Source organism: Ixodes scapularis, unplaced genomic scaffold (genome assembly GCF_016920785.2).
Source record: "Ixodes scapularis isolate PalLabHiFi unplaced genomic scaffold, ASM1692078v2 PGA_scaffold3__209_contigs__length_174095766, whole genome shotgun sequence".
In the NCBI taxonomy this organism is placed as follows: domain Eukaryota; kingdom Metazoa; phylum Arthropoda; class Arachnida; order Ixodida; family Ixodidae; genus Ixodes; species Ixodes scapularis.
The window spans coordinates 129731688-129803657 of record NW_024609868.1 but is presented as its reverse complement, the minus strand read 5'-3'; the positions used below and the strand labels follow the sequence as shown (position 1 = coordinate 129803657).

General features: G+C 45.4%; 1 protein-coding gene and 1 pseudogene across 1 annotated transcript; both read right to left on the bottom strand.

Annotated features, from left to right (window-relative positions):
• Positions 1-11532: 11532 nt before the first annotated feature.
• LOC8044100 (cholinesterase 1-like) lies at positions 11533-41173 on the bottom strand. The gene is made up of 6 exons (XM_040212441.1): positions 40832-41173; positions 38207-38575; positions 37038-37199; positions 22728-22925; positions 21480-21604; positions 11533-12085 (listed from the first exon to the last, which is right to left on the bottom strand). The coding sequence occupies exons 1-6, from the start codon at positions 41171-41173 to the stop codon at positions 11860-11862; spliced, it is 1422 nt and encodes a 473-aa protein (XP_040068375.1). The 3' UTR covers positions 11533-11859.
• Positions 14635-19121, bottom strand: LOC121046924 (annotated as a pseudogene).
• Positions 41174-71970: the final 30797 nt, after the last annotated feature.

Here is a 71970-nt window from a genome sequence, read left to right as displayed (position 1 = left end):
TACAAATACAGTCGTCAGAGTAATGCGTAAAACGCTGTTCCAGAGGCAACTACGTCTTCATGCACGTTGCACTCGCGAAACAAATCCACATGGCGTCGATTCTTGACTGGTACCCAAGCGTGCAAAGCACAGACGCAGCACTTCGGCGAGCCAAAGAAACCTTGATCACATCACGACGCGAGACCGGCGAGACTTGCTTTTGACGAGTTGCTGTCTTTCTTGCGGTGCTGCGCTTTCGTTATAATTTTGACGTGTTCTCAAAGACAATTCTCACGTTTTACAGAAGGTTCTAAAAAACCTCCTGCGAATGACGACGAATGAGCAGGAAACGTGTCTTCAGCACGCTGCCGCCCAGCCTCCGCAACGCTCCAAAAGGTAGTTTTTTTTTTCTTTTTGCCGCAAGATGGTTGTTTGGTGGCCGCGTTCGCGGAGCGGGGAAGCGCGATAAATCAGTTGTCATAGAGATCAGTGGTACACCCCTAAATCACGTGATTGCGATACAGATACCGCCCTTTTCGGTGACGACTATTGCGCATTGGCGCTCACTGCCTGCTAGCCTCACCATGAGCCCACCCACGTCACGTAAAGAAATAAAACTCTCTGCCGTGAAGTGACTATAGTCGGTTACAAGTTAAGAAGGTAGTAGAAGCCCCTCCCCATAAGCGTGATGCGCCCGCTTCAGACGCCTCCGCAGTCGAGAAGATAGTTCGCTGAAAACGCCCCTTCTACTTCAATGGATGGATATTGACTACAGACAGACCTTGTAGCGGGCGGCAGCTTGCGCCACCTAGCCGAGGCAAATTACTCGCTACGGAAGGTTGACGTAAAAAGAAGGCTTCAGTGCAACGAAAATTGTAACTTTTATAAGCAATGCATATATGGTTGTTGGTTTTAGCTTGATAACCTTCCTACTCGAATTAGGTACATTCCGTGTATTTTCTGCGTTTGTTAAAAAAAACCTGCGTTTCGGGTTTTGAAAGTTTCTGCGATTCGCGTTTTAACAATGCCGAAGTCGCCGTTTTCCGTTATGAATCCCAACGTGGAGACAGCGGAATGCGATTCCTCTGATTCTTCTTCGTCAAGAGAGTCTGGTGCAGCCTCGCCGCCTACGCCAAGGCGCCTCTACAAGAAGCATAAGAGCGGCGATGTCCTCAACCGAGCTGCACGGCAGCTGATAATGAACGCGTACGTTCAGGTGCGACACGAACCGCCCGCCAAGCCCGGCCAGCCCGGCCTCACTGTGGAGGAGTCCTGCATCAAAGTCAGCAAGCTGCTTGGCGTTGGTGTACGCACCGTCCTCGAGATTAGGAAGCAGGCGAAAGAAACCGAGGGACAAGTTGTGACACCTTCTCGGAAGCGCCCAGCATGTGAAGGCAAGAGGCGGCGCAAAGTCAGGTACGGCGAGTTCACGTTGTGCGCGCTAAGATCGTGCGTCCACCGTTTCTTTCGACGGAACGAGGTCCCCACGGTCAAGAAGATAACGGCCGAATTCTGCGCGAGCACTGAACTTCCCTCGTTGAAGGCTTGGACTGTGCGTCGCCTTCTCCACGACATCGGATTCGAGCATGACAAGAGGGAACGAAACTCCCGGTTGATTGAACGAGAGGACATAGTCGCCTGGCAGCAGAAGTACCTGCATGAGATCGCACGTCACCGACAAGATGGTCGGAAGATCTTCTACTTGGACGAGACGTGGGTGACAGCAGGGCACACTGTCTCAAAGGTGTGGGTAGACACGACAGTGGCCTCGTCTCACGACGCCTTCATGCGTGGTCTCTCGACTGGCCTCAAGCAGCCATCGGGGAAGGGCCAGCGTCTTATTGTCACCCACATCGGCAGCGATGAAGGCTTCGTCGACGGCTGCCTGGACGTGTTCCGTGGACAAAAAACCGGTGATTACCACGAGGAGATGGATGGCGCCCGCTTCGAGAAGTGGTTCGACGGTGTCCTCGACAAACTGCCGACAGGAAGCGTTATCGTCATGGACAACGCTTCTTACCATTCACGGCGGTTGGAAGCAGTGCCGACGACGAGTTCCCGGAAGGACGACATCCGACAGTGGCTGACGTCTAAGAAAATTTCATGGGACCCCAAGATGGTGAAGAAGCAGCTGCTCGACATTGTGGCCTTGGTGAAGCCACAGCACCTAAAGTATCGTGTGGACACTGCTGCCGAGACAGCTGGCTGCACTGTGGTCAGGCTCCCACCGTATCACTGCGAGTTCAACCCCATTGAACTGATATGGGCGCAGATCAAGAACGGCGTTGCTGCCCGAAACACGACGTTCAAGATTGTCGACGTGGGGAGACTCCTCAACGAAGAAGTTGACAAGGTCACCACTGACAACTGGATTAATGCTGTCAGGCACGTTATTGACATTGAAGCAACGTTCCGACGAGGCGGTGCCACAAGTGCCCACATCCAGCCCATCGTCATCCAGCTGGATGGAGAGGACACCCCATCCGAGAGTGACCTGTCTGGTGTCGAGCCCCTTGACGAAGCTTAAGGCCACCATTATGGAGAAAGCGTGGAACATCTCGGAACACAAAACGGTCCTTTTAAGGACCACTTATTTGCTTTAAGATTGGATTGTTGTTCTTGACCACCACTAACCTCCCGTGTCTCATGTTGTCATTCTTCTCTGCTCGTTGCCGAATAGCATTTCGATATGCAGCCACCAGACAAACTTTTTATTTTTGTTGCGATAATGTCTAAGCTGGTCTATACATTGCACTGTGCCATAAATCACCAGTATAGATTTCAACTTCACGAAAACAAAAGTTTGCAGCCCATCTACGGCAAAGACATCAGATGCCATATTGACCCTTCCCGCTGTCTAAAGATCTTTGCTACGCAGCAAATGGAATTTTGATTGCAAATAAGCTCTTTTTTGTCTAAGAAAAACGACACAACATATCACTGCCAGTGCTCTGCTTTAAAGGATAAATGGGACGTCTGTGGCCACTTACATGACTGAGGCTTCTGGGAATAACAAAGCCGTGTGTTAGCACAGTGGAGAGCGAAATCGCAGTACCAGTACTCTGTTTCTAAGTCTAAAGGGAACGCCTATGGTCATTCACATGACCGAGGCCCCTCTGAAAACAACAATAATGTGAGCCAGCACTGTGGGAAGCTAACTCTTAATGCCAATGACCTGTTTCGAAGCATAAACTGGACGTCAGTGGCCATTCACAGGACCGAGGCCACTCTGAGAATAACAATAACGTGCATCAGCGCTGCGGGCAGCTAACTCTAACTGCCAGTGACCTGTTTCGAAGCATAAACTGGACGTCAGTGGCCATCCACACGACCGAGGCCACTCTGAGAATAACAATAACGTGCATCAGCGCTGCGGGCAGCTAACTCTAACTGCCAGTGACCTGTTTCGAAGCATAAACTGGACGTCAGTGGCCATCCACACGACCGAGGCCACTCTGAGAATAACAATAATGTGCATCAGCGCTGCGGGCAGCTAACTCTAACTGCCAATGACCTGTTTCGAAGCATAAACTGGACGCCAGTGGCCATCCACACGACCGAGGCCACTCTGAGAATAACAATAACGTGCATCAGCGCTGCGGGCAGCTAACTCTAACTGCCAGTGACCTGTTTCGAAGCATAAACTGGACGTCAGTGGCCATCCACACGTCCGAGGCCACTCTGAGAATAACCATAACGTGCATCAGCGCTGCGGGCAGCTAACTCTAACTGCCAGTGACCTGTTTCGAAGCATAAACTGGACGTCAGTGGCCATCCACACGACCGAGGCCACTCTGAGAATAACAATAACGTGCATCAGCGCTGCGGGCAGCTAACTCTAACTGCCAGTGACCTGTTTCGAAGCATAAACTGGACGTCAGTGGCCATCCACACGACCGAGGCCACTCTGAGAATAACAATAACGTGCATCAGCGCTGCGGGCAGCTAACTCTAACTGCCAGTGACCTGTTTCGAAGCATAAACTGGACGGCAGTGGCCATCCACACGTCCGAGGCCACTCTGAGAATAACAATAACGTGCATCAGCGCTGCGGGCAGCTAACTCTAACTGCCAGTGACCTGTTTCGAAGCATAAACTGGACGTCAGTGGCCATCCACACGTCCGAGGCCACTCTGAGAATAACAATAACGTGCATCAGCGCTGCGGGCAGCTAACTCTAACTGCCAGTGACCTGTTTCGAAGCATAAACTGGACGTTAGTGGCCATCCACACGTCCGAGGCCACTCTGAGAATAACAATAACGTGCATCAGCGCTGCGGGCAGCTAACTCTAACTGCCAGTGACCTGTTTCGAAGCATAAACTGGACGTTAGTGGCCACCCACACGTCCGAGGCCACTCTGAGAATAACAATAACGAGCATCGACATATCTTGCTATGTTTCGTCGACAAGATCTTGGTTTGGTTAGGGGTGCGCTGCTTAGTTGGTGAGCAAGGGTACGGGTACATGCACGGGGGCACGACCACCCTTACACGCTGCTGCGAAGCGGCATGTACGGGTGGGCTGGGTGGGTCCACATCTTTCTAATGAACTGCTGGAGACTGTCGCCGCAAAGCGTCGTGAACTGGGTCGGTCGGATAGTTTAATATGTGCTTCAGTGATAAACGCACAACAAAATGTTCCTACAGCGTGAAATTTTTGTGTCGATGAAACTTCACAGCACAGTGTGGCAGTATCAATGAAACGAGTCGTAAAAAGTTGATGAAACGTGTCGATGAAACAACAGGGACCCTTCTTTCCAATGGTTCCATGGAGGCTCTGACAATGAGGACTGCAAGGTTGCCTCCAAGAAGCTCAATGATTTTACACGAGTCTGTCTTTGCCAAGGTAGACCAGAAAGACGATGGCAGATTCTGAAGAGCTCGTTCGCGGCTACGGCCTGGTATGATCCAGAGATAAACATACATCAGAAATGCAATTAGGCGGTTTGAGCTGCTGCTTGATTCAAACATTGTTGATTTTATTGTTATATAAAGACAAATCATTCTGCCACCTGCATTCGGACCAAGATCAAGAGTATTCGGTATGTTTTCAATTCTTGATTTAAACAAATATTTTGCATATAAGAAAGCCACAATTCATGAAGCAGGAAGCTGCCCTTGAAATCAATTTTTATTGACCATACTTTTCATATTTTACAAATTATTAAACCAACGCTCCTATCCAGTATTGTGGACACATTTTCCTTCTTAAGTAAATTGGAAAAATTGGTGCGTGTTTACCGGTAATACCTCAGGCCGCGACGCAAAGCGAGTGGAGGTACGGGCGTCACGTACCCGGGTTTCGAAGCATAAACATACGACTGAGAGCGCCTCGAGAGCAAGCAGAATGTTCGGAAGCATTTGAGAGAACCGAATCTGCTTCCCTCAAATTCTCTGGTATTTCTTCCAAAAGAAGACATCAGCCTCTTAACGTCCAAAACAATATCAATTGAATGTTTGTAACATACGCATCACTGGCTTTATCATTTGTGTGCCACCTGTATGTAACAGCTCATTATTGCGAACGAGGGTGTACCCGCGGGTACTATCGCAATCATAGATTACCGTGCAGCCGATTGCGACGCGGAAACTTGAAAAGGACGCCACGTTTCAAAGATGAATGCATACTGCTTCGAAAGCGTCATTTCAGTAGACAGACTATTTATTAACGCCAGCAAAGGTACGGTCGAAATTGGGTAAAGACACTTACTGTGTTCGCGGTTCACTTATGCCCCTCCCGCACAGCCCACTACACTTATAAAGAAGAGTTTGGTGACCGCTGCATTTTAACGTCGCTCCACGGAAACCACTGCGAAGAAAAGCCGATGCCTTCACGATGTTGAGGCGCAACCCGAGGCACAGAAGCAGACGGCGTTCGACGTATGTACGATGCTAGGCCTTACTCCCGCATCGAAATTTTCGATGGCAATGCTATCGCTCGATTCGCACGCTGTCGCGCAGAACCTATTGCGAATAAAAGTGGACGCGGTTACGACTTAGCGACGTATGCTCGGGTAAGTCGGGTAAGTGAAAAACCGCATTAAAAACAGAATAATTGCTGCAAGATACTCGAGTCGTAGAAAATCTGCCCGGCAGCCATGTTGAAAATATTCATTTGCCAGAACAAGATTGGTTCGGGCAGGTCGTGACGTCACGGAAACAACGGGACGTGATTGGTGGCGGAGGAATACAAGATTCCCTTTGAGGGGCTTTTGCCGCTACCTTCTTGACTTGTAACCGACTATACACTCTAAAAATGGTCACGCATAGCAAGCGTGACGCAAAGCGATTTTTTGCACGCTTGTTCTAAGCGTGGTGTTTTTCAACGCTTAGAATTCACGCCCCCTAAGCGTGAACTGCGCATATGTTTAACGCTTGCAGGCGTGACGCAAAGCGATTTTTTACACGCTTGTTCTAAGCGTGCTGTTTTTCAACGCTTAGAATTCACGCTCCCTATGCGTGACCTGTGCTATGGTTTAACGCTTCGCAGGCGTGAGGGGGCCCTTGTGTTTAGACGCTTATTACAGCGTGCGTTTTCTCCACGCTTAGATAATGGCGCCTACTAGGCGTGTGAAATGCGCGTTGCGGTGGAGACCTCTGGCCGTGGGCATTGAGCTTTCCCGCATTTAGTATATCGTCCCAATAACTAAGATTATTGGTACGGCATACTAAATGCGAGAAAGCCCAATGTCAGCGGCCAAAAGTTTCAACCACGACGCACATTTCACGCGCCTAGAAGGCGTCATTATTTGAGAGTGGAGAAAACGCACGCCCTAATAAGCGTATGAACACACGGGCCCCCATGCATCATATTGTTATCGGATATCGTTATAGGAGCTCAGAAACGATCTACTAAATGTCTCTAAGTACTCCTTTAGGCGAATTGAGTAGTGCAGGAAAGATCAACGTGCTGCTTTATGTATAATTACGCACATATACGAATGGCAGTTGTGAATCATGTTACGCCTGGTACATTGCGCTAAGTAGCTGCAAGCTGTTCACAGCTGTGCATCTTGTATAAAGATTTTAGGAAATTTATTTTTGGCGTCTAAAAACCCCAAAAAAGAGAAAGAGAGGGAGAGAGAGAGAGGGATCTTGTTAGGCTCTAGTTACAAGAAGGAACACTCCAAAGGGAACTAAATAGAAAAAGGCAAACACATTTCAGCTTCGGGGCTAAACTCTTTATTTGAAATCTTTTTTTTTTTTTTGGTACAAATAAGCCACTAAAAAGTATAATGCCCACTAACTGCTAAGAACTGCCACAACTATGAGTATATTGAAACAAATATGAATGAATGTCAATATTTTGCATTTTTAGCGGGTTTGAATCAGGATATATTTTTCAGTAAATGTTAGAAAAATATCAATATATAAGTCATTGCCATATGTTTTGCAGCTACGCAGTGATAATTGTGTGGTGTCATACTTCTTTGCGGTTCGTTTTCTACAACATACAGCAATTGGTATATTAGAAAAATTGTGCTTTGTGGCAAGTCTGTGATTTTCTAAAAGAAGTTAACCGCAGAATAAGAAGGAGGTTTTTCCTTCTAAAAATGGTTCGTAACAAAACACAACCAGTTTAAACAACGTCATCACTTCGCTAACAAAGGTCAAACTGGCATAAATATTAAATGAGTTCAAATGAGCAAAGTGTTGACTTTGTTACGGAAGTTAACATTTGCTAACAAAAATTGAATTGGCGCGTGATGACTAGATTTAGTTTTGGAGCATTCGACCACGTGGCACTTGCCATTTTTTTCTACATATCATAGATTTTTCATTATTAAGGGCGGCCCTTTCATTCACTTGCTAGAGCGATTAATATTTTGATGTACATAACTCCCCTCCAACCATTCCTCAAAAACAAGTACGAAAAAAAAAAGAAAAAAAATTTGTGCGAGCAAAAAGTGCAACTTTGAGAGAAGATCACGCAACCTTTTCTGCGCCCACGCTACCTCAGACCTGCTTGCTGGTTTCACTACTCTCTGTACAAAAACCAAGCAGCTGCCCAAATGCTGCTGGGTATGTTACGCTTTTTTAAGTAGTAAACACAGAGGCATAGCACCAGCGCTTTCTCGAGTGACGTGTCTGGTTGCAGGCCGATTTCATTTCGTGGTTCGTTGACGCAGATTAGCCGTCTCGTTTCGCGTTACACAATGCAGGGTCCCAGAATATCCGTCGGTGCAACCTGTTGACAATAAGATTAAGATATTATGGCCTAAAGAAAACTTAGTATTACAAATATGGCTATAAACACTTGAACGTTCACATTGTCCACGTTGCACTAACTGAAACGCTCATAACAGACTGTTCTTAGTTCGTAAAGCTGTGTAACATTAAGTGCACTTTGAGCGTGCTTGAAGTATTCTCCAGTGTGTCGAACCGAAGAAAATACGGGTTCGGTTACGGTTCAGGTTCACGTAAATTTATTTTGTTCCGGTTCAGTTCCGGTTCGATTAATTCGATCCGCGAACCGGTTCGCGAACCGGTTCGGAAATTATAAATGACAAATTGCAACATCAAAATAAATTACAAATAAAACATCTGAAATCAGCACATACGAAACGGGATACATCGTAGTGTAAGGCTCAGGGGTTTCTACCAGGAATGGTTTCTTTATGTGCACTCAAAGGTTACCTCACCGACGTTTACGCATTCGGACTTCATCTAATTGGGTCCGACGCAGTAGCTGTAAACTACGCGACCTCCTTACAAACCCACTTACAAGTAGAACTCGCTAACTATCCCGCCACCTCGGCGTGTAAGCAATTGAAGGAACAGTGGGGAGAAAATACAGCTTTCTTTATTTGAACTAGCCTTCGGTAACTCAAATTAGACCCTTAAAGAAGTTTTCATTAAACAAGATACGGAATATGAAAAACACTTCACCGAACGCAACGCCAGAAGGACGTAATAGGATAAATATTAAAATAGAAGAGTTCGCTGTCTCACAAATATGTTAGCTTCTAAGTGCCTATACGAAACCGAATGCATTATTATCAAACTCCACAGCCTTTTCTTTTCTCGTCCCGATGGAAGCAAGCTTCAAGAACTCGCGCGTTCTAGAAACGTGTTATGAAATGAGCACACAGCAGCATTTAGGATTTACGAGATTGTAGGAAAATAAAATCCCGTGACGCGATTTTTTTTTTTTTTTTGCATAGCCTTTCAATTTTTTTTTTCCGTGAAAGCCGCGACCACCGCAATACTGGTTCCTATGTCAAGATTCATGGATGCAGCGTTTATATTCCTAAGACTGAGTGGAGAAGAAAAATATGTAAGCGAGGTGTGTGTCAGTTGACGGCACTTAAAAAACAAATGGCATTGATAGCACATTCATTGTCAACAGCGCGTGGCCGAACCGTTTTGACATGAGCCGGTAACCGTTATTTTTTTCCGGTTCGGGTTCATCGCGATAACAATATAACGGTTCGGGTTCGGGTTCAGTTCCGGAAAAAATACCGGTTCAGTTCCGGATTTCGGTTCGGTTCGGTTCCGGTTCGACACCCTGGTATTCTCTTTATTGCGAAAGTGATCTACTCGCCGCTGAAATCAATGCGTTTTTTTGCTAGCGTCACAAAAAAGCGTCATGCCGACGCGGTACGGTTATGCCGACGGCGACGCCGCTCAAACTAACTTGATATTTCTGCAAAGCTTTATCTCAAAGAAACGATTGCGTTGAGACCGATCAAAACCAAAATGAAACATGCCTGCAAGCACCGGCACATGCAAAGATTCACGCGGCTGCCTCTGATGTTACTTCGATTCTTTGCGTCTCCTTCACCGCTGCGACCCTTTTCCTCCTACAATGCAACGCTGTGTACCCTTTTCCTTCTTTCCTGCTGTCACCCTTTTTCCCTTGCCACATTGCCACGTACCCATTTTGTCCTTCACCCATATTCTGGGTGTTCGTCGATTCCGAACCGTAAACTTTCAACACGGGAGACCGACGCAGAGGCGGGACTTCAGGCAAAATATGCTTTTGAAGTTTTTTGTGACAGCAATGCAACACTTGGAATAACAAGCTCACCTCTGTACTGCAGTGTCTACAGCCGAGACCAAACTCGCCCGACTACCTCAACGACGCCCCAACATGCAGGGTTCATTCCTTCACCTTTCCAAATAAACAACATTTGTTTCAATTACGCGCTCAATCACAAGCAGCAAAAACGGTTTCCTAGATGTGGCAGTTATGTTGAAAAGCACAACGCTTCAAGAAAAGCAACACGATGAAGACTGTGCTAGTTGATACTTGCGCTTTCACAACGAAAGAAAAAGAAAACAGCGGATTAAGACAGTAATGGGGGACAAACGAAAACAGGGTTCTTACCCAATAATTGCTGTCTTCCATGAATAGCTGGCGAATGGCCGCTGTAAAGGCACCAGCCAAATGGGAAGCCCTTTCCTTGGCTGGCCATTCAGGTCCGTCTCCCACATGAATTCGGGGCACTCGCACTCGCTTTGTTTGCAGCGACCCCGCGGTACTCCACGCACGTCAAGTGCGGTAAACATGGCACACTGTGCCCGAACTCACGCGCCGTCTCTCGCTAAATCACGCAAGTCGCAGTCAGTCAAGCTGGCCCAGCCATCAGCCACAGCCACAAACAAGGCGTGTCGGGAACTGACTGAGCGAGCCAGGGAGCAACGGAAACAGCGTAACGGCTTTCTCGCTTTTCCCGCCAAAAAGAGGACGCATGCGCCCTCTGTGCTTCCAGGAAAAGAAAAAAAAAAAAAAAGAAAAGCTCACATTAACAAAAAGGCACGCGCAAGTGGATCTTCAGGAGGGTCAACCCATTTGGATATATATTAGCGTGACGATGAATGGATGCGCGCGCGTTTCTCCGAAAATCTAAGCGTGTGTTTTGCGGTCGTCACGCTAACGCTGTTGATCACGTCCGAAAAAAAGACTGAGCGGGGTTCCTTGGACTGCTTTAACGCTTGGACACAGAAAACAAACGCTTATTCTCGATCACGTGGTGCTTAAAACGTCATTCCCGTCGTATTGACGTCGGTTCCACGCTTGAAACTCGCGGTTAGCGTGAGGTTCAGCGTGACAGTTTTTAGAGTGTAGTCACCTCCGCCACTCGCTACCGTAATCCTTGTTGCACATGTACATAGGTATTTTTTTTCTTGTTAATTTGGGTGTTTGCAGGCCACCTGGTACGGGCCTTCAGCACCTCTGCTGTATCCTACGTCTACCCAGGGCCGGGGATAAATTAAATGAAATGAAAAAGTATGAAGTAATTCGTTGACTTGAGTGCGTGACGTTATTGTAGCGCCTCTGTGGGAGCGAAATCTGACGTGCTGGTTTCACCAATCAAGTCTGGTTTACGTCGCCATCTTGAGCAGACAACGCAATTTCTTTTAGTGGTTACTTACAGTGACGCATTTGTAGAATTCAAAGGGAAGCTCCCCGGGAAACGAAAATCATGTTGTTGTTTTTTTTACGCCAATAAATGAATCCGACCGATCAAACGAATATAAGCGTGGGCTATACATGTAATAAACGACAAGGATTCCACAAAATACATGTAGATACATCCCTCGTTAGATGTCCTTTAATCACACTAAGGCGCTTAGAGTAAAACAGACGACTGGCCTGTGATCTGGCGAAAGAACTATATGGTGCAAGAGTGTAAACGTACATTCTAAAGCTAGGCATTAGCCCTGCATACTCATGCTTCTGATGACGCAAACATATTTATAGCGTAGATTTGAATTTCTGTATTATTTTATGACCTCCAAATTCCAAATCAATCAAAGCATATAAGAGTCTGTTCCGCCTTTGTAAGGCCGAATGTACAAAAAACTAGAAATTCTCGTTGCAATATTAGCAAATAAAAAAAAACAAAATCTACAGCCGTGTCTTCGTCGACTTGTTATCTGCCTTTGCGCTCCCCCAGAAACGTGAAGGTCCCGGGTCGGGCGGCGGTCTTGGTGTCCCACCCGTGGACACGCGGGTAGATGAGAGGCATGAGCTGCGTGCAGCTCTCCGACACGCCGGCCCTGTAAGTGACGAAGCCCGTGTCGAAGACCTCGATGCGTGCCGGGCTCTCGGACCTGAACTGCGGCCACTGGACCGCCTTCGACACCGCGGGAAGAGACCTTCGGCAGAGCGGACAATGACAATGAGACCAGAGAGCTCAGCTTTCTATTGGGGAAGAATAGAGAGCAAGTGAAACTATATGAAACCACGCGGGTAAAATAAATTTCACCCATTCTAAATAAATCGCGCAACCGCGTTTTTGTTTGATATAACAGTTAAAATTGCCCCGAGGGTGTGGACAGGTGCTGCATTTGTTATGTCAAAATATCAAAGGAAAGTCTAATTTTCTGTTTAAAGTCGAATATAAAATTCAAATATTTTGTATAGGGTAATATAAATGTAATAAAATTTCATGGAAAGTAAAGTGAAAAGGCTATTGCAGGCTACAAAAGCTTTTGAGTAGACAAAAAAAAAAGAATAGCAAACTCTAAATACTTTTTGTTCTTCCCATTTTTATTTTTGTTAAACGAAACGTTACATAGGCTCACAACAGATATCTTTAGTTTCGCGTAACCTTCACATCGATTCAAGGGAAAGGTTCGGTTTTTATTCGTAACATCCGCTGAATGCAATCCTCAAATGCTTTCGCAAGACAAACACGGTACACAGACACACTGCTCAGGTAAATGCAGTCGCGTAACGTACAAAACTGATATTTACGATTTATTTAATATGAATGCGTGGTATTTATTTGAGCACAGTTTACTTGGAACAAATATTATGTATAGCAGGGGCGCCAGTAACTTCTTGAGTACTATTATTCTTCATAACGCTTTGCACGATCAAGATGAAAATTATAATAATCCACATGGAATTTATTATCGATTGCACTAACGACAAGCATATAGAGATAGTTCAGTACGTATACTAAGCAGTAGTCTTATGTGATCATGCTTGAACCTTGCCAAATTTTTGAAGAATCACTAGGGCTCGGCACTTCACCGATTAACCTGCCGATTAACCGTTTAATGCTTAAATCGGTTAAATTTTGACAAACAAACAAAACAAATAAAAATTCAACGCCTTCACCACGCAAACGAGGACGAGTACAACTGTATATGAGGGCAAACTTTAGGTGAAATCTTGAGCTAAAGTAAATTGGAGGGGCGAGATTTGTAACTCCAAATCATGTGGAAAAGGTCATACGTGTCCCAGCTACGTCAACGCTGTGCGAGTGTCCGTTCAGCGCAGCAGAGACTATTGTGAACAATCGGAGGAGTTCGCTATTGCTGGAGAATATCAACACACATTTTTGCCTCCACGGCTGGAGTAATAATTTGTGAGGGTGGGTGTCTTTGGACTATTCCCGACTATACATCAAGGATGACTTAAAATCCAAAATTTTTTATTGTGCCGTTTATCGTATTTCAGCAAAGGCAACAAAAGTTAATTTTGAACACGGGTGAAGTCAGCGGAAAGGGTAGAAAACTCTAGAAGAATACAGGAAACGGGACGGGACTCTGAACTCGCGACTCATCCAAAAGAGAAGAACAAACAAGATGACATATATCGGACAGGCGCATGCTCATGGCGCAAGAACTCAAGGGCGTGAGGCAATGATTTCAGCTCATAAAAGCGTTTAAGAACGATACTTCTTTTTGAGATAGCGCTACTGAAGGCTTGCTCACACAGCGCTCCCCAAACATCGTATAATAGACGCCTCGTAAAGTTTTTCAGGAGAGTGTTCCCTTATATATAAACCGATGATAGTGCTAGCCAGTTAGATTGCGAAAACAAGCTTGAGAGTGCAGGGGTGAATGACCCCCACCGTTGATCTGAGATAGTGTGCCTGACGTTCTTCTGTTTAGAGTCATACCATCATTTGCAGTACCAATGCCGACAGACCGCGCTCACAGGGAAAATACAAACAAATTGTCGAGAACAAAATGTCGCCGTAGAGCAATCAGCGCCACGAGCGCTTGCAGGAATACGCTCTTTCGCGCGCTTCAGAACAAAAGAAAAATAAGCATTCGGAACAAAATGGCCAGATGTCACCACCCCAAGAAGAGCGCACATGAAAGCACCCTAATCTAAGAGGCAGGTTATGCTCTCGTAGCCTATCAATGATGCACCGTCCAGTCTGTCCAACATACGTCCTACCACATGTTATAGGGATGATGCACACTATGCAGAAAGCACAAGAGGGGTAGTATATATGTTTCTTCTTACATTTCTGTCGGGAAACTTTGCACAAGTTTAAGTCCACTTAGGAACAGATTTCTGTCGTTTTTGAGGTGCTGAAAATACAGCTGGAACCACATATGTTAGGCTACTTCTTTTAAGTTATGTATTCTACAGTTCCCTACCTTTTTTCGCTGATTTTAACCGTGTTTAATGATTACAAACTAGCCGAGCTCACCATTCTTCTGCAATTATTACTTTTCAAGATGTATTATGCACGGGAATGAACGAAACCGATTGATCGATTAGTTAATCGATTAATGTAATCGGGTTAAAACATTTATTCGACGCCCAGCCATAATAATCAAACTTTCAAGGTGACGACAAGCTCTTCAGACTCTTTATACTAGCCTCTCAGCGTAACATCGGTCATGCCAGCTTATTAAATCCAGGTGTTGTAGCCGCGAGCGACGAGGCAGAGCCAGAGTGACGACCAGCGTAGACTGTTTGTTCAGCACGCCAGTGCGTAACCAAAAGAACACGGAGCATACGGCTCCCAGCGCTTATATAGAGATAAGCGACGCACTATCAATGTGACGTCATACGCGATGCGCTTCGCAAGATACTACACTCCTCCCCAGAAATTTTGTTTACACAATGTTAGGGCGTGTACCAATCGGGAGGTTTTCTTGCACGAGCACTGCGTCGAAGAGTCTGTGCCCCTTGAGGAGAGGCCGGTTCTCGGAGAGGTGACTGCGGTGCGGAACCTTGGCGGGGACTTGCATTCCGCTGACCCAAGGGGGCTGAGTCTTCGGGTGGCTCTGGCGGTGCTGCAGCCGCTTTCGGAGACTCCAACGCAGGAAGAGGAGGACTCGTAGCAGACGCCTCCGGCACACGGTCTGGAATCGAACTGGGTACCACACATGAAGGCTCCCGGGACCCTTGTTCGTCACTTTCAAAATAACGAGGACGTAAATTTTCTGCATGCACAAACCTGGTCCCGCGTCCCACACGCACAATGTACGTAACGGCACTGCACCTTTTCTCGATGACCCCAGGTAGCCACTTTGCCTCCCCCGGACGAAGGCCTTGAACTATTACTCTTTCGCCCTCTTCGAATGACCTCCACGGCCCTCTTCTGTCGTCAGCTTGGCTCTTGATCTTGGAGAAACGATCTGCTATACGTCTCTCCAGATCTGGCTGTAGCAGGGTCAGGCGGGTGCGGGGCTTCCACGACAGGAACAGTTCAGCAGGCGTTTGCCCCGTTGTCGTGGTGGGGGCGTTCCGGTACCTGAATAGAAACTGGTCTATACGGTGTTGTAGGGTCTTCCTGACGCCCAAAGAGTTTTCGTCGAGAAGCTGTCGCAGAAGATCCCGTTTGACCGTCTGGACGCATCTCTCGGCACTTCCATTTGATGCCGGATGGTACGGAGGTGTCCTGGTATGACGCACTCCGTTCCTGAGCAGAAACTCTGTGAAGTTCTTCGCAGTGAACTGCGGCCCGTTGTCCGTAACGACCTCCTCCGGAAGGCCATACGCCGCGAACACACTCCGAAGCTTTTCAATAGTCTTTTCTGCCGTTGTTGAACTCATCACGAACACCTCCACCCATTTGGAGTGTACATCCACCAGCACCAAAAGCCATTGGTTGTCTGTGAATGCAAAATCCAGGTGGATTCGTTGCCATCTGCGGCTCGGCCAACCCCAAGTTTGTAGTGGGGCCTTCGGTGAAGCGTTTTGCGTCAACTGACAGGTACTGCAACTTTTAACAACACATTCAATGTCTTGTGTTAACCGAGGCCACCAGACATAGCTACGCGCGAGCATTTTCATGCGCGTAACTCCGGGGTGACCTTCGTGCATAAGCGCTAACACTTGTTTGCGCAAGCGGCGAGGGACAATCACACGATTTCCCCACGTAACGCACTGCTGATCTACGGACAGCTCATGCCGGCGGACGAAGTACGGGGACAATTCACTGTCCGTTACACGCGTAGGCCCACTCCTCGTGTACATCAACACTTTCGATAACACCCTATCAGTGCTCGTTCCCTTTTGGATCGCGTCAGCAGACAAGGGAAGTTCATCGACAACTGAGAAGAAATGTACATAATCTGAAACATCCTTATCATTCGGCAACGGCAACCGCGACAGCGCGTCAGCGTTTCCAATATCGCTGCCTTTACGATACACCCATTTGTAATCGTATGCCGCTAGCAACAAAGCCCAGCGTTGCATGCGTGCCGCTGACATCACTGGAACAGGCTTGCCGTGCGCCAGAAGGCTAGCTAATGGCTGGTGATCTGAATCAATGACGAAACTACGCCCAAACAGGTACTTGTGAAATTTCTTGAGCCCATAGACAACGGCGAGAGCCTCTTTTTCGATGTGAGCGTACCCTTGCTCTGCTTTGCTCAGTGCCCTAGACGCGTATGCAATTGGCTTTTCATCTTTACCATTCTTATGAAACAGAATGGCGCCTACGCCATACGCTGACGCGTCACACACAAGCCCAATCTCTTTTTGTTGGTCGTAGTATTTCAAAACATTCTCGCCCGTTAGCCACGTTTTACTTTGCTGAAATGCTTGTTCTGCCTGAAGTGACCACTTGAAACCTTTTTTCTGGTTTACTACGTCATACAAAGGCCTTAGCTTGGCGGCCATGTTAGGAACGAACTTCCCATAGAAGTTAAGCAACCCCAGGTAGGCCCGCAACTGTGATTCCTCCTTTGGTGACGGCGCCTCCATTATTGCCTTTACTTTTTCATCTGACGGGCGTATGCCCTTTTCATCAAGAACGTGCCCCAAGTACGAGACCGACGTTTGAAAGAACCTGCATTTTTCTTTCTTTAACCGTATGCCCCTGTCCTGAAACCGTGACAGAACACTTCCCACCTTTTGGAAACACTCATCAAACGTAGCTCCAGCTACCAGCACGTCGTCCAGATAGCACGCTACGCGATCCAGCCCTTTTAACACGTCATCCATGACTGCCTGAAATATCGAAGGTGCACTCGTTATGCCATAGGGTAAACGCGTGTACCTGAACAACCCCAAGTGTGTGTTGACCACGACTAGTGACTGCGCCTGCGGATGCAATTCCAGCTGCTGATATGCCGTAGATAGATCAAGCACAGTAAAATATTTGCACCCGGCCATTTTTGCAAACAGATCGTCCATGACGGGAAGGGGGTAATGATCCGTTCTAAGGCATGGGTTTAGCGTCACTTTAAAGTCACCACACACTCTGACCTGGTTGTTCGGTTTAGGCACGACTACTAGTGGAGTCGCCCATTCACTTTTCTGAACAGGTACTAGCACCCCTGTTTTTACGAGATTCTGCAATTCGGACGACACTGCTTCCCGAACCGCAAATGGAACCGAACGCGCTTTACAAAAGACTGGTGTACTACCCTCTTTAAGCACTAATTTAATTGCACTGTTCTTGATTAGGCCAAGGGTAGGCTCAAAAAGCTTAGCGTACTTTTCAAGCAACGCCGTTACCTTGTCCAAGCAAACCCCATGCACACTAGACCAGTCCAACTTAAGGGCCACCAGCTAGTCACGTCCAAACAGCACAGTGTTGGTATTCTCGTTTGTCTTCACGACAATTAACGGGAGCTGCTTACGCTGACCGTTGTGCTCTACCGAAACGGTTAGCTTCCCCGTTACCGAGAGTGGAGTACCCCCGTAAGCTTTTAGCTTTAGACTGCATGGCTCTTTCGGTAGACTGGGCCAGTATTTCTTATACAGTGCCTCTGGTAATATTGATACGGATGCCCCCGTGTCAATCTGCATGCGGACATTTCTCTGCTCAATTTTCAGACAAATTTCGTAAAGTCCGGTGCGCCCCTCACAGGAGTAGATATTGTGCAACACCAGTTCACCCCCGTCACTGTCCTCAGCTATATTGCGTTCGCAGCGTCTCTGCTTTTATCCTTGCACATTTTCGCTAAGTGTCCAACACGTTTACAAAAATGACAACGATACTTGCGAAATTTGCAACTAGACGCTTCATGCGCTGAACCGCATCGGAAACAGTCCGGCGATTTCGTCGCTCTTGCCCCTGCGGGTACTGTAGCCGGTACCTCCCTCCGGCGCGGTGGGCGTTTCCCGCTGTCTGGCTTGTGGCGAAGAGCGCTGACGGTCTCTTGCCCCACGCTGGGCTGCAAATCCCGGCTTTCCTGGCTGGCCAACTCGATACTCCTTGCGATATCGCAGGCGTTTTTAAACGTTAACTTGCTTTTCTTCAGCAACTCAGCTTGAGTTCCTCTGTCACAGAGCCCGGCCACGAAACGGTCGCGAAGAGCCTCGTCCAGAAACGCCCCAAAGTCGCAGGACGCCGCCAACCGCTTCAGCTTATACCGCGAAAGCTGCCACCGTTTCGCCTTCTTGCTGGAAGCGACGGTTAAATCTGAACCGCTCTGCAATGACAGAGGGCTTTGGTACGTAGTGCCCTCGCAGGGTCTGCACTAGCTGTGCATATGTCTTGTTTTCCGGCTTTTCCGGTTCCAGCAAAGTTTTTAGAGTTTTGTAGGTTTTCTTTCCAATTGCCGTTATGAACACTGACACCGTCAGGTCGTCGCTCACCTTCGAGGCTTTCAGGAAGTGTTCGAACCTCTCCACGTAGGACTCGAAGTCTTCGTCGCCGTCCTCGATGAACTGGTCGAACCTTCCAATCGTCGCCATCCTGCCAGTCTCTTCGCAGCCTGCTCCGGGACCGCCGCTAGTGGCTTCTTGCAACCCGGCGGAATCCTTTATCCCATCCTCGTCGCCAGTATGTTGTAGCCGCGAGCGACGAGGCAGAGCCAGAGTGACGACCAACGTAGACGGTTTATTGAGCACGCCAGTGCGTAACCAAAAGAACACGGAGCATACGGCTCCCAGCGCTTATATAGAGATAAGCGACGCACTATCAATGTGACGTCATACGCGATGCGCTTCGCAAGATACTACACCAGGAATATGAATATCTTGTCTCCACGACAAATGTCCGAAGTATTTTTGTGTTAGGGCTAGTTCCCAATTAGGTGTCACGGCTATGGCATAGTCAAACAAAGCATGAATATTGTTTTGACTATTTTTCCACCCAATGCACGAGTGTATTTTTTCTGGAAATTGTATTAAATACAATATTTGCTTGTCGTTTCTTGGTTTTGATGGCTATACTCATTTAGGCATTCCTAACTTTGTTGATAAATGTTCTTATTTTTCGAATATTCCAAACTCCTTTAGGATATCTAATCGGCGTGAACTGAACCGTGGACCCTAATGCCGTTGATAGGATAAAATATTATTACCAACAGTAAAAACCGGGAACTGCAGTCCCGACTTTGAGAATAAGTAGTGTGGACGCCGGCTTAATTTAACTTCAGTTCTTACAGTGAGTCACCCGATGTAATTCACACGTTCCCCCATAGCCTATACTTCGTTTCAGCTTCCGTCCGAGCGCAGTCAAAGGCTGAGGGACGGTTCGCAACTTCGAGAAGAGCATTCCTACGCACCACAAAGTAGTGCGCAAAAGTAATATTTTTAATATAATTGTTTTGTGCGTAAATATTGCACAACATTCGAGATGTGTACTGCAGAGAATGATTTGCAACGAAAGGAATTAAATATCTAAGTTTATGTTTTTATTGGCATATGTAAATGCATGTGGTTTGGTGAAAACGCGTACGTCCGCTGTCAACACGGCTGCAGCGCTCGGTTCTTCTGTGTCATTTCGTTCCCATAATGGCCGAATCATGTGCTTCGCTGCTTTCCTCACCGGGTCGCTGCAGAACATCCTTTCGCAAAGGCACGTTTAGGCGTCAGGCGCGAGCGGTCGTGATGAATGTCTACTTTCAAATTCGGCAGGAGACTCCGACCGCGTCGTACCGCGAATGCGTTGTAAACAAGAAAAGCGTCCGGGCCACTACAATTCACTGATACGCGGCGAAAACGGGGCACACCTTTACCTACCGACCACATTGAACGCCGAGAAGATGGTGAAAAGGACTACGTCTCGAGCCCTCGTATATCCAGACATTACAAGGAAACATCAACGGCCGGGTCATCGGGCACCTGGCAATGTGTATTTACATTTTGAAACTATGCCGAAATGCCAGACAGGTGGAAAGCTCGGACACAGACGGCAGCGGCAAGATTACGTACTGACATTCCCTGTGATTAAATTTCAGAACGTGAAAGGACTCCTTTTAAACCTGCAGCAGGCGATACCGTTGATACACCCGTAGCAGACGAAATACTTGGCGAACGCGGGCGGCGCGGACGACCAGCGGCGCAGCGGAGTGATACAAAAGTGCAGGCAAGATCGCGTGACCGATTGCCGGCGTGTGATTGGCTCCGGCAACACGTAGCTTTGGCTGCGCTCGGACGGAAGCTGAAACGAAGTATAGGAAAGCCAGGTGGTCCAGGTTATTTACGCATTATAAAAAAGAAAACTTTGGGAACCTGCTTCCTCATACGAGATAAGAGGCAGGACGTGAGCGCAATCCAAAGAACGACGCCTGGAAGACGTCTTCGACTAGTGTGTTCAGTGTCCTTTACCGCCCACGCACTGAACGTGGTTTCAAAGTGGCCACAAATGGCGTCACGGGAGCCGGAGTGCCATTCTGTTGTACATCGCGATCTTGCCGATCGGTCGTAGAAGTTACGGCAAAAGGTATGAGCAAACACGCGTATCACGGTCCACACGGAGGCGTCCCAACCCTGGGAAATTAAGACCGTAGCTTGTCGAGCTACAGCGACGTCCAGCAGAGCAGATATCTGCCGCATCCTCCTCCGCCGCTGCGCAACCGCCCGGATGGCGGCAGACAACAGCAGCTTGACACTTCTGCGAGGTCAGCTGGCGGAAATAGTAGGACCACTTTTGGGGGCCCGGTAAACACATCGGTTGGGGCCTTAATCTACACAGTGGGACCAAGCGGGACCAAGGGACCGGGACATGGCCGCCTGCTGCGATTGGCCAGCTCCTCATTGCTGACCGATCGCAGCAGGCGGCCATGTCCCGGTCCCTTGGTCCCGCTTGGTCCCGCCGTGTACATTAGGGCCTTCGAAGACGACTTCCATTCCAGGTACAATCATCCAAAGCTTTAACATCGCGTGCGTGGTTCTTGCTTTGCTTCAAGGAAGGTCGCAATTCGTGTAAAGATTTGCAAGCTATCAGGAATTGAAGCGAAATACTGCGTGTATGGTTCACGCCTAGAAATGTGCTCGTCTAGTTATCATGTGCTTAAAGTGATCAGTACAAGAATTGAAACCCTAGACATTTTTCTCTCAATTACGCGTTGCGGGATTAAAATAAACTGATCCTGTGCCCGTAGCACTCACCCTGTCCTGGCGAAGTAGCTCCAAAAGTCGATGACTTTCTTGCTGAGATTGCTCATGGTCCCGGTGACGCCAGTGATGAGGGGTCTTCCAAACACCAGCTCCAGGTCATCGTTGCGCGCCGTCACCTGTAAAAGGGTTCGCGAACTTCATCCAAACTATGAAGTATTATGCTCCCTTCTTGTGGATCGTGAAAAGAAAGCTCATCTGGGCAATGCTAATTTTCTCCACATCGATCCTTTGGCTCCGAGGCAAAGCGCCGGCCAACGGATTCCCCGGTGGCTGGCTCGAATCCCGGCCGAGGTTCCCGCAATCTGCTGGAGGCATATTGCGGAGAAAGCGCCGTGTAACCGAGATTTTGGTTGCACTTCAAACGATCCCCAAGTGGTCGAAATGAATCTTCACTCTTCCGCTCGAGCGTGCCACTTGCCTTTCGTTGGTTTAGCACGTATAAAAACACCCCAATTTGACTTCTATCCCGTTCTATGTCATTTCCGAGAGTATTTGAGCAAAATACTCCGTGCCTGGTTCACGCCTGAAAATGTGCTCGCCGAGTTATTATGTCCTTATAGTGGTCAGTACAAGGATTGGAACCCTACACATTTTTACCTGTGTGATGTGTACTCATGTCAACTTGCTTCTGTTTAAATAAAAATAAGTAAAAATAAAAATGATTATTCCTTAACTAGAAAATAATAGGCGAACGAAATGCTGGAACGCGAAAGAAGGCTCCAATCGACAAACGTTTCAGAAAAAAAAAACAAAAAAACTTTTTGGTAGAGTCACTTTGATAGCAAATTTGTGCGAAACAAAGAAAGTAGAAGCGACCTGAGCAATGAGCAAGGAAATTCCGGTAACAAGAGGTGAACAGAAATGGGTGAAAACACATATAAAAACTAAAACGTTGTCTTGGCCATTGTCAAAGACAATGTGACAAATAGAAAGCGTCTTCCTTTCATCTGGTACCCCCGTCTAACATTATTAATAAGCAAAGCAATCATTTAATGACAAAAGCAAAATTAAAAAAAAAAATATGGGTCAGGGTAGCCGGCGGAGTTACGAAACAATTTACGGGGAAACCCAGAAAATGTGTAAATCTCCACATTGGAAGGTTTTTTTTAATGAGTATTTTATTAAATTGTGTCGAATATCAAAACCGGTGGTCGCTTAAACTCTTAAAAATCAATATTTTGCACCGATGCGAGAAACTATACGAGTGACGCAACTGCCCACGCGTCTGAAGAGACGCACCTTTTCTGTGTTTCGGCGCGGCCTGTGCCGGAAGCGGAAGAGGTGCAGCTTAGACGCTGACGTCAGATTCTGTGCCCAGTACTCGAGTGGGCAGTCGAAGAAAAACTTGCCCAAAAAGTCCCGCCAGGCACTCCTGACCAGCTGTTTGGACTTCAAGCTCTTGTGTTCCAGCTCTTCGGCGAACTTGCGCAAGTAGTCCTGTAAAAGATGAAAATATGACCACAAAGACCACCCTCAGGACCTCGACCGGTGTACAAAAGATTAAAAAAAAAATAAGCTTGCAGAAGTGCTCAACAGGGCGCATCAACCACGAAACATCACTCTAGGCACGTAGCCAGGGGAAGGGGGGGGGGGGGGGCCATGGGGCCCGGCCCCCTCCCCCCCCCCCCGAAGTCTTTCATTTTGCTGGGACCCTCCTCTGACCCCTCCCCCTCGTACAGCATTTTGTCATGGGCGCCCCCCCCCCTCCCCCCCCCCCCCCCCCCCCCGTAACAAAATCCTGGCTACGTGCCTGCATCACTCAACTAGCCATATCTCGAGCGGACGGCAGTATTTTTGGAAAATAAAGGAGCGAATGAGGGGAGAACGTTGACGTCTTCTTATCGCAGAAGAGTTGAGAGGGAGGAGATATGGCCTCGCTCCCTTTCCTCTCCGCGCCCTCGCGGGGTCAAAGCAAACCAGGAGCAAATGAGAATCACAAGGTCCCGCAACACGTCCTAGAAATAAGGCCGTAGCGCTCCGAGTGGTTACGTCAGAATGTCAGAGAAGGAAGGCCATGGCGCAACTACATGAGATAATATCTGGTATTGGCGTGAAAAAATGTGGTCGAGCGACGCGGTTGTGTTCGTGCGCGTTTATACTACATTAATATATGTGTTAAAAGCGCAGTCTTATAAAATTTATTATATATATAATATAAACGTCATATACAACGCGTTACCAAGGTTAAAAGTACCAAATTTATATTAATGATTATCCTTGTATCCGCGGCACTACGTGCAGTTCCACACTTCCACACACTTTTCGAATGAACCGGATCCGATGCGACATTGTCTTCCCTCATATGGGCTTTGATTCTGGTAAATTTGTGTTGTGTGTGAGCTGCTGACTGTCTGAAAAAGGAACGCTGAGACATTTCAAAAGGGAAGGGAACCGAAAAAATAAAATCCAGTCATCGTACACGAGCAAGAGATGGGTCGACAACGTTAAGCTTTTTAGTCATGCTGCCGGTGCTCATGTGTGTGGTTATTTTGCTACTTGTTTCCTTCTTCCCGTCGTTTTTTTTTTTTTTTTTTTTTTTGTCGTCCCCGCAGTTTCGGGTAGATATTTTTTTTTTTTTGTTCGCTTGATACTACGGCATTTACATGGATTCGCGGAACCATTCCGGCTACGGTTTGAGTGACGTGTGGCAACTAGTCTACGATGACGCTGGTCGATTATCGATAGACCCCTCTCTCGACAAAGAGACTTCTTGGAGTTTGTGTTCAAATGTTTTCGTGGTGGATAATGCGGGACGTACGGATACGATCGACAAGTGAGAAACAACTTATTTACGGGCTTTCTTGGTCCTGTAGGACGCGAATGAAGTGCTGCAGTCGATTTTTTTTCTTAATTTTCGTGATAGAGTGGAATCTTGTTCTTCGTCGTTATTTGTGTTCTATTGCGTCAAGATTTGTAAATATGGGGGGTAATATTGTAATTTTTACTAGAAGGTGAAATAACAAATTTGTGGGATTATTGAAAGTGCATTTTTTGTGCTTATGTGTTTATTTAAAGTGATGTTATTTTATTGCCTTTACTGCGTTTATACTAGAATCTTAACTGTATTAAAGAAATACTTCAACAGAATTTGAAATATTCCGTCGTGTTCAAAAATAGGTTGAATATTGCCGCGCGCCAAGTAGGCAGCGCGGCCGTAGCCTAACGGTTAGCGCGCTTGCCTCCCACGTGAAGGGCCAGGGTTCGATTCCTGGCCGCGGCTATGCATTTTTGTTAACACTGTAATGTGATGTTCTGGTGAAATCGAGAACCGTATAGCTGATTCGAGGTCAGAATGTTCTACGCGTCGAACCTTCTACGTCGAATGCTCCAGAAGCCAACGTGTGTACAAAAGCGGCTCCGCGGGCAAGCCGGAGCCAGTTTCGCCCCAGCGTTCGACTGTGCTGCTCCGCCGACTTCGACGCCCGCGACGCTCTGTTATTATCTTTTGTTCCCTTTTATTTTTGGCACAAGTTCGCCACATTAAACGTTTATTTCTTCCTGTTTATTTCCTATTTTTTTGGTCACCACCCGTGACAATATGATCCACAATATCCGTAAATGACAATCGCGCGTTTGTATTTTGAGCCTGGTGGCTGTATTTTTCGTTATAAACGACCCACTCTGGCAAGCGCTCGGAGAAGGCCCAGCGGAGACCACGTGACATCCAACGCAATCGTGACGTAGGTCGTCTCAGGACGAGCAAAGCTACGGCGAGGCTGACGTCGAGAGGATGGCCTAGTCGTTCCAGCCACCGAAGCGGCTGCTTTTGTACGAATTTTGAGTGACGGGTTAATCTTCTATAATGTTGTAGAGGGACAATAGCGACTTCTGCGACGCACAAAAGGTATTCTCGGAAAGAGGGGAGTTCCTCCTGCCCCTCTTCTCTCGTCGTGACTGGAGGCGAGACAACCTCCGTCACTAGCTGTCAAGGTTCCTAGACGGGCATTACAAGCGAGGCGTTAGCGACATCCACCAGGTGCTCTTTGCTAATCGTTTAATTCGTTTTAAAATTCCTTTTCGTGACTTTTTTAACAAGATATTGGTATGTTCGATGTGATGTTGTTCCTTTGAACACTTATAGACCAAAAAATAAGCGCCGAAATTTCGTTGTAGTATCCCTTTAAGGTAATAGTATTATTGTATTCAAAATAAGTTATATTTTATTCTAAGGCAGCTCAATCCCATAGGCAGAAGTAATTAAGTTGAATAAACAGTAAGTTTAGTACCCCTGCCACACGGAAAAGTTAATATATTTTAATTAAATGATATGGGATTTAGTCAGCTCGCGGTCTTGAGTGGTTGTATGAGCGTCGCAAGCTGATTTGTCGACCCCATAATGTAATTCGGTCGAAATTATATTAATTTTGCCATGTGGCCGGGGTATGATGCAAGAATTCAGTGACTGCACGCGATAACATCGCTTACATGACACTTGTCGAGCCGTGTCCACGCTGACTACATCTACCTGATTTTTAACTGTGATTTGTTTTGCTGTGTCCAATCACTGCGTGTCTCGCCATTTTGTTGAAGTATTTTTGTATAAAATATGGATTCCTACCACAATAATTGCGTGGCTCAATGTTTTTGACTTAAAACGATCACATTTTTCCATTTACGTTTTATACGCATACCTCGTGCCAATTCGCACCGATTATTTAGAGGTCAAATATTTTGCCCGTGCAATAAAATATTTTCTAGACCCGTTGCTATGTGCAGCTTTAATTTTAGCTAATAAGACACGCGCATGTGACTAAAAGCGCGTTACGGCGGTCGATTCACGCGCGTTGCCTTAGCTTCAATACGCGCCTTCAAAGGTCTTGAGAAGAGCGCTACAGCCTTATTTCTAGGAGGTGTTGGGTCACGCGTCTTTTCAGCCTTGTGCGAGCGCACGTTTCTTTTACAAAAATACGACGATCTTTTGGAGGTACCGCTTTATGAGCGATGTTTTGGGACTTGTATCGATTCTGCGTTGTTTTCTGAAATTCGATTTTCGGTTCAGCATTCCTTTAACGCCCTCCTCTAGAGAAAGATCCTTTTTCAAACCACGCTGAGGCGCCAGAAATTGCTCACTGCCGCGTCGCTGCGACATGCCGCTTCACCACCAGATGCGTAGAAACAGCGAGTTCCCTTAGCTCGTCGCTGGAGGCATGGAACAGCTCTCACGAGCAATGCTTTAGCGGTGCTCGGGCCTTGCGCCGCTCCTGCTCGTTCACGGCCAGTCACTGAGGCCGCAACGCCGGCAGGCTCACTACCACTCACTGCGGGCGCCTTGAGCACGTTTTTTTCCCTTGGCAAAAACAACCACTTGTCAGGCCGTCCCCAGCGGTGTGGAAACAAGACTGGAGCGGCCGTGCTCAAGGATCGAATAATGTTCCTCCAATTCATATAACAACAAGGCTACATGCATTTATACTTTCCTATGAAACAGAACACTCGCTAAATCCCCATGTGCCCTGGCCTGCACTCGAGGAATAATAAGAACGGTGTTCCTACAGTTCCCTAGTGATCGGCAATTTCGACCCATTCGGAGTTGCACATAGAGTAATCTATACAAGGTAAAAAGCGGACACTTCCATAGGACCGAGCGGCCCATTTAGTTGGCAGGGAGCGCACTCACCGGCCGTTGTAGTCCGCAACTAAATGCCGGATGGATAGATACCTAGTTTGACGTAGTGTGCTGGGCGGTAGCCTGCGCCGTCTGGTTTGCCGCGAGTTATGTTTTTCCTACTATTCCCGCATGCCGAATTTCAGCTATAATTACTTCACACGTATGTGTGAATCCTAATGCGGACAACTAATGAACAATACTATATAGAGTTAACACTGAATTTACAAGCCAGGAAACTCATGTAGGTTTGTACTGTCCAGAATAACACCACCAGGGAGTAACCAACAGAGTTTATTTTCACAACAAAAAAATATGATAGGCAGTTTGTGCCTCGTATATAATTACAAAAACTACAAAACACAAGCACCGTGTATTGAGGATTCACAAAGAGTACATCCTACAAAAGACGACAAGCATATTATGCATGCATGAAAATCTTATCAAACAACTGGAATTACAACTGCAGTTGGATTGAAAGCCGGGTTTGTATTCTCAAGCAAGTTCCACGGAAGGCGCAGACACACATATAACATATGTAGCATCAGCAACAAACACACAAAACAAAAAAGGCCATGCAGTATCAACGCTCGTTGATTGAATGCAATCTGTATGCAAACAAAAAGTTTAGCAGAATAATTCTGAAATGCACGATGACCACAATGGGAAAAACAGACAAGTAAATGTCTAAACGAGATTGCCACTAGTATAGACCTACTTAGTCTGTGACATAGTCATTAAATAAGCCTAACACAGCCTGCACTGCACAATTAAACATACCTTGCTCCTGCTGATGTAAGTAACAATAATGACCAAAATAACAAGAACTGAACGCCAACCGACGGACTAATACAGGTTTTAAGTTCATGTCACGTTTAACATGTCACATTTAGCATGTAAGGTTTAACATGACCACTAGTATAAAGAGCAGACATGAAATGGCTGACAAACGACTGCTACAAGCAGACTGCAATGGTGCCCGGTGTACCTGCGACCCACTCATCACAAATGATTCCACCAAAGCTTGGCATGCAATCTGCACTGCCTAATTAAGTACATCTTACAGGGTGTCTACCAAATGACTTCTTCCAAAGTCCATGATTTTTCCAGGTTTTCCTTGACTATTTCGATAAAACTCCCTGGCCGCGTTCCTTCCTTCGAAGGATGACATTTTGGGCAATGTTATTCAGCAGAGCCGTGGCGACACCTGATTGCGGGGCTTCGTTCCGCACCACCGTGCGGAACGAAGCCCGGTGAAAGTGACCAGTGAAAGTGCCACTCTCACTGGTCACTTTTCCTGACTTAGCCAACCTTTTGACAGTTGTCCTGATAATTCCCTGACTTTTCCAGGTGATCCAAAATTCCCTAAGAGCTTCAGGCTTGCCAGGTTGGTAGGCACCCTGATCTCAATCTCTTTCACGCTTGACATATGTGTAAAGCAGAAAAAATGTCAAGAAGAAAAGGAAGTTGCATCCTAGATGAGTGACTTAAGAGAGTATTAACAAAGATCAAAATGGGAACTTAGACATTCTACATGACCATAATAGGAAAAAAAAAGCAGACATGAGCATCTAAAAAAGCAGTCACTAGAATAGACCAGTAGTGCCCTTTTCGAATAGCATGGCGCAACTTTTGTTCCATTTTCTTTGAAGTGGAGCTATTCAAACAATCAAACAGCTTGTCTATGCGATCACTAAAATAAGCGGTTGACATGGCTGCTTTAGGCAGCTGTTTCGCATAGACAAGAGCTAAAAGCGCGACTCACGCTGATGCACTCAATACCCGGGTCACCCCGCTTAGCCTTCATATTACTGAAAGGTTTCTGGTAGATATGTCTTTCGGTTAACTTTGGCGCCAACCGCAGTCGCATCTCATGTGTGGAGTGGTACAGTTTCACAACATCTGCCCAGTCCACAATCTCATTTTCGATATGAAGCCTGAGGCTTGCAGGTTGTTCCGAGTTGTCTTCACTAAATGGGGAACATCGTAAATGAAGTAAACGCGTTCACTTTTTACGAAAAAAAAAAGGGCTGCGCCACAGAGACACCAAGTTGATTTGCTAAGCTTACATTGGAAGCCCTTTGGTCACAAATTACAGCCTTAACTGTAATTCCAATGTCTTGCAACTGCTCAGTGAGCGAGGCCAACAGGTTCCGGATTACAGGTTCCGGATTGAGAGACGTGTGCCCAATCGTATAGGCGACAGGTTGAGCCCATTTCCGGTAAACTCCGGAGAGAAGGATAACCAGGGCTCTGTCGGCAATCGTTGAGATACGTTCGCAGTGATCATCTGTAAATCCATGAACAACATCTTGTGACACGTCATATGACAAGTTTATTTTAACACTATCTCGCCGAAGATGAGAGTGTAGACACGATCGCACCTACTCCATGATTGTGTTTTTAAAGATGGATGACATAATGACTGGTATAATTCCAGGTGTCATTTTAACATCCGACAGCCATCTTCTTAGTGTGCGCTGACTAGGAAAAGTGAGGTAGGGAGAGAAAAGGCGGTATGCCCGCGGCCCACGGAAGTTGAGATGAAGAGAAAACTTTTTTAACCATAACGGGAATCGTTTTCCCTTGCCTTTGGATTTTAATTTAACATTGCTTGACAGTAGGTGAAATACCTCGTCTGTCACGTGAGGGAGAATGATGCTGAAAGCTTACGAAGCTGATCGAGGCATATTCTTCTCTTGCTTGCGCAGCCTTGCGATGGTCTTCCGGTACTTTGAGACATTGGCCTGGAGACGCCTTATGATGTCCTTCGGTCTCGACGCAAAATTGTGCAGAGGAGGCGCAGAAGTACCTGAAACGGCCAAAAAAAATAATAGTTTCAAAGCAGGTAAGGAGTTCTGCTTATAACGAGCACAGCCAACATTATCTTAGAGTGACATAATCTGCAAGTAGATAATATGCCTCTAATCTATACAGAAAATTTGCAATCATGGGAAACTGGGCGTTTGAAGCTATGTTGGCTAACTTTACAAATTTCCACCGTATGCCTTGACACCACTGCACACAAGGTATATCACAGGTTTTGCATAAAAAGCCCATCACCGGAGAAGTAGACAAACTAATATCCACCTTGACACAGAAGAATTTTAGTTACATGAGTAGTAGCATATGAACACAGATGAACAAAAGTGGGACACTTACAAGCTCCAACTGGTTCAGAGGAGGACCATGTGGACGGTGTCACCGGTCGGAACTCCAACGGCGAACTGCATGATGGGGCTGTAGCCTCCATGGGGCCTGCGCCGCACGGCGCGGCTGTCACTTTCATGGAGTCTGGAAGAGTTTGTCTATTAGACGCAGGCTGTTGTTTCAAACACGAGTCCTTCCTCACCATGGGCAGCGGTTGATGTTTTTTCGGGCCGGAAGCTGAAGGCTGCTCTGCATAATGAGGTTGTAGTCTCCATGGGGTTTGTGCCGCACGGTGGAGCTGTCGCTTCCATGGAGTTTGGAGGAGTTTCGTCTATTAGAAGTTAGGTTGTGAAGCTGTAAAAGCATAATTGTGTTTAAATAATGTTTTACACATGTATTATACTTCTCGTATATTGATAGTTAAATAAATCTTTACCTTTAGCTCTCTCAGTATCTGAATATGTCGATAGGCGAACTGAAGGCACAGCGGTTTTCATTAGCTTTGTTCGCCAAGGGTCCATGAAATCACGCGCTGTGACGTGACTGCTGCAGACGAAATACTTCGCATGTAGCTCACTGGATGATTTTTGCAAAAGGTCGTCTTTTTTGGCATACTTCAGCCACGCCTTTGACCTGCAAGATGTAATGAAGTTCGTTATCTTTATTCTGTTTCTTTGTTCAAAATAAAATATTTGACCACAATGGCTTGCATATTGTGGTTTCACGTGGAGGTGATAAGCAAACTAATAGTGCTTCAGAAGGTTGCAGTTATTTATTGACTGCACAAATACATTATTTTACAGACTGGTTAAAAGGTGTGCAATGCTATAAAAAGAAGTACAACTTTTTTCTAGAAGTTTTGTTGTTTTATACGAGTGCTGACAATGGGCATCAGCTAGTTTTAGTGCCTTGCTCATTTATAGAAACATTAAAAATCTTGCAGTCTTAATAAAAGAAAACACCCAGTTGTGGTTCCCTTGCATCTTATGTTAATTCACCATGTAGCAACGAAGTTCTAATTCAGTCTCCTTTGTAGAGCTGGGAAGCAAGTCCACCACAGTCCGGTTATCATGGAATGGAATGTTTTGAAACTAAATTCAGTAGTAACAGAAGTAAAGCACCATTAAGATTTGAAATGAGTTTTGAAACTAAACATTCGAGAGATTAAACATTCAGCTTTCTCTCCGGTTTTCATTAGAACTATGCATCCAGTTCGTTGTTAAAACAAAGGACCACTTGTCATCTTGTGGAACTCGGAAGAACTTTGTTCCTGGCTTTTTGCGCGTTCTTTCATTGTTTCCGCACCAGGCTACGTAACAGTAGCCGCCGTAGCTCAGCTCAGCTGGCATCAGCTGGAAACGAAAATAGCACAAGTCAATTTGAGATTACGCAAATTTAGTGCCTTCATTCCATAGCGATTTGGAAACCAAAATTGTTCAAGCAACAGTAAAGAGTGCCGATAAAGAAAAGCCTTCACGGTATTGTCACACCCCATTTCTTTGTATTTTCCTCGTGAGCGTCCTAAGCAAAGCGCGCATCAAGGCTGCTTGTACCCTACTTCACACCTGGCGCCAGGCACAACGCTGTCAAAGCTGCTGGCGGGAAAGCCACGCGCTCACGCCACCAGCATTGACAGCGATGCACATGAGGTATGAAATTGAGTATGCCTTGAGTGCCTTGACTGGTGCTCTCGCTGCACGAGCGCACGCGCGCACGTGCGACTGCCGAGGCTTCATCCAGAACAATTAGCTCGCGCTTCAGCCCGTGCGTCCAACTAAAGCCAAAAGCAAGCAAAACACGGTGTCAGTAAAACGACTCACCTTTCTAACGACGGAAGAATGACGAGAAGCCCGCGCGAGCCAGTCAGGCGCAGCCCAACCGACCTTTCGCGCGACGTGACCTGAAAGCCATCGTCCGCCGAGTCGACGGCCCCAAAGCCATCCACTGAGCCGCAGCCAAAGCCGCAGCTGTTCAAATTGTTTTTAAAAGTATTTGGAGCTGCCATTAATTTTGAAATGTTAGGTTATAGAGTAGAGTTATTTGTCAAGGGTGGAAATATGATACATGTCTAAATTAAGTGTGTGACTGCAGTGCCACTGAACGGTCGTCGTAGTCCCTAGCTCTGGGGCCGCGAATTGGCTCGAGTGGCCACTCTTTTCGTTTACTGTGTTACTCTATGGCTTCCTCACTTTTGAGTGTAATCCCTAGTCATTCCAAATAAGCCTCGCGTAGAGTCCAAAGACCTGTCATGTCACTTTTAGAATTTCCCGTCAATATCAGCGTTTTTGATACTGTGCATGCAACCAAGCTTTCAGCCTGCAGCCCTGTGCGGCAGAAATCTCTCACAATATTATCATTTTCGTGATCGCTATCTTAGTAGAAATTGACTAAAAAGCTGAGAATAACAACCAAAACCAGCTTTTAGCACAGAGCAGACTTGCGCCTATCTCAAATACTCTACTCAAGATACTCTATTTCAAATACCTTTCGAAGTATCTTGGCATCTTGCAAATACTTTGGATCGAGAGTATTTGTTACTCTAATTTAATTACCTTTCTGGGTATCTTGTACTCATTATCTCAAATACATTTTTTTTTTTACATTCCGCCATTTTCCGAGTTTTTCGTTATGAAGTGGTGTGGGCGTAGCACGAGCAAACGTGAACATTCTCTCGAGCAAGCAAATCCTGTTGCTAGCTCCGATTAGCTATGGTGACTTTGATTGAGCTCGTGAAAGAAATATCGCTTTTTTGATGATTGTGACTCATATTTCAACCCAAAGTTCGTACAATTAAGGTATCCCCTTGCATTCCTAAAGGCGCCTTCTGTTTCCTAAAGTTTCCCCTGGAGAAATCCTCAAAGAAAACAGGTGGTTTTACGGAAGTAAAGATTGCCACTCTGAGGGTTTCTTATGTTTATTTTCCTTTTGTCATCAGTCCGTGACTTTTGCTCTCGCGAACACTGTCTGTAAAGTGCGAAACACATGTACGACGAAACCGTCCGATCCGACGTCCGACCGCGCAATACGACGGTCGGAGGCGAGGGTTTTCAAAGCTCTCCGATGCTACGAAAACCCTCGCCTCCGACCGTCGTATTGCGCGGTCGGACGTCGGATCGGACAGTTTCGTCGTACATGTGTTTCGCGCTTAAGCGAACATTGATAAGCAGAGAACAGGGCAGAAAACGAACTAAAAGCTGGATGACTTCTCAAAATCCCAAACAAAGCTTCCCAACGTTGAGTGCCGTTCTGAGCGCAACCTACTTGAAGGTGCGGCTGCTGCAGTGGCTATCATGTGGTTTCTCTTTATTACCTATTCACTCATATCCGTATCCCAAGTTAGTTTATAATGAACACCCCATATAGGAAATATAGATTGTAGTTAAACGATGTGTCTAAGATGCGCCGCAAAACGGTGATATTCAGCGATGTCGCTATAGCTAAAGCGACCTCTTTATTTCTGTCCCAAAAATGTTTTGTAACATGTACCAGCGACATTGCCATGCGCGTTGCCGAGCGAGCGCCGCGCGTGGCCGAATGTACCGCGCTTGGTTCTCGCGCGGAGCCTCCGGGTTCGATTCCAGAGAGCGAAGTCCTCTTGTGCTTATTCTTTCAACTTGGCATTCTCATAAGCTCAAGAACATTGTCGTGTGATCGAGTTATGAAAGTTCTACGCACGGAACGTTCTACGCCGAATGTTCCAGAAACCCACGCTCTGAAACCTCTGAGACAGCCGGGCCTCACGATTTTGTTGTCTCCAAAATCGACGCCTGCGACGCTGGCCTTTCTCTATTTTGTTTTGAGCACCAGTTCGCCAAAATAAACGTTTAGTTTCTTCAGCTATTAGCTGCCTCATCATTTGTCATTCGTGACAATATACTGCTCCTTTTAGTTGGACTGCATAAAATAGCCCTACGATGCTTCTTTTCCCTTTTTGCCACTTAGTGTTGTTACGTGCTAAGAAACCATTCTGGTAAATCAGATTTGTGCAACTGTATAACTGTCGACACTGTCGTCGATACAAATTACGCAATGCGGAAGTTTCTTCAGAAGTAACTGAATTACATTTCTAAGTATTTGTACCCTATTCAAGATACTTTACAGTGAAAGTAACTTGAGTAGTATTTTAAATACCTAATGAAGCAGGTATTTAGTAACTTAACCTAAATACTTTTACCTAGTATTTTGTCCAACACTGGCACAAACCCAGCGGGGCTGTTTATATAATTTTTAGCTTTTCCAAGTTAGTGTCGGCGTTTTTCGGAGCTGCATGAGATTGACAATATTGTAAGAGATTTCTGCAGCTCAGTCAGGTTGAAGGCTGGACGGCATCAAAACCGCTGAAATTTACGACAAATGTTAAAAGGGATATGGCAGGTCCTTGAACTCTACACGACGCTCGTTCGGGATGACACAGGATTCCACTTAAAAGTGTGTAAGCGTCGAACTGGTCTAATTTACTGATCACCGGGGAACGGAATGAACGCGTTCCCATGATTCCTCGAGTGCGGGTCGGGGTGCTTGGGGGATCAGCGAGTGGTCTGATGCCACACGTGCTGGGTGTATAATACATCGCCAAAAGACGGCATGCTGGAAGAAAGTGTATATAGGTAAAGCACTCAGCATAGTGCGTAAAGCCTTTTCAAAAGCACATCAAGCAACCTTGATGTTTTCTTGGGGACGAAGTGCGTAATTGGATCCGAGTCCTCGCCGAACGATGACACAGCACTCGTTTCCAATGGATGCTCAGAGCACGTAATCAAGCAATGGCGGACAGACGATGCCGCGGGCTTTTGAAAAAAAAAAGGGTCTATTTAACGACTGGGCGTTGTGTGTCTCGAATGTGTATCTTGCAGGGTCCATGAAGCGTTTGTTCTACGTAATTATCAATGTCAAAGCACTGGAGTATGCAGCTTTCCAAAAAAAAAAAATGCTTTAGCAAAAATTACAATTTTTTTGTTACATATCGTGACCTTTATTAAGAAGTACCTCATTTATGCGCATCTTAGAAAATAGGAGTTCCTTTGAAATTCGTCTCTTATCTTTAGAGACGCGTTAAATGCACGTAGGTTAGCGTGCGGACCAATAATGGCATGCGTCTAAAGTAAAGAAAAGACGTAAACGCGCAGCTTATATTTTTTTTCTGGTTCCTTTAGCTTTGAAAGACAAAAGATGTGGACTGCTGTGTATTTCCACATCTGAAAATGTCCAACAGGCCCCATGGAGCAGTCTTGCGCACGTTACTAAAACGTAACCGATTACAATTACAATTGCTCTCGGTTAAAATGTATTAAAGTATATTGCTTGATTACTTCGCAGAAAAAGTAAGTAATTGAACGTTACTAAAAAAATTAACCGTATAATTTTCCGATTTATTCAGATTTCGAAAACGACAGAAACGACAAATTTTTCTGCCGATTTGAAAACAGTCGTAGGGTATTGTCCTTTATTGGGATAGGATCCCCGAAGCACAAATAGCTATCTTATCAATCCAGCAATTTTGGTAGACCATCCTCCCTTCGGAAATTAGGTTTGGGAACTCCTAGATAGAAAACTTGTTCAAACAAGGATCGCCATTAGAAAGGGGAGGGAAAAAATAGTATGAATTACAAGTAATTTTAGAACTTCCAAAAGTAACCAGAATTGACTGTCGTGATTACTTCCTAGCAAAACAAATCAAATAATTACAAAACTGCTTCAAAAAGTTATCGACTGCTTGTAACGAGACGGGCAAATCTACCATGAAGAGGCAAGTAAATCTTGTCACTTCGAATGAAAACATTTTATACCTGTAAATTCCCAAAAATATTTCGGTCCGTTTAAAGCTGATACAACAAACCGACGCAGTTCGCAAGCTGTGGCCCGGAGACCGGTCCACGGAACATTGGGGGGGGGGGGGGGGGGGGGGGGGGGGAAGGGAAGGGGAAGGGGGGGGGGGGGATCCGAGCTGGTTCGGGGATTGTTCCACCGGTGACAGGCAAGACCCCCAAGATGGCTAAAATCGTCGAACCGCGAATAACTGTGCTGCTTCATGGAGCGAGATCCAACCCTTGCCCCTGCAACGGCTAAGTTCAGAGCCACACCCTTTAGGACAGCGCCATCAATTATTTGTCTGCGTTTCTAACGCAGCGTTCGGATGGCGTAACCGAACGCTGCGTCCGTGTTCGTCTGGGGCACGCGTCCAGTATTCGAGCCCAATCCATGCCTCGCAGTCGATTGAGTAACATGGCGTAAACGATGCAGTCTACGGTCCCTGTGTTGGGTAAACACCGAACGCTTTGCAAAACAAGCTGGACAAAGCGCCGGGTATATATCGAGCTTCTCTTTAATAATAAAAATTACTAGCGTGCTCCTTAAGATTCCTAGTTTCTAGCTCATTTTTAATGTGCACCTTTCTTGGAGAAAGTGCTAAGATACGTGTCGCCGTTTTCGGTTTCCAGTGCGTGACCACTTGGTCTGGGCTCTTCCGCAAGGTGTCGAAGACAGCAAACGCGATATCTCGGCTCTTCCGCAACGGGTCGAAGACAGTAAACGTGATTTATAGTCAGCCATATTGACTGAACTTTGCCCGATTTACAACGACGTCAGTACCCCGATGTACGCAAGACGTTGGTGTCACCTAAGCGTAGTCAATGGGGTTTCACGAGTGGCCTCTAAGTCGACTACAGAAGTGCTGCCATCAACTTTGTACGACCCCCATACTTCGTTAAAGAATAAATTTTGATCGATCAATCAATCCGAATGTGTCTATCCGATTTTCGGAACGAAATGCGTGAATGAGCGAGCGTCGTACTCACCGAGCAGTTGTTGGCGGGGTCTCGCTCGTTCAGGTACAGTTCGAGAGCGGCCATAAGCCCGATCGCCATCGCTGTCTGGTTGTCCGCCAAGTCCCAGAGGTAGGTCCTCTCTACGACGCCGATCTCGAAGGCCCCTTCGTCCACAACACTGGCCACCAGCACCTGCGAACGAGGGGAGAAAAATAAAGTAGCAAATGTCGCGATATATAAAAACAGAACGGACGCGCTGCTTCGGGGGATGAATTAGTTCTCTTTGAGAAATAGTAACCAGTGTCGCGCACATTTCCGGAATATTTCTAAGGAATGGAACACTTGCCTCCGCTCAAGAAAAATTCCACGTGCGCAAACAAAACAAAGGTTATATTTGCTCTTACAGATCCCGTGACACTACCAGCTCTAACTAATTTAACTGCTCGTTGCAGTATCCTTTTCGTGCCTTAGCTTGGCGACCTATATCTTCGTTATTGTTGCGTTACTAAGCTTCTACTCATCAAAATTATAATCATAATCTTTATATTGGCATTTTGAAGTTATAACGTAAGAGCTTTTGTTCAAATGTATACCCCTGGGAGGAGGGTAAATAATTTATCGCAGCGGCCCGACGAGATCCGATTTGCCAAAAGGCATCGGTTTAAAATTGAAAGATATATGGGCTCAACACTAATGCAAGCTACCTTCTTATATTTTTGCGGACTTGGGCATACAACTAGCGATACTGAATGCTGTCATTTCGTAATACGTTTCGGACCATTGTTTCCTTTAATGTTTCTGTGTAAAACGTTTTCTCTGTTTTTGAATTTTTTTGCCACTCTTTTATGCTTAAATTGGCAAAGACTGGTGTGAAAGGCTTCTCTCTAAAACGTAACTGTAATTGCGTTGCTCGTTTCCTTAGACAGCGCAAGATCAGTCACCTCCAATGGGAGTCTGGTGTCTCTGCAGTATAGATGAGAAATATAGCCAGTGCAGCACCAGTGCTAGCCTGGGGCCTTCAAAGCGCATCACACAACAACGATGCACGACGGCACGCCGGTTCGATATGCTCATTCATGTCGGGGCAGGGGTTAATTCAGAATCCTTTAGCGGTCTAGCGACAAAACGACGTAAATCCCAACTTCCCTTCCTTTGAAATGCACTATATGCAGGAATGAATGAATATCCCTCAGCGGCACCTGCTTATCCTCGAAGAGCTTCGACCTCGCCACCCCGAAAGGCGACTCCATCATGGGAAAGCTGTCGAAGCTGGGCACAAAGCGCGGACCCAGGGCGATGCGAAGGCGATCCGACGCCCGCTGCAGCTCGGGAACCGTGAGGTTGCGGAGGCAGTCGACCGAGCCTCCGGGGTCGCCGGCAGCGGCGGGGCAGGACGCGCTGCTGGCGAGGGCCCGGAGGTTGGCCAGGGCACCGGCCGTGTTGTCCCGCAGGGGCCGCAGCGGACTGCCCGAGTGCAGGATGAGGCGCCGGTGGGCCTTGAGCAGGCCGGGGTGCAGCAGGAAGTAGCCCAGGGAGGTGGCGCCCGTGTCGTGCCCAAAGAGCACAATCTGCTAAGAGTGCACTCTGCTAATTAATTCCCAAGTCCCACTAGAGCGACAAACAGAAACAAACGACGGCGACAAGCCTCAAGAACATGCAGCATGCTCGCGATGGTATAACTTTAGCAGGCGTTTAGTCGTTCGGTGCTAATGAAATAAGCGGGTCTGATTGCGAGCCTGCCAAAGATACACTCGCATATATGATGCTCGTGTTTGAGCATGGCCTCCTTTTTTCTACAAAGCCTGTCAAATCGTGAAGGACTCTAGTTTGAGGATTGTTGCTGTCTTTTGTTTCTGTGTGTCGCTCTAGTGGGACTCTGGCATTAGGGCTTTGCGTCCCTTAGCTTGATGGGAATACGTGGCGCGAAAGCTCGCGCTGCGGAACCCGGGAATCCCGGGCCTGCAAACGCGACAGAAGAGCCCGCGACGAAACAGCATGCGATAAAGCAACAGTACGCCAAATCGGCACAACGACCGGCACGTACGAAGTTGACGTGGCGTTAGAAACAACGTAGCTGAGAGCAGGTGTGTGATTCAGGATTATAAAGTCCCATTAATGGCGTGTTCAAAATATCGCGTTTATTTTTAGATTGTGCTGTTAAGTTTTATTTAATTACTACTACTATTCCTAAGTGAAAATGATAGAAAACCCCGTGGATAACCCCGTGGATCTCTTGAGTTATATATAGTAGCACATATAAAGTTAGTAAAGCAAAGTTCCTCACAAAATTTTAACACGTCCCGTGAAACTTTTTTGGAACTATGACCCTGCGACGAAGGCTACATAAAAGGCGTCGTACAATTTAGACTTCGGTTGCCCGTTCAAAAATACCCAAACTGTTAGTGTTATTTCTCACTCCTTCTCGAGGGCGCGCCAGATTACCTGCATGCGTTGATCTGACTCGTGAGCTCCGAAGATTTACTTTACGTTTGTTCCTCAGTTGTTCCAAATTTATGGTCTCACAGCTTCAGTACTATTTTGCTATTTCTGTCCTTCAACCTGATCCGACCGATATCTTAGATGGATAGTAAGGAGTTTTAGGGAACGGTTTCCGCAGATCCGATATGGTACGATGGGCCCTCCGGTATGCGGACTGCGCATCCGCTACCGCAGAAGACTAGCATATGCGCAGTTCGTACCGGAAGACCCGTTGTACCGTAGCAGATGAGCAAAAACTGTTTCCTAAAACTCTCTAGTAACTCATCAATTTACTCAGTTCGCTTTCCGAAATAGGTGTATTTTGTTAAGAACACAGCTCGTCGGTGGGTCCGGCAGAGAGCGCTTGCTCATTATGAGTCACGGAAGGATTCGGAAAGTCCCAAGCGGACTCGCCAACCCTGTACCTCGAAACGCCATCTGCAGCTTCGAAGAGGCTACGAGAAGCGAGAAGTACAGGGTGGCTGATTGTAGAGGAACTAAACACCGAAGTACAATTGTAAATGTTTGCGCGAATAGGTCGAATTATGTTTACTAAACAATCAACCGATTACCAAGCCTGAATAGTTGTTGTCTACTATGAAAATGATTTTCTCATGGTTTGGTCTGATTGAAATATTATTAGTGAGCAGTCTCTCTATAACTATGCATGTTCATATGCTGCCAAAGTTTTGAATACTTTTTGGTGGTACGTGGACATTAAACAATCATCTGATTATGTGACTGTGTGGTTGCTATTTGATAACCATTAGTGTCAGTAATATTGAGAGCAAAACTTGTCCATTTATTTCAATTAGGCGAGCTGCCAATAAATATACAACCGAAAGTACGAATGTACAACGTTAAAATGTCGGTCTGATTCTCGAATCCGTTCGCTTGGACATCAGCCTCCCCCGCGAGTAGCATTGCGCGTACAACTATTTTGGAATAATCATGAGCCTAAGGCATCCTAAAGGGGGAATGACATATGAATGAGCTGTGTCGAGACCCCTGCTGTATCGTCGGTGTGCTGTTTGGGCGTCGTGCTGTTTTGTCGAGCGCGCTCGGTCCCCACCTTGTCTCTCTTGACCTGGATGAGCATCCTACCGGTCCGCGTTCGTGTATGTCCACTGCACGATGCAAGTGAAAAAGACCAGGCAGGCTAGCTGTCGTACTGCGCTGGCTAAGTTTCTCATCTATATCATAAACCAGTGTCGGCTTATCCCAGATGAGAACCAACCTACGCTGTCTTAACAAAAACATCTAAAACCTAAATGCATGTTTCTTGTGTGTCGGTTAATATCTTACTCGTGATAAGCCTAAACGGCGGAATGAAGGAAATGACGTGCATTTCTGGGGTCTCCCGCGAAGGCGTCGATGTTCTCCTGTACCCACTTGAGGGCGAGCAGCATGTCCAGCAAACCCACGTTTCCCGGAGCATCGGGCATGTGGGCGTTCAAGAAGCCGAACACTCCGAGGCGGTAGTTGGGGACCACAACAAGGACGTCGCCACGGGCGGACAGCGCCCTGCCGTCGTACAGATCTAGGTTGTTGCAGCCGTGCTCGAAGTCCCGGCCGTAGAAAAAGAGAATCACGGTTCTCGGGTTGCAGTCGAAGGCGCAGAATGGACGCACGACCGGGGTCCAGATGTTCAGGTGCAGGCAATCCTCGCTGCTCTCGGTCGGGATCATGTCCAGCAAAGGCGCACCGGAACCCTGGGCGTGCCGCGCAGACAGAATAATCTTAAACAGAATCGTCCTGGACAGCGTGGACGCGAAGAAAGTGGTCCCGAACAAAATTGTTTTGAACAGAATGGCCTCGAACTGAATGGTCTTGGGCATAATGATTAGGGACAGAATGGTCGCGGAGAAAATGGCCCTGAGCATAATGGTTCTGTACAAAATGGTCTTAGACAAAAATTTCCCGGACAAGGCGGTGGTGAAGAAGACGGCCCCGAACAGAATGGTCCCAAATATGAAAGGTCTTAGACGTAATGGTTTTGGGCGGAATGGTCGCCGGGGAAAGTTACCCCAAACCGAATGGTCCCAAATAGAATTGCCTTGGACGATATAGTGTCCTGAACAGAATGGTCGTAGAAGAAACCGCGTCCAGCAAAAAGGTCCCAAATATAATTGCCCTGTGCGTGATGTCCTGAACAGAATGGTCCCGAATAGAATTGCATTGCACGTAATTTCGTGAACAGAATGGTGGCGGAGAAAATGGCCCCGAACAGGATGGGGCCCCGAAAATGGCTTTTATTTCGACGAAGTGAAGGGGGTCAAAAAGTGGGCTAATTTTTTTTTCCTTCTCCTTTCATCGGTTTTTGGTCGTAATGCACGCCCGATTAGACACAACGGCCCATTACTATTGGCTGTTGTTTGTGACATCACACACATTTTGATTGCCCGCCTGGAGAACCACCGTGACGTCCCTTCGTCGGTTGCCCCGGCCTTTGGTGCACCAGTGCGTCGACCAAACAAGAGTGCACACTTTCAATCCACAACAAATCGCGAAACTCATAAAAAAAAAAAAAAGTTTCGGTGTCCCTTCAACCGCACTCCGGAATCCTGCCTGGCTTCAACCGTCCCTTATTATACATACATCCTCCGCATGGGGTCGCAAGAAGAGGCTGGAGAGGAGGGCGAGGCGATGGTTCGAAAAGACGCGGTACCCTCCCAGGAACGCGAACACCGAGCGGGGGCGTCAGCTGCGTTTCTCATAAAGTGCGATTATGCATACGTCGGTTCGATCGACAAATAAAAAAAAGAAATACAGCTTTAGCTTGATCTGCTGGAGAAACCATCCTATGTAGAATTGCCGCGTTTTAGAAGCGTCAAGAAGTCGGTCTTTTTTGCGTTTGTTTTGTTGGGACGCCACGGAGGACGTACAGATGCACAGACAGGCCAGCGAGAGCGTCCTGTGGTCCGAGTCACAGCGTTTTGACACGCGACGCACGATCATGCGCGATTTTTGGGCAGGGCAGGTGTTTGGTAACGGGCGGCAAACTTTATTGCCATGTATGGGCCTAAGAAGGCACGCATCAGACGACAAAGAATTTGATTACCCTTAGGTAAGAATAGCTGTTCTCCAATGACGCAGTTGCAAAGTTTGTTTGTCTCAACCTGTGGACACGGGGGTCCCTTGAACTTGGCGTGAAGTGGAAAAACCCTGGGAAGGGCCGGCCTCGGAGGCGAGAACCGGTGCCTGCCCGAGGTGTCTCGTCCGTACGGCACGCCCAAGAAGACAAACACGTCGCGGTTGAGCGTCGTGTGGTCGTTGAGGCGCAGGCCCTCCACAACTCCGTCCCTGGTCCGGACGGACACAACGCGCTCGCTGCTCTTCGAGCCCATGATGAAGATCACGAACATGAAGACCAGGAAGGTCAGGGCGTTCACGAAGAAGGCCATCTTCCTGGGGTTTAGTGGAGGAGATGGTCAAATTAGTCTCAGCGCGAGTTGTGCTATATACCAGAGTATTTAATCCTGACTCATTGGCATCTGTAGACCGTCATTGACATTTTCCACGCCGCCATTTTAGTCTACTGAATCGTGGAACGCCGTTTGAGCGAGTAGATTAGCTCTCTTCTACGGAATATCGAACGACGCGCCTGCCTGCACAGTCACCCCATGGGGTGACTGTGCAGGCAGGCGCGTCGTTCGATAACTAAGGCCAGGCGTATGGATTCCAATTTCGTTTTACCACTTTGCGAGAATATTTATGCCCCCCCCCCCCCCCCATGCAATCAGGCGTGACCAGTAATAGAGTACTCATTAAGGCCCATTCACCGGTACGTAAAATTGTGATGTCGAGGAGTCTGTGCCTGACGCGTCAACATCAGCAGCTCTGAAAGGACATACCATCAACAAATATTCGTCGACATCTTCAAACCCGACATTTTCTTGGGTGTCTTTATAAGAACTGCCGTGTAAATGTTGTCTTAGGTGAACATTATTTGTAATTATCCGCTAGATTCAGCGACAGCTTGAGGATTAGGTAGGTCGTGGCGTGTCCCATGCGTCTTGATATCGCTCGACAGTCAATCAGCATGAGCCGATAAAAACGTGAAAGAACCAGTCACGAGGCATAACTAACAAACCACGCTCCCCTACGTTTTCTGAGCTGTCAATCACTATAGCTTTATAGAAAAAAGCTTTCAGCCTTTCCACTCTTGAGAAGAAGGAAGACCAGCGAAGCTGTACTATGATGCGAATGAAGTAATGGCCGGCTGCAAGTCGGCAAGCCAGTGTGGAAAGCCTGAAAGTTTTCCCGATTACGAATGCCTACATGCTTTTCTCGCTCGTCTTCCTGCATGATTATCGATTTTGTTTACATTTTGTGACAATTTGCTTATCCGCCTCTGCCAAGAAAACGGGGGTGGGGCCCAGTCAAGCCGACATATGTTGGCTTTTTGCCCATGCCCCTGTCTGATTCGGGAAAGCTGGAAAGGTTGCCGCCATCTATGAGCGACGGCGGCAACCAAACAACCGGCAAGCCGGTTGTCAGGTTACCGCCGTCGCTGTATAGAGCGGGAAACTAAATTGGTCTAATACGTCACGTAACGTCAGGTCACGCTACCTATTGTCGCGTGACGTCATATCACGTGACATCAAATTTCCCGCCGAATTTAGCGGGAAAACTGAATTGGTGCGTAAGTCACGTAATGTAAAAAATTAACGAGTAAACTGAATCGGTCTGTAGCTATTGGGACGTCAGACCACGTGAAATAAATTTTCCCGCTAAATATAGAGGGGAAACTGAATTGATATATAGGTCACGTCACGTGATTTTCCCCGTAAATTAGCGGAAAATGCGCGGACGGACTGGCGGACGGACAAAACTTTGCCATCTTAACTTCGGATAAAAAGCAATTCATGCTTTAATAAAAAAAATATTGTTAACTCACTTAACGAGGACACTCTTTACTACTTCAGGTTATATTCTAAATCTGTCTCATGACAGCTGCTAGAAATTGAATGCAATACGCATAAAAAAATATTTTGATTTTTATTTATTAACGGGGAGGAGACCTGTCGACAGCGTCGACAGTGTGAATTACCGCCGGCGCAAAGCATGAGGCATAATCCCCTACCATCGTTCACGGTATGGTTCCAGACCGCGATTAAAACGAGGTGCACTCCTATAATTGTAATCGTTAGTGCATGCTTCACATCGGGGTTATGTTTCGTCCCTTATTATTAATTGCGGTAAGATGCGCTATGCGGGGCTTCGCCGAGACCGGCGGCGTGTGGATCATGTCATTGCTCATGCGCGTCTCATGGCAGTACGGAGCATCTCATAATAAAGGCAGTCAAAAAATGAAAGCCTGTAACGCCGAATTAGAGCTCAGCTCTTGAGGAGGAGGAGGGAGGGATACTTAGGGAAGGTATACTCCCCTCCCCTCCTGGCTCCTCCTCACTTCCTCATCCTGTCTGCTCTCCTCCCATCGAGCGGCGTCGCCGTCGCCTCACGAGGGTCACGTGACCTCACGGGGGGGGGTTATGTGACGTCACCGGGGTCACGTGACCCCAGTGAGGTCACGTGACCCCTATGAGGTCACGTGACGTTGACGATGACGTCACCACTGACGTCATCATCACTAGTGACGTCATCAGTAACGTCATCGATGACGATGCGAATGACGATGACGATGCAGATGACTCATAAGTGACGTCACTGATGACGTCATCAGTGGCGATGACGATGCGGATGCCGATGACGTCACTGAAAACGTCATCAATGACGACGACGATGGCAATGCCAGAATGCATTATGGGACGCGTGACGTCACTGATGACGTCATCGGTGACGTCACGTGTCCCATAATGCACCGCGCGGTTACGCCGACGCCGCTCAAGCCGGAAACGGGCGTCTAAAGGCCCGTTCACACAGTTGCGTTCGGAGCGACCACTACGCTTACGAACGAATGCAACCGGTCGGAACGACGAGTTACCATCGCAACGAAGCGCCAAACGGTCGTTTCGTTCGTGTTCGTTAGCAACGCAAGGAGTTGAGCCGAGCTGAACTTTTTCTTACGTTCGGGAACAACGGGAGCGACAGACCAATCACAGGTCGAGGAGAGCTTGGTCGCGCGCGTTGCATGCCGGTCGTACCGGCTTTCAGTCTGCAAAAATGGCGTCGGTGGTGATCGACGACGTGGACGGCGTGGGGGAAACTTCTCATCGTTCCCCGTAAAAGCGCTATCCTTGACTGTGAATTATCGTCGTATGTCGCTATGATAACCCACCGCGTACTAGAAGGGAAGATCCACCTACTCGTGCTGCGATCTCGTGGCGGCACTCTCAAGACAGCAGAAACCCCCGTGCTGTCGTGTTTGTTTACTTCGACTATACAGTGGTGCTTTCTTAGCATTTGTGTCCTCAAACATCGCCCGGATTCCTTTTTTGGCGCATTCCATGCGTGTGCTGAAGTTCAAGGTATTACTGGTGCGTACCGTATAAAGGATGCGAATTTTCACGCGTTTTCATCACCCGAGAAAGGTGATTAGTGTTAGCAATCCTGAACGCCTGCAACGTCTCGCTCGCAACGTTCCTTTGATCACAAAATCATTTCTACGTTGCTATATCGCTGCTAAGATTACATCGTCTTTCATAATCGTAGAAAAGGCGTGTGGCGAGATTTGTACTGTTGGCAAAGTCGTGTATTACAGTCGTGATCGTGCAAGACTGCGTACGGCATTTTTTTTTTTTTAATGCACCACCCTGCATGCGTATCCTGAAAAAATATAAATAATGTTTGCGGTCATAGAATACGGTCGGTCTATTTTCTGTTACGCAAGTGAGTGGCAGCGCGTCCCCTTCTTTATAGAGGCACCGCTGAAACAGCTGACGGCGGCGGAGAGGCGGTCGCCGTGCCGTCGACGCACTGCGCTTGTTGCAGTGGTTGCAGGAGTACGCGCGGCGCAGAGCGGTCGCTCCGGTCACAACGGACGCAGTCGTGGATAACGGGTTCGTTTCAGATGTCTGAACCAGTTTTTACACAGCTATTGTAGGCGCACAGCAGATCTCCGTGGCTGTACGCCGTAGCCACGAAAAACCTCCGGCTGCTCCGGTGAGGACGGTGGACCTCGCGTCGGGCAGGAAACCATCCGCCATGTTTGTAAGCGTAGCTGGGTTGCTTCCTATTGGCTAGAAGCAAGAGCTGAAGCTCGTTTCTCATTGGCTGGTGATTCGTGTGGTTGCATGCGGTTGCATGTGTGTGTACACGTCGCGTACTGTTGTCGTTGAAGTCGCAGCGGTTGAATTCGTTCGTAAGCATAGTGGTCGCTCCGAACGCAACTGTGCGCTGTAAAAGCAGACACTATGTATCGAAGGCCGTTACGAGGCCTACTAGACCATTCTAATAGTTGCTTGCCTTCTGCGTACTGCCATCTTTGTCTGCTAAGCCGCGAATGCCACCCGAGCACGCGCGTGGCTCTCTTATGCGGAGACGCTGCGGAAGTGTCTGGAGCCCAATGAGTTGGCATATATTTTTGCGTACGCTGCCTGCCAATATGATCTTAGATCGAGCGGCGCCAAAAGTGCAACGTCACGGCACTCGTATCACAGGCTATCACTCACAGCGAATGCGCCATAATCCTGCGCTCTTTTTTGTGCGCAATTAGTTTTTCTTTTTTTTTTATGATAGCCAAGCAACGAGGTATATAGAAGGCCTTAAAGCGATAACCTGGCAGCTGAAAGTGTCCCCCAATGGACCGCCACCATGTTGCACATTTTTTAATACTAGACCTTATAGTTTTACGTCTAGATTTTAACGACACGTCACGTACAAATAATTGCTTATTGATTTTTAATACCAGTACCGACGAGATAAGTCATGTTTCGTTTGTTTTAAGTCCAAAATGTGCTTTAGGGCAAGAACTGGGGCGGCTTCGCAATGCCGCCGCTAGATGCCGTCAGCCGCGGTGCTATATTTTTGGCTTTTTAACGGAGATAGACACTGATCTCTGGGGCAAACAGTATTGAAAAATAGTTTGTCATGTTTCTACAGCGATCCGATTACAAATCTCGACTGTTTTTCGTAAAAGCCTCAGGATTGTGTACCGTTACGTGTCTAGTGGTTAAAACTGTACAACATGGCGGCAGCCAAGTTGGGGTCACTTCTGCCTGGTGAACGGGATATCAGTTTATTTCTCTAAGCCTCTCTACCTCGTTGTAGTTATGACATAAAAAACGAGCGCCGTGACGACGCACTTTTGATTCCGCTTGATTGATTGCATCAAAAACCCAAGTCACCCTTTACGATTTGTTCAGCCACATAGAACCAGTGTTAGACAAAATACTCGATAAAGGTATTTAAGTTAAGTTACTAAATACCTGCTTCATAAATCATTTAAAATATTACTCAAGTATACTTTCTCTGTAAAGTATCTTAGTAGAGTACAAATACCTAGAATTGTAATTCAATTATTTCTGGAGATACTTCCGCATTGCTTAATTTGTATCGACGTCATTGACAACTACAATTATACAGCTGTGTAAATCTGGTTTATCAGAATGGTTTATTAACACGCAACAACACAAAACGGCAAAAAAAAAAAAAAAACGTAGGTTATTTTATGCAGTCATACTATGAGGAACAGGATATTGTCACGAATGACAAATGATGAGGCGGCGAATAATTGAAGAAACTAAACGTTTAATGGGGCGAACTTGTGCCCAAAACAAAATAGAGAAAGGCTATCGTCACAGGCGTCGATGTCGGAGAAACAGCAGGATCGAGCGCTGGGGCGAGAATGACTCCGGGCTGCCACGCGCAGCACCTTTTGTACCCGCGTTGGTTTCTGGAAGATTCATGGTAGAACATTCGGCGCGTAGAACACTCGTAACTTGATCAGGCAAGGTTTTCGAACTTAGGAAAATGTCAAGTTGAAAGAATAAAAAACATAGGAGTCCGCTCCCTGGAATCAAGCCTCCGCGCAAGAGCCAAGCGCGGCAACCATTCCGCCACGCGCTCACTCGACAACGCGCGTGGCAATATCACTGATACCTGTTACAAAACATTTCCTGGACAAAAAGAAAGAGGTTGCTTTAGCTATTGGGGAGTTGATCAGACCGTGGCGCCCCAAGCGGTTAACTTTAGAACTTCACGAATGGGGACAACACGTACAATGACTCAGCGCTCGGCTGACATGACCGAATGCGGCGTCAGCGTTGGGCTGGAGTCCGTGTTCTCCGGTGAGAGGAAGGAGGGGTTCTTTTGTTACCACTCCGGCCTGCATGAAAAATGCAGGTAGCGGGCACGGTGACGGTGCCCAGTTCAGCACAAAAGCCGAAGTGAGTCCAGCTCGCATTCTCTGACGACTGCTTTCGGGAGAGACCAGGCACTTAACGTCACTTCGTTTATTGCTAGCATTTTTACATTGCACTGTGCTCCGCGCTCTATGGAAGAATAGGACATGGATATTCCCACAAGGCCTGTGGGCATGAGCACAGGCTTTGTGTTGGGTGAACACCGAGGTGTGGGGACAACAAACAAGACAGAGTGCTGAATATCACGTCCTGCTGAGCACCTTAGACACATTGTTTAACTACAATCCATATTCCCTATATGGAAAGTTCACTATAAACGAACCTGGGATACGGATATGGGTGAATGTGTAACAAAGAGAACCAACATAATAGCCACGGCAGTGGTCACACCTTCTTCAAGTAGGTTGCGTGCAGAAAGGCACTCAACGTTGGGGGACGCTTTGTTGGCACCTGGAGTGGTCATCCAGCTCGTAGTTCATTTCCTCTCCGGTTCACTGCTTATCAATGTTCGTTTACAGGCAGTGTTCGCGAGATCAATAAGTGACGGACTGACGACAAATAGGAATGAAACAAAAGAAAACCTCGACGTTTTTCTCTAGTGGGGCCAAATAACACGCAAAACAAAAATGCCTTTTTTGTGTGTGTCCACTTCTCATTTTCGTCTATTTGTTATTTTCTTGAAACACAAGTCTGCATTGTTGTCGTAGGTTGTTTCCCGGTCTGCGTTGGCAATATTTACTTTTGAAAAACCACCCCTTCTGTTTGAGGATTTTCGGAGAGAACTCTAGGAAACAAAAGGCGCCTTTGGAAAGGCGAGGGGGAAACCTTCATTGTACGAACTTTGGGCTGAAATATGAGTCACAATCGGCAAAAAAGCGATGTTTTCACGAGCTCACTCAAAGTCACCGTAGCTAATCGGAGCTAGCAACAGGGTTTGGTTGCTCAAAAGAATTTTTACGTTTGCTCGTGCCACGCCCATGCCACTTCATACCGAAAAACTCGGAAAATTGCGGAATGTCAAAAATGTATTTGAGATGAGTACAAAATCCTCCGAAATGTAATTAAAATAGAGTATCAAATACTCTCGATCAAAAGTATTTGCATGATACCAAGATACTTCAACAAGTATTTGAAATACAGTATCTTGAGTAGAGTATTTGAGATAGGCACAAGTCTGATTGGACCCGAGCATTGCGAGGGGCACTCGATTTGGGCTCGTGATAATTACTAGCTCGAGAAGCATTCGGGTAGTCGCCCATGTCCAATCGCTGCAACGACGACAATAGCCGAGCCAGAACAACGTCTGGAACTCAGCGTGTGTCCTTCGCTTTGCCAACCCCAGCGCGTGGCTATGGTCAACATTGGCGGCATATAATCGGCTCTTGATCACGTGGCCGCTTGTTCTGGCTGCGAGTTGAGGGGGTGAACGCTGCTCTTTTTTCTTTGATATTTTTCTGTGACTTCTACTGCGTGGGGTGAAAAGCGAACGCGTGTTTCGCAAGTCAATAACGTCAGGGATCCGTTCTAAGAGGTATTTGTGCAAAGTACAAAACTTTTTGCATCGCCCCTTTAAGTTTGGTCAATACAACAAAACTATACATTTGGGCATTCTTCAAAAACATTTAATTAATTGTATTAATACCACAGGCGGAGGATATCATAAGAGCATTGATCAATTTAGCTATGTACACAGTGTCAATGCGTACTGGACCATTGAAAAAAGAGAGATATGTAAAAATATCAGGAATAATAGAAATTTTAACGGTAGGAAACGCTGTAATAAACACGTATTTGGGTATAGGGGCACAATAAGTACTTGGAATATCTTCAACCCCAAGAATCCGGGACATGCTGCTGCTCGCAACTTACGCCATCTTTCGGCAGTAATGTCAGCGCCCCAGCGTAACTCAATGGGCAAAAAAGTTTTGTAATTCAGTTAAAACTCCAAAAATTTAATTGCACTCGGGGGGCCATAATACTGATCAAATAGCCTGCTTATTTGAAGAATTTCAGTGCCTCACGACCATTATATTTTCTTTCCGAATCAACAAACCGAATCCCATAGACTCCCATTGAAAACGAGACCATGACATTCAGCTCCCAGGAAGAAAAGCTTGTCACCACAGGAGCTTGAAGTCAAATGCGAACGCTTTATTAATCTTAGCTTTAATGGATTCCAGGAGAGCATTTTGAAATTCACTCTCAATTTTGAGTTATCTAGGTCCAAAGCTCTCTAATAACCGAGGGCTGGCAATAGCGTTAAAACATGATTGGGTTAGCAGAGATCTCACGCCAAAAATATTTCGCAAATCTTTATTATTTTAACGAATGAAATATATACTTCTGATAATTGCACCATGGTAGCAAGATTCTTCTTTTCGAATTGGACAAATGAATTCATTTTAGCGCCATACATGTCTATAGCAATTATGGACCTATAAGAGATTTTGCGGTTCCTGTACCATGCCCAAATACTAGTAAAGAATTCGACGACTTTACACAATTTCTGACTCACACACTTCTGGGAGCTCTAGGTGCTTCCTCTGTACTTTTCGGGTGGTGGGGAAGGGGGGTTCCGTTGGCCGCCCACCAAGAAGAACCGCACTCGCCCGTGATCGGCAAAAAGTTGGCTGTCAGCTTGGACAATTGGACAACGTGTGAGGCTTAAATGCGATATCATTTCCCGCGTGGAGACCTGGCGGAGAGGAACCCCCCCCCCCCCCCCCCCCCCGCCCCGCGCGTTATGTTCCCGTGACTCCACGGACCGTGTTCTTATGACCCCACGGATCATCGTTGGCCCACTCTTTCACTGTGGTTACGTGGTTAATGTGGCGCAACGGACGATGGTCACGTGACCCCCGTAAATTATCGTCACGTGACCATGTCACCAACAATGGTGCAATATTTCTCATACGGGCGCTGTGCTTTTTATTCTTTGGTAGGAGCGCGCTTTACTTGTGCTACGGCACCTTTTTTTTCAAGGTATTTCTTTGTATTCTCGTTGTGAGCACGTGCGGTCGGCATCGGGTACTACAAAAGATGTCATCACCCCGATTAAAGCGGAGATGAAGGCACCCTAGTTCGCATTTATAATCTCAAGAAAGCTTCTGGAGTGTTAAAAGGCAAAGCAGTAGACAAAAATTGCGAGTTAGGCTACTTGTCGTCTTTTTGCCAGGTAAATAATACAGTGCGATTTTCATAAGGTCAAAAAATTAGAAGAAATTGCATGAAAAGTGCATGTCTAGTATCATTCTCCGCAAAAAAATTTAATATTCATAAATATGATTTTCCTGCAATTTTTTATATCTCACCACTCCCACAAACAAAATCGCATCTATCGCTCTGGGAACTATGCCAGAACATTTTTCCGCCCAGTTGCCCCTGGCTGAGGAAGCCACAAAAATTGATAAGGAGATTTAATTTAAATCTTTCACGTATCTCGGTATGTCTAGTACCAAGTTCCAGGAGGGTATTTTGATAATATTACTAATTATTTTTTAGTTTTTTTTATCTGATCATTTGCACAAAAAAGCGCGTCTCATCGCTGTGGAGAGTATGTATGAACGTTTTTTGGCTATTCCGCCTGGCTCAGGAAGCCACAGAAATCGCCTGAGAATATTGAATTTTCGTTTAGAATGCAGCTGGGTACGCCTAGTATCACGTTCTAGGAGAACATTTTGATATTTATAATAAATATTTTTCTGTATTTTTCTCAGTTCCCATCCCTGGCACCGAAAACCGCGTCTTTATGCTCTGGAGACTAAGTCCCAACGTTTTTTTTTTCGCAGTTCCGCCCGGCTCAGGAATCCACAAAAATCAACTGAGAATATCGAATTTCCGTTTAGAATGTAGATGGGTATGTCTAGTATCATATTCGAGGAGAGCACTTTGATATTTATAATAATTATTTTTCTGTATTTTTCTCAATTCCCGTCCCTGGCACCGAAAACCGCGTCTTTTCGCTCTGGAGACAAAGTCCCAACGTTTGTTTTTGGCAGTTCCGCCCGGCTCGGGAAGCCACAAAAATCGCCTGAGAATATCGAATTTCCGTTTAGAATGTAGCTAGGTATGTCTAGTATCATATTCGAGGAGAGCGTTTGGATATTTCTAATACTTATTTTTCTGTATTTTTCTCAATTCCCGTCCCTGGCACGGAAAACCGCGTCTTTTCGCTCTGGAGACAAAGTCCCAACGTTTTTTTTGGCAGTTCCGCCCGACTCGGGAAGCCACAAAAATCGCCTGAGAATATCGAATTTCTGTTTAGAATGTAGCTGGGTATGTCTAGTGTCATATTCGAGGAGAGCATTTGGATATTTATAATAATTATATTTCTGTATGTTTCTCAATTCCCGTCCCTGGGACGGAAAACCGCGTCTTTTCGGTCTGGAGACAAAGTCCCAACGTTTTTTTTGGCAGTTCCGCCCGGCTCGGGAAGCCACAAAAATCGCCTGAGAATATTGAATTTCCGTTTAGAATGTAGCTCGGTATGTCTAGTGTCATATTCGAGAAGAGCATTTGGATATTTATAATAATTATTTTTCTGTATTTTTCTCAATTCCCGTCCCTGGCACCGAAAACCGCGCCTTCACTCTGGAGACAAAGTCCCAATGTTTTTTTAGCAGTTCCGCCCGGCTCAGGAATCCACAGAAATCACCTGAGAATATTGAATTTCCGTTTAGAATGGAGCTGGGTATGTCTAGTGTCATATTCGAGAGAGCATTTGGATATTTATAATAATTATTTTTCTGTATTTTTCTCAATTCCCGTCCCTGGCACCGAAAACCGCGTCTTTTCGCTCTGGAGACAAAGTCCCAACGTTTTTTTTGGCAGTTCCGCCCGGCTCGGGAAGCCACAAAAATCGCCTGAGAATATCGAATTTCCGTTTAGAATGTAGCTGGGTATGTCTAGTGTCATATTCGAGGAGAGCATTTGGATATTTATAATAATTATTTTTCTGTATTTTTCTCAATTCCCGCCCCTGGCACCGAAAACCGCGTCTTCACTCTGGAGACAAAGTCCCAACGTTTTTTTTTTGGCAGTTCCGCCCGGCTCAGGAATCCACAAAAATCACCTGAGAATATTGAATTTCCGTTTAGAATGTAGCTGGGTATGTCTAGTGTCATATTCGAGGAGAGCATTTGGATATTTATAATAATTATTTGCCTGTATTTTTCTCAATTCCCGTCTCTGGCGCGGAAAACCGCGTCTTTTCGCTCTGGAGACAAAGTCCCAACGTTTGTTTTTTGGCAGTTCCGCCCGGCTCAGGAATCCACAAAAATCACCTGAGAATATTGAATTTCCATTTAGAATGTAGCTGGGTATGTCTAGTGTCATATTCGAGGAGAGCATTTGGATATTTATAATAATTATATTTCTGTATTTTTTTAAATTCCCGTCCCTGGCACCGAAAACCGCGTCTTTTCTCTCTGGAGACAAAGTCCCAACGTTTTTTTTTTGGCAGTTCCGCCCGGCTCGGGAAGCCACAAAAATCGCCTGAGAATATTGAATTTCCGTTTAGAATGTAGCTGGGTATGTCTAGTGTCATATTCGAGGAGAGCATTTGGATATGTATAATAATTATTTTTCTGTATTTTTCTCAATTCCCGTCCCTGGCACCGAAAACCGCGCTTTTCTCTCTGGAGACAAAGTCCCAACGTTTTTTTTTTGGCAGTTCCGCCCGGCTCAGGAATCCACAAAAATCACCTGAGAATATTGAATTTCCGTTTAGAATGTAGCTGGGTATGTCTAGTGTCATATTCGAGGAGAGCATTTGGATATTTATAATAATTATTTTTCTGTATTTTTCTCAATTCCCGTCCCTGGCACTGAAAACCGCGTCTTCACTCTGGAGACAAAGTCCCAACGTTTTTTTTTTGGCAGTTCCGCCCGGCTCAGGAAGCCACAAAAATCGCCTGAGAATATTGAATTTCCGTTTAGAATGTAGCTGGGTATGTCTAGTGTCATATTCGAGGAGAGCATTGGGATATTTATAATAATTATTTTTCTGTATTTTTCTCAATTCCCGTCCCTGGCACCGAAAACCGCGTCTTTTCTCTCTGGAGACAAAGTCCCAACGTTTTGTTTTTGGCAGTTCCGCCCGGCTCAGGAATCCACAAAAATCACCTGAGAATATTGAATTTCCGTTTAGAATGGAGCTGGGTATGTCTAGTGTCATATTCGAGGAGAGCATTTGGATATTTATAATAATTATTTTTCTGTATGTTTCTCAATTCCCGTCCCTGGCACCGAAAACCGCGTCTTCACTCTGGAGACAAAGTCCCAACGTTTTTTTTGGCAGTTCCGCCCGGCTCACGAAGCCACAAAAATCGCCTGAGAATATCGAATTTCCGTTTAGAATGTAGCTGGGTATGTCTAGTGTCATATTCGAGGAGAGCATTTGGATATTTATAATAATTATTTTTCTGTATGTTTCTCAATTCCCGTCCCTGGCACCGAAAACCGCGTCTTCACTCTGGAGACAAAGTCCCAACGTTTTTTTTTGGCAGTTCCGCCCGGCTCAGGAAGCCACAAAAATCGCCTGAGAATATCGAATTTCCGTTTAGAATGTAGCTGGGTATGTCTAGTGTAATATTCGAGGAGAGCATTTGGATATTTATAATAATTATTTTTCTGTATTTTTCTCAATTCCCGTCCCTGGCACCGAAAACCGCGTCTTCACTCTGGAGACAAAGTCCCAACGTTTTTTTTCGCAGTTCCGCCCGGCTCAGGAAGCCACAAAAATCGCCTGAGAATATTGAATTTCCGTTTAGAATGTAGCTGGGTATGTCTAGTGTCATATTCGAGGAGAGCATTGGGATATTTATAATAATTATTTTTCTGTATTTTTCTCAATTCCCGTCCCTGGCACCGAAAACCGCGTCTTTTCTCTCTGGAGACAAAGTCCCAACGTTTTTTTTTTTGCAGTTCCGCCCGGCTCAGAAATCCACAAAAATCACCTGAGAATATTGAATTTCCGTTTAGAATGGAGCTGGGTATGTCTAGTGTCATATTCGAGGAGAGCATTTGGATATTTATAATAATTATTTTTCTGTATGTTTCTCAATTCCCGTCCCTGGCACCGAAAACCGCGTCTTCACTCTGGAGACAAAGTCCCAACGTTTTTTTTTGGCAGTTCCGCCCGGCTCAGGAAGCCACAAAAATCGCCTGAGAATATTGAATTTCCGTTTAGAATGGAGCTGGATATGTCTAGTGTCATATTCGAGGAGAGCATTTGGATATTTATAATAATTATTTTTCTGTATGTTTCTCAATTCCCGTCCCTGGCACTGAAAACCGCGTCTTCACTCTGGAGACAAAGTCCCAACGTTTTTTTTTGGCAGTTCCGCCCGGCTCAGGAAGCCACAAAAATCGCCTGAGAATATTGAATTTCCGTTTAGAATGTAGCTGGGTATGTCTAGTGTCATATTCGAGGAGAGCATTGGGATATTTATAATAATTATTTTTCTGTATTTTTCTCAATTCCCGTCCCTGGCACCGAAAACCGCGTCTTTTCTCTCTGGAGACAAAGTCCCAACGTTTTTTTTTTGGCAGTTCCGCCCGGCTCAGGAAGCCACAAAAATCGCCTGAGAATATTGAATTTCCGTTTAGAATGGAGCTGGATATGTGTAGTGTCATATTCGAGGAGAGCATTTGGATATTTATAATAATTATTTTTCTGTATGTTTCTCAATTCCCGTCCCTGGCACCGAAAACCGCGTCTTCACTCTGGAGACAAAGTCCCAACGTTTTTTTTTTGGCAGTTCCGCCCGGCTCAGGAAGCCACAAAAATCGCCTGAGAATATTGAATTTCCGTTTAGAATGGAGCTGGATATGTCTAGTGTCATATTCGAGGAGAGCATTTGGATATTTATAATAATTATTTTTCTGTATGTTTCTCAATTCCCGTCCCTGGCACCGAAAACCGCGTCTTCACTCTGGAGACAAAGTCCCAACGTTTTTTTTTGGCAGTTCCGCCCGGCTCAGGAAGCCACAAAAATCGCCTGAGAATATTGAATTTCCGTTTAGAATGGAGCTGGATATGTCTAGTGTCATATTCGAGGAGAGCATTTGGATATTTATAATAATTATTTTTCTGTATGTTTCTCAATTCCCGTCCCTGGCACCGAAAACCGCGTCTTCACTCTGGAGACAAAGTCCCAACGTTTTTTTTTTGGCAGTTCCGCCCGGCTCAGGAAGCCACAAAAATCACCTGAGAATATTGAATTTCCGTTTAGAATGGAGCTGGGTATGTCTAGTGTCATATTCGAGGAGAGCATTTGGATATTTATAATAATTATTTTTCTGTATGTTTCTCAATTCCCGTCCCTGGCACCGAAAACCGCGTCTTCACTCTGGAGACAAAGTCCCAACGTTTTTTTTGGCAGTTCCGCCCGGCTCACGAAGCCACAAAAATCGCCTGAGAATATCGAATTTCCGTTTAGAATGTAGCTGGGTATGTCTAGTGTCATATTCGAGGAGAGCATTTGGATATTTATAATAATTATTTTTCTGTATGTTTCTCAATTCCCGTCCCTGGCACTGAAAACCGCGTCTTCACTCTGGAGACAAAGTCCCAACGTTTTTTTTTTGGCAGTTCCGCCCGGCTCAGGAAGCCACAAAAATCGCCTGAGAATATTGAATTTCCGTTTAGAATGTAGCTGGGTATGTCTAGTGTCATATTCGAGGAGAGCATTGGGATATTTATAATAATTATTTTTCTGTATTTTTCTCAATTCCCGTCCCTGGCACCGAAAACCGCGTCTTTTCTCTCTGGAGACAAAGTCCCAACGTTTTTTTTTGGCAGTTCCGCCCGGCTCAGGAAGCCACAAAAATCGCCTGAGAATATTGAATTTCCGTTTAGAATGGAGCTGGATATGTCTAGTGTCATATTCGAGGAGAGCATTTGGATATTTATAATAATTATTTTTCTGTATGTTTCTCAATTCCCGTCCCTGGCACTGAAAACCGCGTCTTCACTCTGGAGACAAAGTCCCAACGTTTTTTTTTGGCAGTTCCGCCCGGCTCAGGAAGCCACAAAAATCGCCTGAGAATATTGAATTTCCGTTTAGAATGTAGCTGGGTATGTCTAGTGTCATATTCGAGGAGAGCATTGGGATATTTATAATAATTATTTTTCTGTATTTTTCTCAATTCCCGTCCCTGGCACCGAAAACCGCGTCTTTTCTCTCTGGAGACAAAGTCCCAACGTTTTTTTTTTGGCAGTTCCGCCCGGCTCAGGAATCCACAAAAATCACCTGAGAATATTGAATTTCCGTTTAGAATGGAGCTGGGTATGTCTAGTGTCATATTCGAGGAGAGCATTTGGATATTTATAATAATTATTTTTCTGTATGTTTCTCAATTCCCGTCCCTGGCACCGAAAACCGCGTCTTCACTCTGGAGACAAAGTCCCAACGTTTTTTTTTGGCAGTTCCGCCCGGCTCACGAAGCCACAAAAATCGCCTGAGAATATCGAATTTCCGTTTAGAATGTAGCTGGGTATGTCTAGTGTCATATTCGAGGAGAGCATTTGGATATTTATAATAATTATTTTTCTGTATTTTTCTCAATTCCCGTCCCTGGCACCGAAAACCGCGTCTTCACTCTGGAGACAAAGTCCCAACGTTTTTTTTGGCAGTTCCGCCCGGCTCACGAAGCCACAAAAATCGCCTGAGAATATCGAATTTCCGTTTAGAATGTAGCTGGGTATGTCTAGTGTCATATTCGAGGAGAGCATTTGGATATTTATAATAATTATTTTTCTGTACTTTTCTCAATTCCCGTCCCTGGCACCGAAAACCGCGTCTTCACTCTGGAGACAAAGTCCCAACGTTTTTTTTTGGCAGTTCCGCCCGGCTCACGAAGCCACAAAAATCGCCTGAGAATATTGAATTTCCGTTTAGAATGGAGCTGGGTATGTCTAGTGTCATATTCGAGGAGAGCATATTTGGATATTTATAATAATTATTTTTCTGTATGTTTCTCAATTCCCGTCCCTGGCACCGAAAACCGCGTCTTCACTCTGGAGACAAAGTCCCAACGTTTTTTTTTGGCAGTTCCGCCCGGCTCACGAAGCCACAAAAATCGCCTGAGAATATCGAATTTCCGTTTAGAATGTAGCTGGGTATGTCTAGTGTCATATTCGAGGAGAGCATTTGGATATTTATAATAATTATTTTTCTGTATTTTTCTCAATTCCCGTCCCTGGCACCGAAAACCGCGTCTTCACTCTGGAGACAAAGTCCCAACGTTTTTTTTTGGCAGTTCCGCCCGGCTCACGAAGCCACAAAAATCGCCTGAGAATATTGAATTTCCGTTTAGAATGGAGCTGGGTATGTCTAGTGTCATATTCGAGGAGAGCATATTTGGATATTTATAATAATTATTTTTCTGTATGTTTCTCAATTCCCGTCCCTGGCACCGAAAACCGCGTCTTCACTCTGGAGACAAAGTCCCAACGTTTTTTTTTGGCAGTTCCGCCCGGCTCAGGAATCCACAAAAATCGCCTGAGAATATCGAATTTCCGTTTAGAATGTAGCTGGGTATGTCTAGTGTCATATTCGAGGAGAGCATTTGGATATTTATAATAATTATTTTTCTGTACTTTTCTCAATTCCCGTCCCTGGCACCGAAAACCGCGTCTTCACTCTGAGACAAAGTCCCAACGTTTTTTTTTGGCAGTTCCGCCCGGCTCACGAAGCCACAAAAATCGCCTGAGAATATCGAATTTCCGTTTAGAATGTAGCTGGGTATGTCTAGTGTCATATTCGAGGAGAGCATTTGGATATTTATAATAATTATTTTTCTGTACTTTTCTCAATTCCCGTCCCTGGCACCGAAAACCGCGTCTTCACTCTGGAGACAAAGTCCCAACGTTTTTTTTTGGCAGTTCCGCCCGGCTCACGAAGCCACAAAAATCGCCTGAGAATATCGAATTTCCGTTTAGAATGTAGCTGGGTATGTCTAGTGTAATATTCGAGGAGAGCATTTGGATATTTATAATAATTATTTTTCTGTATTTTTCTCAATTCCCGTCCCTGGCACCGAAAACCGCGTCTTCACTCTGGAGACAAAGTCCCAACGTTTTTTTTCGCAGTTCCGCCCGGCTCAGGAAGCCACAAAAATCGCCTGAGAATATTGAATTTCCGTTTAGAATGTAGCTGGGTATGTCTAGTGTCATATTCGAGGAGAGCATTGGGATATTTATAATAATTATTTTTCTGTATTTTTCTCAATTCCCGTCCCTGGCACCGAAAACCGCGTCTTTTCTCTCTGGAGACAAAGTCCCAACGTTTTTTTTTTTGCAGTTCCGCCCGGCTCAGGAATCCACAAAAATCACCTGAGAATATTGAATTTCCGTTTAGAATGGAGCTGGGTATGTCTAGTGTCATATTCGAGGAGAGCATTTGGATATTTATAATAATTATTTTTCTGTATGTTTCTCAATTCCCGTCCCTGGCACCGAAAACCGCGTCTTCACTCTGGAGACAAAGTCCCAACGTTTTTTTTTGGCAGTTCCGCCCGGCTCAGGAAGCCACAAAAATCGCCTGAGAATATTGAATTTCCGTTTAGAATGGAGCTGGATATGTCTAGTGTCATATTCGAGGAGAGCATTTGGATATTTATAATAATTATTTTTCTGTATGTTTCTCAATTCCCGTCCCTGGCACTGAAAACCGCGTCTTCACTCTGGAGACAAAGTCCCAACGTTTTTTTTTGGCAGTTCCGCCCGGCTCAGGAAGCCACAAAAATCGCCTGAGAATATTGAATTTCCGTTTAGAATGTAGCTGGGTATGTCTAGTGTCATATTCGAGGAGAGCATTGGGATATTTATAATAATTATTTTTCTGTATTTTTCTCAATTCCCGTCCCTGGCACCGAAAACCGCGTCTTTTCTCTCTGGAGACAAAGTCCCAACGTTTTTTTTTTGGCAGTTCCGCCCGGCTCAGGAAGCCACAAAAATCGCCTGAGAATATTGAATTTCCGTTTAGAATGGAGCTGGATATGTGTAGTGTCATATTCGAGGAGAGCATTTGGATATTTATAATAATTATTTTTCTGTATGTTTCTCAATTCCCGTCCCTGGCACCGAAAACCGCGTCTTCACTCTGGAGACAAAGTCCCAACGTTTTTTTTTTGGCAGTTCCGCCCGGCTCAGGAAGCCACAAAAATCGCCTGAGAATATTGAATTTCCGTTTAGAATGGAGCTGGATATGTCTAGTGTCATATTCGAGGAGAGCATTTGGATATTTATAATAATTATTTTTCTGTATGTTTCTCAATTCCCGTCCCTGGCACCGAAAACCGCGTCTTCACTCTGGAGACAAAGTCCCAACGTTTTTTTTTTGGCAGTTCCGCCCGGCTCAGGAAGCCACAAAAATCGCCTGAGAATATTGAATTTCCGTTTAGAATGGAGCTGGATATGTCTAGTGTCATATTCGAGGAGAGCATTTGGATATTTATAATAATTATTTTTCTGTATGTTTCTCAATTCCCGTCCCTGGCACCGAAAACCGCGTCTTCACTCTGGAGACAAAGTCCCAACGTTTTTTTTTTGGCAGTTCCGCCCGGCTCAGGAAGCCACAAAAATCACCTGAGAATATTGAATTTCCGTTTAGAATGGAGCTGGGTATGTCTAGTGTCATATTCGAGGAGAGCATTTGGATATTTATAATAATTATTTTTCTGTATGTTTCTCAATTCCCGTCCCTGGCACCGAAAACCGCGTCTTCACTCTGGAGACAAAGTCCCAACGTTTTTTTTGGCAGTTCCGCCCGGCTCACGAAGCCACAAAAATCGCCTGAGAATATCGAATTTCCGTTTAGAATGTAGCTGGGTATGTCTAGTGTCATATTCGAGGAGAGCATTTGGATATTTATAATAATTATTTTTCTGTATGTTTCTCAATTCCCGTCCCTGGCACTGAAAACCGCGTCTTCACTCTGGAGACAAAGTCCCAACGTTTTTTTTTGGCAGTTCCGCCCGGCTCAGGAAGCCACAAAAATCGCCTGAGAATATTGAATTTCCGTTTAGAATGTAGCTGGGTATGTCTAGTGTCATATTCGAGGAGAGCATTGGGATATTTATAATAATTATTTTTCTGTATTTTTCTCAATTCCCGTCCCTGGCACCGAAAACCGCGTCTTTTCTCTCTGGAGACAAAGTCCCAACGTTTTTTTTTGGCAGTTCCGCCCGGCTCAGGAAGCCACAAAAATCGCCTGAGAATATTGAATTTCCGTTTAGAATGGAGCTGGATATGTCTAGTGTCATATTCGAGGAGAGCATTTGGATATTTATAATAATTATTTTTCTGTATGTTTCTCAATTCCCGTCCCTGGCACTGAAAACCGCGTCTTCACTCTGGAGACAAAGTCCCAACGTTTTTTTTTGGCAGTTCCGCCCGGCTCAGGAAGCCACAAAAATCGCCTGAGAATATTGAATTTCCGTTTAGAATGTAGCTGGGTATGTCTAGTGTCATATTCGAGGAGAGCATTGGGATATTTATAATAATTATTTTTCTGTATTTTTCTCAATTCCCGTCCCTGGCACCGAAAACCGCGTCTTTTCTCTCTGGAGACAAAGTCCCAACGTTTTTTTTTTGGCAGTTCCGCCCGGCTCAGGAATCCACAAAAATCACCTGAGAATATTGAATTTCCGTTTAGAATGGAGCTGGGTATGTCTAGTGTCATATTCGAGGAGAGCATTTGGATATTTATAATAATTATTTTTCTGTATGTTTCTCAATTCCCGTCCCTGGCACCGAAAACCGCGTCTTCACTCTGGAGACAAAGTCCCAACGTTTTTTTTTGGCAGTTCCGCCCGGCTCACGAAGCCACAAAAATCGCCTGAGAATATCGAATTTCCGTTTAGAATGTAGCTGGGTATGTCTAGTGTCATATTCGAGGAGAGCATTTGGATATTTATAATAATTATTTTTCTGTATTTTTCTCAATTCCCGTCCCTGGCACCGAAAACCGCGTCTTCACTCTGGAGACAAAGTCCCAACGTTTTTTTTGGCAGTTCCGCCCGGCTCACGAAGCCACAAAAATCGCCTGAGAATATCGAATTTCCGTTTAGAATGTAGCTGGGTATGTCTAGTGTCATATTCGAGGAGAGCATTTGGATATTTATAATAATTATTTTTCTGTACTTTTCTCAATTCCCGTCCCTGGCACCGAAAACCGCGTCTTCACTCTGGAGACAAAGTCCCAACGTTTTTTTTTGGCAGTTCCGCCCGGCTCACGAAGCCACAAAAATCGCCTGAGAATATTGAATTTCCGTTTAGAATGGAGCTGGGTATGTCTAGTGTCATATTCGAGGAGAGCATATTTGGATATTTATAATAATTATTTTTCTGTATGTTTCTCAATTCCCGTCCCTGGCACCGAAAACCGCGTCTTCACTCTGGAGACAAAGTCCCAACGTTTTTTTTTGGCAGTTCCGCCCGGCTCAGGAATCCACAAAAATCGCCTGAGAATATCGAATTTCCGTTTAGAATGTAGCTGGGTATGTCTAGTGTCATATTCGAGGAGAGCATTTGGATATTTATAATAATTATTTTTCTGTACTTTTCTCAATTCCCGTCCCTGGCACCGAAAACCGCGTCTTCACTCTGGAGACAAAGTCCCAACGTTTTTTTTTTGGCAGTTCCGCCCGGCTCACGAAGCCACAAAAATCGCCTGAGAATATCGAATTTCCGTTTAGAATGTAGCTGGGTATGTCTAGTGTCATATTCGAGGAGAGCATTTGGATATTTATAATAATTATTTTTCTGTACTTTTCTCAATTCCCGTCCCTGGCACCGAAAACCGCGTCTTCACTCTGGAGACAAAGTCCCAACGTTTTTTTTTGGCAGTTCCGCCCGGCTCACGAAGCCACAAAAATCGCCTGAGAATATCGAATTTCCGTTTAGAATGTAGCTGGGTATGTCTAGTGTCATATTCGAGGAGAGCATTTGGATATTTATAATAATTATTTTTCTGTACTTTTCTCAATTCCCGTCCCTGGCACCGAAAACCGCGTCTTTTCTCTCTGGAGACAAAGTCCCAACGTTTTTTTTTGGCAGTTCCGCCCGGCTCACGAAGCCACAAAAATCGCCTGAGAATATCGAATTTCCGTTTAGAATGTAGCTGGGTATGTCTAGTGTCATATTCGAGGAGAGCATTTGGATATTTATAATAATTATTTTTCTGTATTTTTCTCAATTCCCGTCCCTGGCACCGAAAACCGCGTCTTCACTCTGGAGACAAAGTCCCAACGTTTTTTTTGGCAGTTCCGCCCGGCTCACGAAGCCACAAAAATCGCCTGAGAATATTGAATTTCCGTTTAGAATGGAGCTGGGTATGTCTAGTGTCATATTCGAGGAGAGCATTTGGATATTTATAATAATTATTTTTCTGTATGTTTCTCAATTCCCGTCCCTGGCACTGAAAACCGCGTCTTCACTCTGGAGACAAAGTCCCAACGTTTTTTTTTGGCAGTTCCGCCCGGCTCAGGAATCCACAAAAATCGCCTGAGAATATCGAATTTCTGTTTAGAATGTAGCTGGGCATGTCTAGTATCACATTTGAGGACAGCACTGATGTTTATAATAATTATTTTTCGGTATTTTTCTCAATTCCCGTCCCTGGCACGGAAAACCGCGTCTTTTCGCTCTGGAGACAAAGTCCCAACGTTTTTTTTTGGCAGTTCCGCCCGGCTCAGGGATCCACAAAAATCGCCTGAGAATATCGAATTTCCGTTTAGAATGTAGCTGGGTATGTCTAGTATCATATTTGAGGAGAGCACTTTGATATTCATAATAATTATTTTTCTGTATTTTTCTCAATTCCCGTCCCTGGCGCGGAAAACCGCGTCTTTTCGCTCTGGAGACAAAGTCCCAACGAGTTTTTTTCGGCAGTTCCGCCCGGCTCAGGAATTCACAAAAATCGCCTGAGAATATCAAATTTCCGTTTAGAATGTAGCTGGGTATGTCTAGTATCATATTTGAGGAGAGCATTTGGATATTTATAATAATTATTTTTCTGTACTTTTCTCAATTCCCGTCCCTGGCACCGAAAACCGCGTCTTCACTCTGGAGACAAAGTCCCAACGTTTTTTTCTGGCAGTTCCGCCCGGCTCAGGAATCCACAAAAATCGCCTGAGAATATCGAATTTCTGTTTAGAATGTAGCTGGGCATGTCTAGTATCACATTTGAGGACAGCACTGATGTTTATAATAATTATTTTTCGGTATTTTTCTCAATTCCCGTCCCTGGCACGGAAAACCGCGTCTTTTCGCTCTGGAGACAAAGTCCCAACGTTTTTTTTTGGCAGTTCCGCCCGGCTCAGGAAGCCACAAAAATCGCCTGAGAATATCGAATTTCCGTTTAGAATGTAGCTGGGTATGTCTAGTATCATATTTGAGGAGAGCACTTTGATATTCATAATAATTATTTTTCTGTATTTTTCTCAATTCCCGTCCCTGGCGCGGAAAACCGCGTCTTTTCGCTCTGGAGACAAAGTCCCAACGAGTTTTTTTCGGCAGTTCCGCCCGGCTCAGGAAGCCACAAAAATCGCCTGAGAATATCAAATTTCCGTTTAGAATGTAGCTGGGTATGTCTAGTATCATATTTGAGGAAAGCATTTGGATATTTATAATAATTATTTTTCTGTACTTTTCTCAATTCCCGTCCCTGGCACCGAAAACCGCGTCTTCACTCTGGAGACAAAGTCCCAACGTTTTTTTTTGGCAGTTCCGCCCGGCTCAGGGATCCACAAAAATCGCCTGAGAATATCGAATTTCCGTTTAGAATGTAGCTGGGTATGTCTAGTATCATATTTGAGGAGAGCACTTTGATATTCATAATAATTATTTTTCTGTATTTTTCTCAATTCCCGTCCCTGGCGCGGAAAACCGCGTCTTTTCGCTCTGGAGACAAAGTCCCAACGAGTTTTTTTCGGCAGTTCCGCCCGGCTCAGGAATTCACAAAAATCGCCTGAGAATATCAAATTTCCGTTTAGAATGTAGCTGGGTATGTCTAGTATCATATTTGAGGAGAGCATTTGGATATTTATAATAATTATTTTTCTGTACTTTTCTCAATTCCCGTCCCTGGCACCGAAAACCGCGTCTTCACTCTGGAGACAAAGTCCCAACGTTTTTTTTTTGGCAGTTCCGCCCGGCTCAGGAAGCCACAAAAATCGCCTGAGAATATCGAATTTCCGTTTAGAATGTAGCTGGGTATGTCTAGTGTCATATTCGAGGAGAGCATTTGGATATTTATAATAATTATTTTTCTGTATTTTTCTCAATTCCCGTCCCTGGCACCGAAAACCGCGTCTTTTCGCTCTGGAGACGAAGTCCCAACGTTCTTTTGGCAGATCCTCCCGGCTCGGGAAGCCACAAAAATCGCCTGAGAATATCGAATTTCCGTTTAGAATGTAGCTGGGTATGTCTAGTGTCATATTCGAGGAGAGCATTTGGATATTTATAATAATTATTTTTCTGTATGTTTCTCAATTCCCGTCCCTGGGACGGAAAATTGCGTCTTTTCGCTCTGGAGACAAAGTCCCAACGTTTTTTTTGGCAGTTCCGCCCGGCTCGGGAAGCCACAAAAATCGCCTGAAAATATAGAATTTTCGTTTAGAATGTAACTGGGTATGTCTACTGTCATATTCGAGGAGAGCATTTGGATATTTATAATAATTATTTTTCTGTATTTTTCTCAATTCCCGTCCCTGGCACCGAAAATCGCGTCTTCACTCTGGAGACAGTCCCAACGTTTTTTTTTGGCAGTTCCGCCCGGCTAAGCAATCCACAAGAATCACCTGAGAATATTGAATTTCCGTTTAGAATGTAGCTGGGTATGTCTAGTGTCATATTCGAGGAGAGCATTTGGATATTTATAATAATTATTTGTCTGTATTTTTCTCAATTCCCGTCCCTGGGGCGGAAAACCGCGTCTTTTCGCTCTGGAGACAAAGTCCCAACGTTTTTTTTTTGGCAGTTCCGCCCGGCTCAGGAATCCACAAAAATCGCCTGAGAATATCGAATTTCCGTTTAGAATGTGGCTGGGTATGTCTAGCACCATATTCGAGGAGAGCACTTTGATATTTATAATAATTATTTTTCTGTATTTTTCTCAATTCCCGTTCCTGGCACCGAAAACCGCGTCTTTTCGCTCTGGAGACAAAGTCCCAACGTTTTTTTGGCAGTTCCGCCCGGCTCAGGAATCCACAAAAATCGCCTGAGAATATCGAATTTCCGTTTAGAATGGAGCTGGGTATGTCTAGTGTCATATTCGAGGACAGCATTTGGATATTTATAATAATTATTTTTCTGTATTTTTCTTAATTCCCGTCTCTGGCACCGAAAACCGCGTCTTTTCGCTCTGGAGACAAAGTCCCAACGTTTTTTTGGCAGTTCCGCCCGGCTCGGGAAGCCACAAAAATCGCCTGAGAATATCGAATTTCCGTTTAAAATGTAGCTAGGTATGTCTAGTATCATATTCGAGGAGAGCATTTGGATATTTAAAATAATTATTTGTCTCTATTTTTCTCAATTCCCGTCCCTGGCGCGGAAAACCGCGTCTTTTCGCTCTGGAGACAAAGTCCCAACGTTTTTTGGCAGTTCCGCTCGGCTCAGGAATCCGCAAAATAGCCTGAGAATATCGAATTTCCGCTTAGAATGTAGCTGGGTATGTCTAGTATCATATTCGAGGAGAGCATTTGGATATTTATAATATTTATTTTTCAGTATTTTTCTCAATTCCCGTCCCTGGCACGGAAAACCGCGTCTTTTCGCTCTGGACACAAAGTCCCAACGTTTTTTTGGCAGTTCCACCCGGCTCGGGAAGCCACAAAAATCGCCTGAGAATATCGAATTTTATTTTAGAATGTAGCTAGGTATGTCTAGTATCATATTCGAGGAGAGCATTTGGATATTTAAAATAATTATTTGTCTGTATTTTTCTCAATTCCGGTCCCTGGCGCGGAAAACCGCGTCTTTTCGCTCTGGAGACAAAGTCCCAACGTTTTTTTGGCAGTTCCGCCCGGCTCAGGAATCCACAAAAATCGCCTGAGAATATCGAATTTCCGTTTAGAATGTAGCTGGGTATGTCTAGTATCATATTCGAGGAGAGCATTTGGATATTTATAATAATTATTTTTCTGTATTTTTCTCAATTCCCGTCCCTGGCACGGAAAACCGCGTCTTTTCGCTCTGGAGACAAAGTCCCAACGTTTTTTTGGCAGTTCCGCCCGGCTCGGGAAGCCACAAAAATCGCCTGAGAATATCAAATTTCCGTTTAGAATGTAGCTAGGTATGTCTAGTATCATATTCGAGGAGAGCATTTGGATATTTATAAAAATTATTTTTCTGTATTTTTCTCAATTCCCGTCCCTGGCACGGAAAACCGCGTCTTTTCGCTCTGGAGACAAAGTCCCAACGTTTTTTTTTTGGCAGTTCCGCCCGGCTCCGGAAGCCACAAAAATCGCCTTAAAATATCCAATTTCTGTTTAGAATGTAGCTGGGTATGTCTAGTATCATATTCGAGGAGGGCATTTTGATATTTATAATAATTATTTTTCTGTATTTTTCTCAATTCCCGTCCCTGGCACCGAAAACCGCGTCTTTTTGCTCTGGAGACAAAGCCCGAACGTTTTTTTTGGCAGTTCCGCACGGCTCGGGAAGCCACAAAAATCGCCTGAGAATATTGAATTTTTGTTTAGAATGTAGCTGGGTATGTCTAGTATCATATTGGAGGAGGGCATTTTGATATTTATAATAATTATTTTTCTGTATTTTTCTCAATTCCCGTCCCTGGCACCGAAAACCGCGTCTTTTCGCTCTGGAGACAAAGTCCCAATGTTTTTTTTTTTGGCAGTTCTGCCCGGCTCGGGAAGCCACAAAAATCGCCTGAGAATATCGAATTTCTGTTTAGAATGTAGCTGGGTATGTCTAGTATCATATTCGAGGAGGGCATTTTGATATTTATAATAATTATTTTTCTGTATTTTTCTCAATTCCCGTCCCACGCACCGAAAACCGCGTCTTTTCGCTCTGGAGACAAAGTCCCACCGTTTTTTTTTGGCAGTTCCGCCCGGCTCGGGAATCCACAAAAATCGCTGAGAATATCGAATTTCTGTTTAGAATGTAGCTGGGCATGTCTAGTATCATATTTGAGGAGAGCACTTTGATATTTATAATAATTATTTTTCTGTATTTTTCTCAATTCCCGTCCCTGGCACCGAAAACCGCGTCTTTTCGCTCTGGAGACAAAGTCCCAAAGTTTTTTTTTGGCAGCCGCCCGGCTCAGGAATCCACAAAAATTGCCTAAGAATATCGAATTTCCGTCTAGAATGTAGCTGGGTATGTCTAGTATCATATTTGAGGACAGCACTTTGATATTTAAAATAATTATTTTTCTATATTTTTCTCAATTCCCGTCCCTGGCACCGAAAACCGCGTGTTTTCGCTCAGGAGACAAAGTCCCACCGTTTTTTTTTTTGGCAGTTCCGCCCGGCTCGGGAATCCACAAAAATCGCCTGAGAATATCGAATTTCTGTTTAGAATGTAGCTGGGCATGTCTAGTATCATATTTGAGGAGAGCACTTTCATGTTTATAATAATTATTTTTCGGTATCTTTCTCAATTCCCGTCCCTGGCACCGAAAACCGCGTCTTTTCGCTCTGGAGACAAAGTCCCACCGTTTTTTTTTTTTTGGCAGTTCCGCCCGGCTCGGGAATCCACAAAAATCGCCTGAGAATATCGAATTTCCGTTTAGAATGTAGCTGGGTATGTCTAGTATCATATTTGAGGAGAGGACTTTGATATTCATAATAATTACTTTTCTGTATTTTTCTCAATTCCCGTCCCTGGCGCGGAAAACCGCGTCTTTTCGCTCTGGAGACAAAGTCCCAACGATTTTTTTTCGGCAGTTCCGCCCGGCTCAGAAATTCACAAAAATCGCCTGAGAATATCGAATTTCCGTTTAGAATGTAGCTGGGTATGTCTAGTATCATATTTGAGGAGAGCACTTTGATATTTATAATAATTATTTTTCTGTATTTTTCTCAATTCCCGTCCCTGGCGCGGAAAACCGCGTCTTTTCGCTCTGGAGACAAAGTCCCAACGTTTTTTTTTTGGCAGTTCCGCCCGGCTCAGGAATCCACAAAAATCGCCTGAGAATATCAAATTTCTGTTTAGAATGTAGCTGGGCATGTCTAGTATCATATTTGAGGAGAGCACTTTGATATTTATAATAATTATTTTCTGTATTTTTCTGAATTCCCGTCCCTGGCGCGGAAAACCGCGTCTTTTCGCTCTGGAGACAAAGTCCCAACGTTTTTTTTTGGCAGTTCTGCCCGGCTCGGGAATCCACAAAAATCGTCTGAGAATATCGAATTTCCGTTTAGAATGTAGCTGGGTATGTCTAGTGTCATATTCGAGGAGAGCATTTGGATATTTAAAATAGTTATTTTTCTGTATTTTTCTCAATTCCCGTCCCTAGCGCGGAAAACCACATCTTTTCGCTCTGGAGACAAAGTCCCAACGTTTTTTTTTTGGCAGTTCCGCCCGGCTCAGGAATCCACAAAAATCGCCTGAGAATATCAAATTTCTGTTTAGAATGTAGCTGGGCATGTCTAGTATCATATTTGAGGAGAGCACTTTGATATTTATAATAATTATTTTCTGTATTTTTCTGAATTCCCGTCCCTGGCGCGGAAAACCGCGTCTTTTCGCTCTGGAGACAAAGTCCCAACGTTTTTTTTTGGCAGTTCTGCCCGGCTCGGGAATCCACAAAAATCGTCTGAGAATATCGAATTTCCGTTTAGAATGTAGCTGGGTATGTCTAGTGTCATATTCGAGGAGAGCATTTGGATATTTAAAATAGTTATTTTTCTGTATTTTTCTCAATTCCCGTCCCTAGCGCGGAAAACCACATCTTTTCGCTCTGGAGACAAAGTCCCAACGTTTTTTTTTGCAGTTCCGCCCGGCTCAGGAATCCACAAAAATCGCCTGAGAATATCGAATTTCCGTTTAGAATGTAGCTGGGTATGTCTAGTGTCATATTCGAGGAGAGCATTTGGATATTTAAAATAATTATTTTTCTGTATTTTTCTCAATTCCCGTCCCTGGCGCGGAAAACCGCGTCTTTTCGCTCTGGAGACAAAGTCCCAACGTTTTTTTTTGGCAGTTCCGCCCGGCTCAGGAATCCACAAAAATCGCCTGAGAATATCGAATTTCTGTTTAGAATGTAGCTGGGCATGTCTAGTATCATATTTGAGGACAGCACTTTGATGTTTATAATAATTATTTTTCGGTATTTTTCTCAATTCCCGTCCCTGGCACCGAAAACCGCGTCTTTTCGCTCTGGAGACAAAGTCCCAACGTTTTTTTTTTTTTGCAGTTCCGCCCGGCTCAGGGATCCACAAAAATCGCCTGAGAATATCGAATTTCCGTTTAGAATGTAGCTGGGTATGTCTAGTATCATATTTGTGGAGAGCACTTTGATATTCATAATAATTATTTTTCTGTATTTTTCTCAATTCCCGTCCCTGGCGCGGAAAACCGCGTCTTTTCGCTCTGGAGACAAAGTCCCAACAATTTTTTTTCGGCAGTTCTGCCCGGCTCAGGAATTCACAAAAATCGCCTGAGAATATCGAATTTTCGTTTAGAATGTAGCTGGTATGTCTAGTATCATATTTGAGGAGAGCACTTTGATGTTTATAATAATTAGTTTTCTGTATTTTTCTCAATTCCCGTCCCTGGCGCGGAAAACCGCGTCTTTTCGCTCTGGAGACAAAGTCCCAACGTTTTTTTTGGCAGTTCCGCCCGGCTCAGGAATCCACAAAAATCGCCTGAGAATATCGAATTTCTGTTTAGAATGTAGCTGGGTATGTCTAGTATTATATTTGAGGAGAGCACTTTGATATTCATAATAATTACTTTTCTGTATTTTTCTCAATTCCCGTCCCTGGCACGGAAAACCGCGTCTTTTCGCTCTGGAGACAAAGTCCCAACGTTTTTTTTTTGGCAGTTCCGCCCGGCTCAGGAATCCACAACAATCGCCTGAGAATATCGAATTTCTGTTTAGAATGTAGTTGGGTATGTCTAGTATCATATTTGAGGAGAGCACTTTGATATTTATAATAATTATTTTTTTGTATTTTTCTGAATTCCCATCCCTGGCGCGGAAAACCGCGGCTTTTCGCTCTGGAGACAAAGTCCCAACGTT

What these genes read in the sequence shown, in the direction of transcription:
- LOC8044100 (XM_040212441.1), bottom strand. Translation starts at nt 41,173, where the DNA reads ATGATCCCGACCGAGAGCAGCGAGGATTGCCTGCACCTGAACATCTGG. An exon ending in ACCCCGCCAACAACTGCTCG is followed by an intron (nt 22,926 to 37,037) that starts GTGAGTACGACG and finishes CATCTTTTACAG; the next exon opens with GACTACTTGCGCAAGTTCGC. An exon ending in CGCGCCGAAACACAGAAAAG is followed by an intron (nt 21,605 to 22,727) that starts GTGCGTCTCTTC and finishes ACCCTTTTACAG; the next exon opens with GTGACGGCGCGCAACGATGA.